This window comes from Schistocerca gregaria, chromosome 6 (assembly GCF_023897955.1).
Source record: "Schistocerca gregaria isolate iqSchGreg1 chromosome 6, iqSchGreg1.2, whole genome shotgun sequence".
In the NCBI taxonomy this organism is placed as follows: Eukaryota; Metazoa; Arthropoda; class Insecta; order Orthoptera; family Acrididae; genus Schistocerca; species Schistocerca gregaria.
This window is the reverse complement of record NC_064925.1, coordinates 148732065-148804153: the sequence shown is the minus strand read 5'-3', so window position 1 is coordinate 148804153 and position 72089 is coordinate 148732065.

Here is a 72089-nt window from a genome sequence, read left to right as displayed (position 1 = left end):
ATCTCACGAAATAAGCATCAAACGAAAAAACTACAAAGAACGAAACTCATCTAGCTTGAAGGGGGAACCAGATGACGCTATGGTCGGTCCGCTAGATGGCGCTGCCATAGGTTAAACGGATAACAGCTGAGTTTTTTAAATAGGAGACCCCATTTTTTATTACATATTCGTGTAGTACATAAAGAAATGTGAATGTTTTAGTTGGACCACTTTTGTCGCCATGATAAATGGCGCTGTAATGGTCACAAACGTGTAAGTATTTGGTATCACGTAACATTCTGCCAGTGCGAACGGTATTTACTTCGTGATACATTACCCGTGTTAAAAATTACCGTTTACCAATTGCGCAAAAGGTCGATATCGTGTTGATGTATGGCTATTGTGATCAAAATGCCCAACGGGCGTGTGCTATGTATGCTGCTCCGTATCCTGTACGACATCATCCAAGTGTTCCAACCGTTTGCCGGATAGTTACGTTATTTAAGGAAACAGGAAGTGTACAGCCAAATGTGAAACGTCAACCACGACCTGCACCAAATTATGTTGCCCAAGTAGGTGTTCTAGCTGCTGTCGTGGTTACTCCGCACATCAGTAGCAGACAAATTGCGCCAGAATCGGGAATCTCAAAAACGTCGGTGTTGAGAGTAATGTCGTTACACGTATTGCCAAATGCATTGAGGTTGACGGACATCATTTTGGGCATTTACAGCAATAATGTGGTATTTACAGGTAATCAGGCTGTAACAGCATGCGTTCTCAGAAATGATGATTTCACAAATGTACATGTATCATATTGGAACAACCGAAATAAAATGTAAACGTTCCTACGTTCTGTATTTTAATTTAAAAAACCTACCCGTTACCAACTATTTGGTAAAATTGTGAGCCATATGTTATTACAGCGCCACCTACTACAATGCGAAAAAGTGGTCCAAATAAAACAATCATATTTCTTTACGTACTACAAGAATATGTAGTAAGAAATGGGCTTTCCTATTTTTAAAAAAAATTTAGTTGATATCCGTTTGACCTATGGCAGCGCCATCTAGTAGGCCAACCATAGCGCCATCTGGTTTCCCCCTTCAAACTAGACAAGTTTCGTTCTTTGTAGTTTTTTCGTTTGACGCTTATTTCGTGAGATAATTGGCCCGGTCACGATCAATGAACCACACTGTATAAAACAATAAAATATACCAGTTTAGGAAATATACCTTGTAGCTACTATTCAAACAAATTAAACTGTTGGGAGTCAGGTATCCAGACACAAAAACCTCTGATGATTTACATAAACCGAAACTCTAATCTTATTTACTGGAAAGCTCTTTCTGTTCCATTATAGAATTTAAGATTGTGTAATAAAAATGAGTGCGTGTGTTATAGAGAGAAGGGACAGGGGAAAGTAGAAAGAATTGGAATAGAGTTGAATGTAAAACATTGTATTTGGAAAAAAAGAAATGTTTTAAAATCATCATGTTATTGTCATCATATTGCCGTAATATAATGATAAAACTGTCTGACTTCACGCCATGGCAAGAGGTTGCAATTACGATCCATGAAATTCTCTAACTAGAGCGTGTTCTCGGCGCAGGTTAGGAGGGGCTATGTTATTGAGAACGGGCAGCCATACGGCAGGAGTTGGCCTGATTGTGCCTTATGTAATACGCATTGTTGCATTAAGTTGGCTATCTACCAGGTGTGTGTGTGTGTGTGTGTGTGTGTGTGTGTGTGTGTGTGTGTGTGTGTGTGTGTGTGTGTGTGTGTGTGTGTTTTGCTGTTGAGCCACACTGGGGCACAGTATTCTGCCACTAGATACACCAAGCCAAGTGCGGATGTTCTTAAGGTAGATGCTGTGGAGCCCCAAGAGGTACCACAGAGCTTCTGCAATATGTTGTTGCGTGTTTAAAGTGGTGGTGTCCTTATATACAAACTGTTGTTTATTGTTCTGTTTATACATATGTAATTTTTTTATATCCTGTTGTTCCTGTAATTTTTACTGTGATGTTATGAGCCATACGCTAAATAAAAGAGTAAGATCCATGAAACGTTCAAATAACTAGAGTGATGGAATTATTTATTGCATCATCTTCTGTAATTTAATACTTTTGTTAAAATCGTTGAATGTCTTGAGTAAATAGTTTTGGTTATTCGATATTGCAGCACTACATATATATCATTTATTTACAGTTTCTATTTACGTGTTTAACGCCTGATATGCCTAGTTATGTTATGGTTGTTATAAACAGCGGGGTAAAATAAAATTGGCTCGATAAATATTTCACTCTTCTTCAGAAAGGCAACCAAACTTACATCATCAGCAAGTGTCACTAAATTTACAGTAAGTGGCCTATGTTAAGCAGCACGGAAGATTTGCCAGACCAGTTTTATTTTTCTGAGTCTGTATGTCGTTATTGCTATTACAAACCAAGTGGAACTGAAAATTTCAAGCCTTTTGAAGCCTCCACTAGTAAAGCGTGAACCTGCATTTCCGTATTTACAATGAGTCTCCAGAAGGTTCACTGAACTCAAGCAGAAAATGCTACAAGAAAGGCGCTGCGCTCTGACAGAAATTGGGCAGTTCTTAGCCAGAGGAAGTTCCTGCTTATTGGACCAAAGGCTGTGTCATAAACCATATATTCAATAACGAGTGCTAAGACAAAAGGTTAGCTGTGTTCTCCAGTAGCACTGCAGCGGATCGACACGAGGCTGTGGTCTGGACCAGCGGGGCGCGGCTCTCAGTGACCGCATAGCACAACATGTCCGGCCGGCCACTGGTCGTTATTTCTAACAAAGGCCGGTGCAGCGCTAACAAGTGGTGGCGTGGCACCTTGTTAGCGGCCAATGGCCGAGCTGTGGCGCGGGGAGAGCCATCCTTCTTACCCTCGCCTCGCGACACCGGCGGCGCCAACGCCCGGCTCATAACGAGTCACTCCGCTGCCAGAGTTCCCTCCAGTAGGGCGTACTTCTATTTGTATGCGTGCATCTATATTCCACTGAACGGAATCGTTCATATCTGAATTGACCTCGTTACTCTTCGACATCCGCTGCCGGCCACTAAAATTGCAATGCCAACAAGGCGCATACAACAAACGTCAAATTGGCATCAAATGCACTACAGACCTTTGTTTGGAAAGTAGGTGAGTATCTTGCGTTTCAGGTTTATGAGTTTATTCCAGTCTTCTATTAGTCATTCTCCTTCTTCCCTCTCTCCCTTTTCATCTCCTCCTTCGCCACTGTCTATTCATTCCCCTCCCAGCTTCTCACTGTCTGTCTCCTCATCATCTTCTACCTTCAGTTTCTATTTCCTTATCTTTACTTTGTCTGTCAATTTCCTCCTCACGCTCTCTCTGCCATTTCTTGTTCCTTCCTCTCTTCAACTCCTTGTCTCCATCTCCTCTTTTTCCTTTCTTTGTTAATCTGCTCCCCCACTCTGTGGCCATTTATCTTCTCCTCTCTGTCCTTATTATCCTGACCCCCTTTCTGTGCGTCTCCCCCTCTCTCTCCCAACACCCAACAATACCCCTATCTCTGTCCCTCTCCTCCTTCCACCTCTCCAGCTCTTCCTCTTCCCTACCAGTGATCATCACTTCTTCCTGTCCACAGCTCGTGGTCTAGTCGTTAGTGTTGCTGCCTGTGGATCACAGGTCCCAGGTTCTATTCCCGTCTGAGTTGGGGATTTTCTCTGCCTGGGGATGGGGTGTTTGTGTTGTCCTCATCATTTCATCATCATCATCATCATCATCGCAATCATTCGTGATGGTAGGTAGATTGGACTTTGTAAAAATTGGACTGGGTCCAATTGAGACATTGTACTGACGCTGATTAATAGGCAGTTGAGTGCCCCACAAACAAAACATCATTATCATCATCTCCTCTCCCCTCTCTGTATTCTTTTCCTCCCCTGTCTCAGTCCATTTCCTCCTTCCCCCACCTTGTCCATCTCTTTTTCTTCCTCTCTCTGTCTGTCTCCCTCTCTGTCCTTTCGCTTTCCCCATTCTCCTCAGTTCCTCCCTCTGTCCACCTCTTCTTACCCCTTTCTGTATCCATCTCCTCCTACCCCTTTCTCTCCCTACGTTATCTTACCCACTCTCATAACGATCTTTCACATATAGTACTTCTTTGCCGATAGTAGGTAGTATGTGTACCAAGTTTGGTTGAAACTGGTCCTGGGGTTAGAGAGAAGCATTTTCCTCGTGGCTTTGCCCACGTACGCATATATCACATATATATATTATATATCTTTTACCATATTTCACGCATATTTGTGCACGTAGTTCCCATGTATCTCTTTCGTTTTTACGCAGGGCATTGTCTACAACGTCATATCTCTTAAACTATAGGCTTTAAAATTATATATTTTTGTAGGTACATTCAGCGGCATATGTGGATGCCGTCTACGAAATGTGTGAAAACAGTTAGTAACAAGGAAGTTATAAATGTAATATTCATGATTGATTATCAAATTTCTCGCTCACCTCAGTGTTTATGGAGTCGTATACGCTCGACCATGTGTCTTACAATGATATAATTTTGCAGGTAAATTCAGTGGCATATTTGAAAAAAATGTGTAAAAATGAATACAGTTGGTAGTAAGGAAGTGATAAATTAAAACGTCATGTCTGATGCAGCAGTTTTATTGCAAGAAGAGTGAAAATATAGTAAGCGATGAACAGTATTCATTTAATCTTTTGTGGGGCTTCTCAACGAGAAAAAGTTTCAAGAAGGTTGAGACTATGTGTGAAGTCAGTAAGTGCTCTGATTCTCAGTTACTGGATAAATCAACTGTGGGTATTCGCGCTTCATAGGCACACTTTTACACCTCTACCGCCAATCTTCTGATAGGAATGATGTTCTTACCCCACAGTGATTCTTTACAGACAGTAAGTTTGGGAGAAGATATGGAACATACATATGTACTTACATTTTTAAAATATGTACGGATTATAATCATTTCAATGCAACTGCTCAAATAAGGTAAGAGTACACATATAGACCGTATGTATCAAAAGGAAGATCACACATTGGGTTCGTCATTCAGAAATAGAAGGTCAAAAAGTTGGTTCGTCATTTAGAAATAGCATCTCAATGTTAGTTTTCTGTTAAAAGATCGTGTTCAACATCGTGTGAGAAGGAGAAATAATTACAAACATTTTACTGAATCCGATAGCTGCCAGATCATAGCCTACGGTTTGCTGTAAGCGATGCATGCTGTCCTGTTGCTCTGGTCAGCACATTCACTACATTCTACATCTCACTATTTTAAAACATTTTCTCATGGCATGCAGGGAAATTTGTTCTTTATTACTTATCACACGCTAAGATTGTTTCCAGCGTAAATCTGTTCTTCTTTAACGCGTTAGCATATATACCAAGTATGGCTGCCATACCGCAGTCTAAAATAAATACTCGCGAAATTCTATAGGCAGAGTGTGCAACCGTTTGACAGCTAATGCGACGCTTCCACTCCAAGCGGCGGAATTGCAATAACAGAAGAAAGGCATATTCTAAACGGAGAACTTGAGATTTCCTTGTCACTAAACGTAGAGGTGAATTTTCCAATACGAACAGGAAAACGTAATTAAAGTAACAAAGTAATATTCCATCTCTTGTTACTGTCAGTCTATACTGATAAAATGTCATTTTAGTGTAATACGTACGGTTCACAGTAACAGCAGAGTCGTAAGTGTATCGTCTAAAATCGTTTAAGGCGGGAAATGAGAGATGTAACCGGGCGTGTTTATGTTTAAAGGGATTTGATTATGTTTATATCAATATACTTCGCGTACTTTGTGATGCTGTGCGCCGACTGTAATTCGTTTCAAAATTTTGTTAGCAGATTTCAGATTCATTTTAATACATTCGAAACTAGACACGATCTGTTAAGTGCATATCTTAACCTAGAGCTAGCACTTGTTTCCGTAAGTTTATCATAAGTCTCATTTCCTGCCCACTACTTGTAGAACCCAGACACGCAGCAGACTCATAAATGTTGGAAAATATGTGCACCAAATAAAAATGACAAGAAAATTGTGAAGTGACTCCCTGTGAGAGTTACAAATGTAAGGAATACTGCAAGCAAAATCTGATATGTCTAACCACTATGCTGTATTTGACTACGACATATGTTAAAAACTGTATAAAGGTAACAAAAACAGACATGTTACACAACCATGCACCAGAACTGTGTAATTCAAGTAGTTATTATTCTGATAAAAATTTTTGTAACATGTATACATGAAAATGGCCAACATTTATGCTATTTTGCAAACTTGGACAAAAGACATTAAATAAATTTACCCTTCACTTAATCCCAAATTCTATTTTTCGCTTGTATTTCAGAAAAATTTAGGTACAATCACATGTAGTCTAACACAGCATTTAAAACTTGGCCATCCCGTGACATACCTCAGTGGCATTAAGAAAGGCAGCAGCATTAGAAGGATAGGAATACGACATATGGATTCAAATAAATAACTACATAACTGGCAGAGCAAACAGATTTGATTTTGTTACCAAAACATTTGTGATATCAGTTAGCATCCTAAACGCCTGAACTGTAAGTATTTTATGTTTTTCTTCTTATTTTGTGACAGCTCATCATTACTGAATTTCAGAATGAATTAATACCTTAATCTTACAAAGTATTTTACAACCATCTACTTTGTTCCCTCACAAAGGCAGTACTGGGACGCAAGACTTCTCCAAACTGTAGAACACAGCAGATTCAATACTCTGCACAGCCTTTACACTCAAAATTGCTTTCCCTCAATCCACTCTACTGTTGGCTGATGAGCATGTCATTAACTTACCCAGAGTGGCATTTTTAAATGCAGTTGTAAATTGCTTTGGAGAGGGCTGGCTACGGAACCCTCCCTTATGCCTGATAGTTGCAAAAAAGTTGTCCAAACCCACTATATTTACTTTCTTCATTAACAGGTACTTGTCATTTGTCGTGTGAGCTGAGTAGTCCAGATCCCCTTCGCAATATTATTAAGCCGTGTTAATTTAAGTTCAATATCCAATTAAGTTACAGTCGCTTTTGTTGTCAGAGGTGGCATATCTTTATACCAAATTGCACAACCTTTGCACTGCAATCGCCCATAAAATGAATCACGTATTCTTGCTACTATACATATATGCAAAATATGTAACATTTCGTCCTTTTCTTTGTCTTCCCTGGTGTTGCTATTTTCAAGACAAAAAGTGTAAGTCACAGGAATAGCCAACGAAACCACCGGGGACGTATTTATAGCCCAATTAGTTCCAAAATATCTAGTAAGGTTATTCAGATAAATAACGAGAAATAATCGCTGTGGTGGTACGCAACAAATATCGGCCAAACATGTAAATAGGATCCTTTTACAATCACCTGCCTCTGGATCCTGGGAGGAACCTATATCTGCTCACATCAGAATAGCTTTTATACTTCGAGACATTTTTTTGTAAGCTAACTAATTAGTGTCAAAGCTGAGTATGTGTTATATTCCTGCAGAAGGCTATGGTTTCGCCGTGTCCAGCAGTTTAGAATAATATAAGGGGCGATAAAATGTTTCCATTCGGAGCCGTTGCTGCAGCGTATATGCAACGTATCGCGACTTCGACGCGCGCATATAGTCACTTAAATATAGGCAAGGGATTAGTGTGGCTTTCTTGTCTTTCCGACGTGCGTACGGTAAACGCGGAAGGGTGAACTATGGCTACTTTATTACAAAAAGCCTCCAAATAGGGCAATATGCAGCCGAAGGAGAAATACAGGTAGTAGTCAACCATGGGAGAATGTAGAATGTGTATGGAGCAGAATGTCTTTCATAAACCACCATTGTGGAACGTCACGCCTACCTCCGTGATGGTGGCTACCCGACACAAGACGCCGGTCAATCTGAGAGGCCAGTCTCAACGGGGAGACCTGAGTGGGTGACACTCGAATACCCAACCTACAGTCGTGATCTCTTCCCATGCGAATACTGGGTCCTTTAAAAATGCCTCGAAGGGTCGACGATTGCTGTCGGACAGGAATGTGCAGCAAGTGGTTACGGAATTCTTTATGCAGCAGGACACAGTGATTTAAGAAACGGGTATCTTGAACCTGGTGTGTCGGTGGGATGATTGCCTCAGTGCCCAAGACGTTTTTGCAGGACTGACATACCGATTGTGGACTGTGCGGCTTCGAACGGGAACTTTTTGATCGCTCCTTATATTACGCTACTGGCCATTAAAACTGCTTCACCAATCTGAAATGCAGATGATAAACGGGTATTCATTGGACAATATTACACTAGAACTGACGTGTTATTACATTTTCACGCAATTTGGGTGCATAGATCCTGAGATATCAGTACCCAGAACAACCACCTCTGGCTGTAATAACGCACTTGATACGCCTGGACAATGAGTCAAACAGAGCTTGGATGGCGTGTACAGGTACAGCTGCCCATGCAGCTTCATCAAGATACCACAGTCCATCAAGAGTAGTGACTGGCGCATTGTGACGAGCCAGTTTCTCGGCCACTATTGACCAGACGTTTTCAACTGGTGAGAGATCTGGGGAATGTGCTGTCCAGTACAGCAATCGAACATTTTCTGTATCCAGAAAGGCCAGTACAGGACCTGCAACATGCGGTCGTGCATTATCCTGCTGAAATTTTTGGTTTCGCAGGGATCGAATGAAGGGTAGAGCCACGTGTCGTAACACATCTGAAATGTAACGTCCACTGTTCAAAGTGCCGTCAATGCGAACAAGAGGTGACCGAGACGTGTAACCAATGGCACCCCACACCATCACGCCGTCTTATACGCCACTATAGCGATGACGAGTACACGCTTCCAATGTGCATTCACCGCGATGTCGCCAAACACAGATGCGACCATCATGATGCTGATTACGTAGGCTTTCCCAGCGTAATAAGTATTGAAAGTCTCTTCTGGTTTGCTGCCGGATCCTAAAATCAACTTGACTCGATATTTCGGCGATCCAACTGTTCGCCATCTTCAGGAAATGCTGCTTCTGCTGATGAGACCCGCTGAGAACTGACGCCAGGTTGCAAATCGACGTCCTATATAGGCCACCGTTCAGTACACGGCGCATGCGCCGCCCATCACGGTTTGTGCCTTCCAAGACAGGGAGGTGGCACCGCCCTTAGTGGAACACTGCTGGCAACGATATATCGCAATCGACGCCGCACCGAAGAACGTTCAGTTTTGATGCGAGATAATACAGGATTCCACGTTTTGATAACAGGAAACCCAATGTCTCTGTTGAGTAAATTATGAGCCAACCTAATTTCAATCGCCTCTTTATAGGCACTATTCCAAAAACCGGAAATGTTGGCAATCACAACAGGTTACTCAAATTTCATTTTGTGTCCCTCATTTAGGCAGCGTTCGGCCACGGCCGATTTTTCCGACTGTTGTAGCCTCGTGTGACGGCGATGTTCCACACACCTGTCATGCACTGTGCGAATAGAACGGCCAAAGTAAGCTTTCCCACATTGACACGGGATTTTGTACACCCCGGGTTTCCTAAATCCCAAATCATCCTTCACAGTGCCCAGCAGAGCCCTAAGTTTAGAAGGTGGACTGAACACACTCTTAATGTTAAAATTCCTTAAAATTCGTCCATTCTTAAACGATATGCTTCCAGCTTATTCCATAAGCTGGAAAAATCGGCCGTTGCGGAACACTGCCTAAATGAGGGACACAAAATGAAATTTGAGGAAACTGTTGTGATTGCCAACATTTCCGGTTTTTGGAATAGTGTCTATAAAGAAGTGATTGACATTAGGTTCGCTGATAATTTAATCAACAGGGACAATGGGTATCTTCTTAGCAAAACGTGGAATCCTGTATTAGCTCGCATCAGAATTGAACGTTCTTCGGTGCGGCGTCGATTGCGATATAACGTTGCAGCAGTGCTTCACTAAGGGCGGCGCAACCTCCCTGTCTTGGAAAGCAGAAACCGTGATCGGCGGCGCATGCGCCGTGTACTGAACGGTGGCCTATATAGGACGTCGAATTGCAGCCTGGCGTCAGTTCTCAGCGGGACTCATCAGCAGAAGCAGCATTTCCTGAAGATGGCGAACAGCTGGATCGCCGAAATATCGAGTAAAGTTGATTTTAGGATCCGGCAGCAAACCCGAAGAGACTTTCAAGATCATGATGCTGTTAGCAGAACCTGGATTCATCCGAAAAAATGACGTTTTGCCATTCGTGCACCCATTGAGTTAAGTACACCATCGCAGCCACACCTGTCTGTGATGCAGCGTCAATGGTAACAGCAGCCATGGTCTCCGAGCTGATAGTCCGTGCTTCTGCAAACATCGTCGAACTGTTCGTGCAGTTGATTGTCTTGCAAACGTTCCCATAAGTTGACTCAGCGATCGAGACGTGGCTGCACGATCCGTTACACCCAGGTGGATATGATGTCTGTCGTCTCGACTGCTAGCGATAAGAGGCCGTTGGGATCCAGCACGGCGTTCCTTATTACCCTCCTGAACCGACCGATTCCATATTCTGCTCACAGTAACTGTATCTCGACCAACGCGAGCAGCAATGTCGCGATACGATAAACCGCAATCGCGATGGGCTACAAGCCGACCTTTATCAAAGTCGCGAACGTGATGGTGTGCATTTCTCCTCCTGACACGAGGCATCACAACAACGTTTCACAAGGCAACGCTGGTCAACTGCTGTTTGTGTATGAGAAATAGGTTGGAAACGTTTCTCATATCAGCACATTGTAGGTGTCGCCACCGGCGCCAACCTTGTGTGAATGCTCTGAAAAGGTAATCATTTGCATATCACAACATCTTCCTCCTGTCGGTTAAATACTTATCTGTAGCTCGTCATGTTCGTGGTGTAGCAATTGTAATGGCCAGTAGTGTATTTGTTAGCTGCAAACGTTTTCTGTTATAGTGATTGTTGCTTCATGCACACATTCGGTATTGCGTCCACCTTTTAAGTATCTGTGTCTGATTGTGACGGTCTTAAGGCTTCAGTGTGAAGTGGTTAAAGTCACCACTGTGGTGTTGCTGTTGCTAAAACTGCGTATAGTTAAACTGGTATTGAAATGGGCAGTAATTGCCACCATTTGCTGTTATCAATCGAACCTGTCATTGTCTGCTTCTTAAAAGTTCCCAGAAAAACAACGTGTATCATCAGATCACTAAGCTGAAGAGCAGAGGGGCAGTACCGCTTAATGTAAGTACCTGCCAGTACGTCACCATTGAAGCTGCAGTGACAGAGCGAATGCGAGAAAATGTCCTGATCTCGTTATTCAGTGTTGCAGTCGGTTGCTTACAGAGTACAGAGCCGTACGAATTGAAACGTTACGAGAGACAGGGATTATGTTGGACTGTTGTAAGCGATTTCCCAATTCAAGTGGACTCTTGACGGCAGCGTCATAAAGTTCCTCATAACTTACAGACACGAACTTACCGAATCAGTTAATGCTGAGACAGGTGTAAGTAATGTCAAATGTGTTTAGGAGTCATTGGTTACATGAAGTACAAGGAATTTTAAGAGACGAGGGTAAATATTTTTTTCTTAGCAATAGTAGCTGGGAACAAAATGTAGAGTAGTGCGAAATGCAGTGAGTTCCATCATTGGATCGTTTAGTAAGGGCGAAAGTGTTACGGAGATGCTCGAGATACTCCACTGACAGATGTTACCAGGAAGGCAATGCGATCGCAGTGTGCATTCCGAGACCTTACATTCCACGAAGAGTTGGGCAACATAATACTTTCTCCTACATAAACCTCTTGTAATCACGTTCATCAGAGGTAGTATGCAGACCGACTATCGCTCTTTCCATCGGCGAATGGAACAGGAAAGACGTAATCGTTGCTGACACCAGAATTACCCTTCATCATACACTATAATGTGGCTTCCGAATATAGATGTAGATAGTACTGGAAGATAATACTGGAAGATGGTTGAGCTGCCCTTTGGTGTAACTGGTAGTTAAGCCCTTGGAAGGTATCAGCACAAATCCTGTTGCCGTAGCGCGAGGAAGCTCTAGTATGGAAAATTCATAAACAGGATGCTTCAACTGCTATCACCAATGGATTTTATACAGTCTGCAGCACCTTAGAAAAGCATGCACTATGTGTTCTTATTCTCTCGCCCTCTACGTGAGAACCTACAGAAAAAATGAACAGGGACTTAGAGTGGGAAATTTAATGTAGCTAAATTCAGTACCTGTTTAGGTTTTCGCTGGAGGCCACAGCTTTCGAGTTGTTCAAGAAAAACGCATTTGAAGGTCACTTTTGTACATTTTTCTTGAATAAATCGAAAACTACAGCCTCTAGCGAAAACGTATCCAAGTTCAGAATTTGACTACATTAAATTTTCTACAAAAAGCTCCCGTTCATTCTCTTGTAAAACTCATATTTAGTACATAGCGAGCGAGAGAACATGAACATATTGTGTGAGTTATATGGAGGCGTCTTATGTTGCATAAGAACCACGGCAAAGGCGACAGACTCATCCTGAATGTTAGCAGCTTAAAGCAACATCTCTAAAGAGCAACAGAAAGTAGAAAGAGGACTCTTGTGTTGGCCACAGTTAGAGTAAGTAAATTTAATACTTGAAACTAAACAAGCGGTCACATACTGTTGTCAAAAGTGTACGTTACAGTACAGTGGTGTACAAATTAAACTCATAGGCACTGGTATCAAGTTATTATCAGTAACTAAAGCTAGGAAACGATCGCAACTCATAGGCACTAGTGTCAAGTTATTATCAGTAACCAAAGCTAATGTGTTAACGTGATCGTTTCTAATCTTTGGTTACTGATAATAACTTGACACCAGTGCCTATGAGATTAATTTGTACACCACAGCACTGAAGATCATCACTATGTGATTGAAATTCGATTTTACTGTCAATAAACCGTCAATATTACCGCCAGCACTGACCTTCCTTGTAATTTCTCGTATATAGTCGTTGCGCACAGAGCACTCAATGGAGTCGCCAATCAATATCTCTAAAGACTAGTAACACTATACACTTCCAACCCAAAGATACATGGCCACATAATACCACAACTTCATTAAAGCTTAATAAAACTGAACTGCCCACATAGAGGTCCACAGTGAAACATGCTTATAGCAAAAAAGGGTCAACCAAGGTCGCAAAACTGGCACACAGGAAAAATAACAAGTTGCACATTCATTAAAGATACACAAATGATTAACATAACTGTTAAATAAGAATAGCTAGTCATAACTCAACCAGAAAATGACTTAGAGAAACCCTAATATTAACAAGGTTGCCTCACTTAACTAACGGACGTAATGACTCAATCATTTGCAAATTACACTTAACTTTAGAGAACAGCGTTAAGGCCCACTGCAGTATTTGGAAGCAATAACGCTACGTCTGGCAGGCAATACGAGCGTTCACTCCACACGGCTTGTGCACAGGCTCACTAGCAGGCGGTATATATATCTATATTGTCCGACCCGCCTCACAGAAAAGAGAGAGGTCCTGACAAGGACCCATAACCGCACCAACGCTAGGAAACGAGCAGATTTAACAAATGGCCTGCAACACAAATAGATTGCAGCGAAAACAAGGTAAAATCACAGCCACACTGGATTATACAGGGTGCTCCATTGATCGTGACGAGGCCGAGTATCTCACGAAATAAACGTCAAACAAACAAACTACAAAGAACGAAACTGGTCTAGCTTGAGGGGGACACCAGATGGAGCTGTGGTTGGCCCGCTAGATGGCGCTGCCATAGGTCAAACGGATATCCACTGCGTTTCTTAAAAATAGGAACCCCCACTTCCATTGCATATTCGTGTAGTACGTAAAGAAATATGAATGTTTTAGTTGGACCACTTTTTTCGCTTTGTGACAGATGGCGCTGTAATAGTCACAAACGTTTAAGTACGTGGTATCACGTAACATACCGCCGATGTGTAAAAATGGACGGTTTACCACAATGCCGAACGGGCATGTGCTATGTATGCTGCTCGGTATCCTGGACGACGTCATCCAAGTGTCTGGACCGTTCGCCGGATAGTTACGTTATTTAAGGAAACAGAAAATGTTCAGCCACATGTGAAACGTAAACCACGATGATGCCCAAGCAGGTCTTTTAGCTGCTGTCGCGGCTAATCCGCACATCAGTAGCAGACAGATTGCGCGAGAATCTCAAAAGCGTCGGTGTTGAGAATGCTACATCAACATCAGTTGGATCCGTCCCATATTTCTATGCACCAGGAATTGCATAGCGACGACTTTTAACGTCGTGTACACTTCTGCTACTGGGCAGAAGAGAAATTACGGGACGATGGCAGATTATGTGCACGCGTTCTATTTAGCGACGAAGCGTCATTCACCAACAGCGGAAACGTAAACCGGCATAATATGCAGTACTGGGCAACGTAAAATCCACGATGGCTGCGACAAGTGGAACATCAGCGACCTTGGCGGGTTAATGTATGGTGCGGCATTATGGGAGGAAAGATAATTGGCCCCCATTTTATCGATGACAATCTAAATGGTGCAATGTATCCTGATTTCCTACGTAATGTTCTACCGGTGTTACTACAAGATGTTTCACGGCATGACAGAATGGCGATGTACTTCCAACGTGATGGATGTCCGGCACATAGCTCGCGTGCGGTTGAAGCAGTATTCAATAGCATATTTCATGACAGGTGGATTGGTCGTCGAAGCACCATAACCATGGCCCGCACTTTCACCGGATCTGACGTCCCCGGATTTCTTTCTGTGGGGAATGTTGAAGGATATTTGCTATCGTGATCCACCGACAACGCCTGACAACAGGCGTCAGCGCATTGTCAATGAATGTGCGAACATTACGGAAGGCGCACTACTCCCTGTTGAGAGGAATGTCGTTACACGTATTGCCAAATGCATTGACATTGACGGACATCATTTTGAGCATTTATTGCATTAATGTGGCATTTACAGGTAATCACGCTGAACCACATGCGTTCTCAGAAATGATAAGTTCACAAAGGTACATGCATCGCATTGGAACAACCGAAATAAAATGTTCAAACGTACCTACGTTTTGAATTTTAATTTAAAAAAACCAACTGTTCGCCTAAAATTGTGAGCCATATGTTTGTGACTATTACAGTGCCATCTATAACAAAGGGTAAACAGTAGTCAACTAAAACATTCATATTTCTTTACGTACTACTATGTGATAAAAATGGGGATTCTTTTGTGAAAAACGCCGATGATATCCGTTTGACGTATGGCAGCACCATCTAGCGGGCTAACCATAGCGCCATCTCGTCTCCCCCTTCAAGCTAGACAAGTTTCGTTCTTTTTAGTTTTTTCGTTTGACGATTATTTCTTGAGATATTTGGCACGGTAACGATCAATTGACCACCATGTATAATAAGCATGCCCCCCAAATTCTTATGGAGATGCTCCAACATTACTCCCAGTAAAGGAAACTTAGAGATCACTACCAGTTGCCTTAAGGCACTTTCAACATTAAATAAGCATACCAAATCGTGCCGTGTTAAATTATTAAACCATTAACTCTACGGCTGCCGGGCGTGTACACAACGGCAACCAGTCCCAAACTGGTCGATATGTCCTAAAAAAAGTTAAAATTTGCATGAAAACCACTTAAAATTCACTCCACAGATGATGAGAAACAAAATGAGGAACATGAGCCTCCTTAAAATAGCCACTGCGGGACCAAGTTTAGAGCCATCTCTGGCAGCTACCCATGCCACAATAAGTTACAACAATCTTCTTAGTTAAACACAGAATGAAAGTCACACGTAACTTGGAGCTTGCAAATTACAAGCTGGGAAGCTGTTCAGCGTTGGACGACGGACCCACAACAATTTTTCACGTCAAGGTGCGCAATGATTGGCACCGTACATCCGGCGCGGCGTAAGGCAAGGACGGCGTGCACGGCGAGGCCCATGCACCACGGTAAGGGACGCCGGCTTGTTTCCAATACAAGTTGGCTCATTGAACGCCAACCGGAGGCTCACTCGTCACACGTTCACCCGGAAAAGCTCCGTGGGGAGCAGTCAGAGATAGCAAAACAGCCGAATATAGATATCAGCGATGCTAGTAGAATACCCTAGCGCCAGCCGCCACGGCTCAAAATGATAATTAGCTTAGCACACCAAACGGCTTGTAGTTTTAAATAACAGAGCAGTTATCAGAATGAAGACTGAACCTGGAGAAATAACACAACCAATCTCTCCAGTTAACAGTGAATGACCATGATAGGCGGTTTTTCAAAAGTATGACTGTAAACAGGGAATGAATGAATGACAAATTTCATCACAAACTCTCGGTTTCAGAGGAGTTCCTCGTTTTTTGGCCAGTTCCTGTGATTATTATTAGTTTGTTGCTATTTGACGAATAAAGTTCATATAGTAATAAAATTTCGAGGAAAAAATTTCTTGCACTTCGAACTAGAAGGTTAGATGTTCGTTATCTACTAACACATTGTGATGTTTCTGCTTCCGATTGTTATGACAATAGAAAGCAATATATTGCCTCTCCGACAGAAACTCCAAACATTATCTGAGGACTAACGTCATCTCTAGTATACTCTTTGAACGGACAGAACTGGTTATTCTACAACCAAAATTATCATGAGAAAAATAACTTCACTCTCAAAACGGGCGGGAATGTTCTGTGAAACCAAGTTACATACACCAAATTACTCTGAAATTAAATGATATCAAACGCCTTTGTCAGAAAAACGCGAAAAGGAGAGAGATGAAATTAAAGTGAGGGAAAGCAGGTAACTGTAAAGCGAGTACCAATACGGAGAAACAACTATCTCAGTTCACACATGAGGACATCAAGGCAACATGGTACAAAGTATTAAAAAATGTAGTAATCACAAACGAAAGACTTTACGGAAACGGACGATTTCTGCTACATTTTCGACCTGGAAGACACGACCCTCAGAAGATTTTTTTTTTTTGGAAGGTGGTGGGACGGGTGGTTGGGGGTGGGGGAGAAATACGAGGTATGGAAATGTGACTGAAAGATATTTTATTTACCCCTAGAAGGAAAAGTTTAATCCAGATATTCTGATAAGCCCAGAAGCAGCATAACCTTGTGTATTTATGTTTGGAAGGTAGGAAACGATGTAATGCCGTAGGTAAAACTAGTGCTCGTGTAGCTATGTTGGTAGAGCACTTGCCTGCGAAAGGTGAAGAGCCCGAGCTCGAGTTTCATTCCGACACACAATTTTAATCTAACAGTGAGTTTCATCTGAAAATTGTTGATCAATCAAAATCAATCAGCCCACATAAATTTATGATTCAGACAAAATAAATTTTATCTTGAAAGATAGCGAAACTGACCGTGTCACATATTATATTATTCGAAAGGAAGACATTTCAAAAGCTTCCCATTTCTTCCTCTTCAGATTTCCAGTAGGCCACATTTTGTTTCCATAAAATGCTGCACTTCGTGTACACACTTTCAGAAACGTCTTCCTGAGTTCCATATCACTATACGGAACCATGAGACCTCTTTCCTTGATTAGCTTTCTTCACCTGTGACAGCTTACTTCTGATACATTCCTTTCTTCAGCCAACCTAATTTTACATCCTGTGTTCTATATTCCTCAACTATTACTCATCGTCGCATTCGTCTTGGATTCCACATAGTATTTTAATTCAGTCTAGAAGGATTTATTCCCCATCAACTTAGAAATAAGATAAATACCTATTTCTGACGATAATGACCTAAACCAACAGCTAAAGTCAGAGTCTCGTCACGAGTAACAACTCATTAGAATGTTCACCCCATCAAACACGCCAATAATTTTTCATCCCATTCAGCTTCCTCAGAGAACCTAATCTTAGAGATCATTTACACTGAATTTTAACCCATTCCGTATCCTTTCTGTTGTTACAGTCATTGCTTCTACAAATGAAACAAAAGGTGTGAAAGACTGCAACCTGTCTTACACCCTTCTTATTACGGGGACCTTTCCTGGTTTTCCAGACTTAGTCCTCCATAATTCTCTTAATAATGGTAGAGGATGTAGATGAAGATGAAATGGGAGATATGATACTGCGTGAAGAGTTTGACAGAGAACTGAAGGACCTGAGTCGAAACAAGGCCCCTGGAGTAGACAACATTCCATTAGAACTACTGACAGCCTTGGGAGAGCCAGTCCTGACAAAACTCTACCATCTGGTGAGCAAGATGTATGAGAAACGTGAAATACCCTCAGACGTCAAGAAGAACATAATAATTCCAATCCCAAAGAAAGCAAGTGTCGACAGATGTGAGAATTAACAAACTATCAGTTTAAGAAGTCACAGCTGCAAAATGCTAACGCGAATTCTTTACAGACGAATGGAAAAACTGATAGAAGCCGACCTCGGGGAAGATCAGTTTGGATTCCGTAGAAATGTTGCAACACGTGAGGCAATACTGACCCTACGACTTATCTTAGAAGCTAGATTAAGGAAAGGCAAACCTACGTTTCTAGCATTTGTAGACTTAGAGAAAGCTTTTGACAATGTTGACTGGAATACTCTCTTTCAAATACTGAACGTGGCAGGGGTAAAATACAGGAAGCGAAAGGCTATTTACAATTTGTACAGAAACCAGATGGCAGTTATAAAGAGTCGAGGGGTATCAAAGGGAAGCAGTGTTTGGGAAGGTAGTGACGCAGGGTTGTAGCCTATCCCCGATGTTATTCAATCTCTACACTGAGCAAGCAGTGCAGGAAACAAAAGAAAAATGGGAGTAGGTATTAAAATCCGTGGAGAAGAAATAAAAACTTTGAGGCTCGCCGATGACATTGTAATTCTGTCAGAGACAGCAAAGGACTTGGAAGAGCAGCTGAACGGAATGGACAGTGTCTTGAAAGGAGGATATAAGATGAACATCAACAAAAGCCAAACGAGGATAATGGAATGTAGTCGAATTAAGTCGGGTGATGCTGAGGGAATTAGATTAGCAAATAAGACACTTAAAGTAGTAAAGGAGTTTTGCTATCTGGTGAGCAAGATAACTAACGATGGTCGAAGTAGAAAGGATATAAAATGTAGACTGGCAATGGCAAGGAAAGCGTTTATGTAGAAGAAAAATTTGTTAATATCGAGTGTAGATTTAAATGTCAGGGAGTCGTTTCTGAAAGTATTTGTATGGAATGTAGCCATGTATGAAAGTGAAATGTGGACGACAAATAGCTTAGACAAGAAGAGAATAGAACCTTTCGAAATGTGGTGCTACAGAAGAATGTTGAGATGTGTAGATCACATAACTAATGAGGAGGTATTGTATAGAATTGGAGAGAAGAGTAGCTTGTGGCACAACTTGACTAGAAGAAGGGATCGGTTGGCAAGACATGTTCCGAGACATCGAGGGATCACTAATTTAGTATTGGAGGGCAGTGTGGAGGGTAAAAATCGTAGAGGGAGACCAAGAGATGAATACACTAAGCAGATTCAGAAGGATGTAGGCTGCAGTAGGTACTGGGAGATGAAGACGCTTGCACTGGATAGAGTATCATGGAGAGCTGCATCAAACGAGTCTCAGGACTGAAGATCACAACAACAACTTCCGTATCCCACTTCCTGCTGTATTGATTCTTCATGACTAGTGTCTTGAACTTCAGCCTACTCTTCATCGCTGCAAAATTTTGATCTGGGTCTGGGTACGCCTTACAATACCGTACCTGATTTCAGAATCTGTGCCTGAGCATAATGTAACCTAAGTGAATCTTTCCCACATCTCGCAGCCTTTACCAACTGTACCTCCTCCTCTTGTGATTGTATTAGCTATTACTAGCTGAAATTTATTACACAACTCAGTTAGTCTTTGTCCTATCTCAGTCCTTCTATAAAGTCCATCTCCTCCCATAACCTTTTCTTCGACTCCTTCCTCCACAACCGCATTCCAAACCCCCACGGCAATTAAATCTTCATCTCCGATTACAAAATGAATTATCGTTTCAATATCTTCATATACCTTCACAGTCTCTTCACCTTCTGATTGCGACGTCGGAATTTTTACCTGAACTGTGGTTATCAATGGAGGTTTACTGTCGTTTTCTGATGGGAACAACGCTATCACTGAACTGTGCATGGTAGCTGACTTTCTCTACGACCATCCTATTTGTAGCGAAACCTACTCCCACTATTCCATTTTATGCTGCTGTTGGTATTACCCTACGCTATTTTGACCACAAACATTTTTCTTCTTTCCATTTCACTTTAGCGACCCCTGAGAAAGCTTGCTTCCCATTTCAGATATTTACCTTTCATACCATGTTAAAACGTATGACGTTCCAACAACCGTTGAACGCTCCCAGATATCTTAACGGCGGACTAGACCGAAATCTCTTGCGCTTGGAGAGAACATCATGACACTTTTTCTACTGAAAGTCACATGTCCTGCGGATACACGTTATGTATTTTAAATGCAGTAGTTTCCATTGCCTTCTGCATCCTCATGCCGTTGATCATTGCTGAGTCTTCGGTCTCCTAGGAGCTGTTTCCCACTCCAAGGGCAAGGGAGAGCTCTATGCCTGTTCCCTCCTCCGTCCCCTTTGACCAGGCCGATGGCAGAACAGCGTGCCTTCTCATGCCGGAAATGTAGCGGAAGAACCCGCCATTTCCTAGGTCTTCAATTTGCCAATTTTCTATTAGAAATGAAAACAAGAAATGAAATGTGTTGCTAGTGACGTATCGAAATATTTCAATTCTACGTAATCGTTAAAACAACTTTGATGTTATGAAACAGTCATACAAAGAATTATGTGTAACTTACAACTATATAAGTACAGCATCTAAATTCATAAAGATAATCCCGGACAGTTCCCGAACCTTTAATGCAGCTGCTTCGTGTGTCTACAACGTGACTTGGCAAACGTCTCTATTGCAACACCTTGACGATTATGGTTTCGTTTGCGCTTCGCTGTTGAAAATTGTCAAAAGCGCCACCATGTCTCATGGATTTCCTGAAGATAACTCGACTATCAGAATGAAGTAATAAACAAAGCAGTAACTTAGCCAAGAATTAATCTATTTAAACGTGATGCATGGTGCGGCAGTTTTCTATGCATCTCAGTCTTCATGACGGCAAATTTACTGATTCATCTGTCGTATAATGACATAATTTTGTAGGTACATTTAGCGGCGTACCTGTTACGAATGTGTCACGAATGGAGTTGGTAGAACAGACGTAATAAACTTAAAACTCAAGCATAATGTGGCAGTTTTTCATACATCTCATTGTTTATGACGTGGTATATCCGTAACTGTAATATGTATGTGACTCCTACTACCCAGAGATTGTTGTCGGACAGTAAGAAACAAGTGTAGCAAGTTTGGTCGGGATCGGTGGTTTTAGAGGAGATGTGAAACACAAAATCTCTGGAAAACAAACACACTAACATTTATATGAAATTAGGTGTTATGAAATTAAGTATTTCTAGGAAGAAAATTTTGCTACTTCCCTCTTCAGGTGAAATTAGTTTAGTTTCTGTCCCGTTTTCGTGAACTAAAACAACAATATTGGAAACTACTTCTCCAAAATAATTGTACTAGTACTACAGTTTTCAATGTTGTTGTTGTTGTTGTCTTCACTCCTGATACTGGTTTGATGCAGCTCTCCATGCTACTCTATCCTGTGAAAGCTTCTTCATCTCCCAGTACCTACTGCAACCTACATCCTTCTGAATCTGCTTAGTGTACTCATCTCTCGGTCTCCCTCTACGATTTTTACCCTCCACGCTGCCCTCCAATGCTAAATTTGTGATCCCTTGAGGCCTCAAAACATGTCCTACCAACCGATCCCTTCTTCTAGCCAAGTTGTGCCACAAACTTCTCTTCTCCCCAATCCTATTCAATACCTCCTCATTAGTTACGTGATCTATCCACCTTATCTTCAGTATTCTTCTGTAGCACCACATTTCGAAAGCTTCTATTCTCTTCTTGTCCAAACTAGTTATCGTCCATGTTTCACTTCCATACATGGCTACACTCCAAACAAATACTTTCAGAAACGACTTCCTGATACATAAATCTATATTCGATGTTATCAAATTTCTCTTCTTCAGAAACGCTTTCCTTGCCATTGCCAGTCAACATTTTATATCCTCTCTACTTCGACCATCATCAGTTATTTTACTTCCTAAATAGCAAAACTCCTTTACTACTTTAAGTGTCTCATTTCCTAATCTAATTCCCTCAGCATCACCCGATTTAATTTGACTACATTCCATTATCCTCGTTTTGCTTTTGTTAATATTCATCTTATATCCTCCTTTCAAGACACTGTCCATTCCGTTCAACTGCTCTTCCAAGTCCTTTGCCGTCTCTGACAGAATTACAATGTCATCGGCGAACCTCAAAGTTTTTACTTCGTCTCCATGAATTTTAATACCTATTCCAAATTTTTCTTTTGTTTCCTTTACTGCTTGCTCAATATACAGATTGAATAACATCGGGGAGAGGCTACAACCCTGTCTCACTCCTTTCCCAACCACTGCTTCCCTTTCATGCCCCTCGACTCTTATTACTGGCATCTGGTTTCTGTACAAATTATAAATAGCCTTTGGCTCCCTGTATTTTACCTCTGCCATCTTTAGAATTTGAAAAAAAGTATTCCAGTCAACATTGTCAAAAGCTTTCTCTAAGTCTACAAATGCTAGAAACGTAGGTTTGCCTTTTCTTAATCTTTCTTCTAAGGTACGTCGTAAGGTCAGTATTGCCTCACGTGTTCCAACATTTCGACGGAATCCAAACTGATCCTCCCCGAGGTCTGCATCTACCAGTTTTTCCATTCGTCTGTAAAGAGTACGCGTTAGTATTTTGCAACCGTGGCTTATTAAACTGATAGTTCGGTAATTTTCACATCTGTCAGCACCTGCTTTCTTTGGGATTGGAATTATTATATTCTTCTTGAAGTCTGAGGGTATTTCGCCTGTCTCATACATCTTGCTCACCAGATGGTAGAGTTTTGTCAGGACTGACTCTCCCAAGGCCGTCAGTAGTTCTAATGGAATGTTGTCTACTCCGGGAGCCTTGTTTCGACTCAGGTCTTTCAGTGCTCTGTCAAACTCTTCACGCAGTATCGTATCTCCCATTTCGTCTTCATCTACATCCTCTTCTATTTCCATAATATTGTCCTCAAGTACATCGCCCTTGTATAAACCTTCTATATACTCCTTCCACCTTTCTGCCTTCCCTTCTTTGCTTAGAACTGGGCTGCCATCTGAGCTCTTGATATTCATACACGTGGTTCTCTTCTCTCCAAATGTCTCTTTAATTTTCCTGTAGGCAGTATCTATCTTACCCCTAGTGAGATAAGCTTCTACATCCTTACGTTTGTCCTCTAGCCATCCCTGTTTAGCCATTTTGCACTTCCTGTTGATCTCATTTTTGAGACGTTTGTATTCCTTTTGGCCTGCTTCATTTACTGCATTTTTATATTTTCTCCTTTCATCAATTAAATTCAATATTTCTTCTGTTACCCAAGGATTTCTAGCAGCCCTCGTCTTTGTACCTACTTTATCCTCTGCTGCCTTCACTACTACATCCCTCAGAGCTACCCATTCTTCTTCTACTGTATTTCTTTCCCCTATTCCTGTCAATTGTTCCCTTATGCTCTCTCTGAAACTCTGTACAACCTCTGGTTCTTTCAGTTTATCCAGGTCCCATCTCCTTAATTTCCCACATTTTTGCAGTTTCTTCAGTTTTAATCTACAGGTCATAACCAATAGATTGTGGTCCGAGTCCACATCTGCCCCTGGAAATGTCTTACAACTTAAAACCTGGTTCCTAAATCTCTGTCTTACCATTATATAATCTATCTGATACCTTTTAGTATCTCCAGGGTTCTTCCACGTATACAACCTTCTTTCATGATTCTTAAACCAAGTGTTAGCTATGATTAAGTTGTGCTCTGTGCAAAATTCTACTAGGCGGCTTCCTCTTTCATTTCTTAGCCCAAATCCATATTCACCTACTATGTTTCCTTCTCTCCCTTTTCCTACACTCTAATTCCAGTCACCCATTACTATTAAATTTTCGTCTCCCTTCACTATCTGAATAATTTCTTTTATTGCATCGTACATTTCTTCAATTTCTTCATCATCTGCAGAGCTAGTTGGCATATAAACTTGTACTACTGTAGTAGGTGTGGGCTTCGTATCTATCTTGGCCACAATAATGCGTTCACTATGCTGTTTGTAGTAGCTTACCTTCATTCCTATTTTCCTATTCATTATTAAACCTACTCCTGCATTACCCCTATTTGATTTTGTGTTTATAACCCTGTAGTCACCTGACCAGAAGTCTTGTTCCTCCTGCCACCGAACTTCACTAATTCCCACTATATCTAACTTTAACCTATCCATTTCCCTTTTTAAATTTTCTAACCTACTTGCCCGATTAAGGGATCTGACATTCCACGCTCCGATCCGTAGAACGCCAGTTTTCTTTCTCCTGATAACGACATCCTTCTGAGTAGTCCCCGCCCGGAGATCCGAATGGGGGACTATTTTACCTCCGGAATATTTTACCCAAGAGGATGCCATCATCATTTAATCATACAGTAAAGCTGCATGTCCTCGGGAAAAATTACGGCTGTAGTTTCCCCTTGCTTTCAGCCGTTCGCAGTACCAGCACAGCAAGGCCGTTTTGGTTAATGTTGCAAGGCCAGATCAGTTAATCATCCAGACTGTTGCCCCTGCAACTACTGAGAAGGCTGCTGCCCCTCTTCAGGAACCACACGTTTGTCTGGCCTCTCAACAGATACCCCTCCGTTGTGGTTGCACCTACGGTACGGCCATCTGTATCGCTGAGGCACGCAAGCCTCCCCACCAACGGCAAGGTCCATGGTTCATTGGGGGGAGGTTTTCAATGTTACTACATTAAAATAATATAGTTTGGAGAGCTGTAAAATTCAAAGGTAATAACTCAGACTGTCATGTATAAATATTGTATGTAGGTGAAAATTTCTCGGATTGAGTATACATGAAATGGAATGAGTCGCATCAGGTTATCACACTATCGAATTTGTGTACCACTTGATTCTTAAATGAATCGCACTATAGTCGGATAAATTATTCCTATTTTACTAAGTCTTAAAGTATGTCTCGCTATTTTCAACACGTGTAGCGCCTGTTTCTGGTATCAATGACTGTTATTAGATCTTTCAACTATCATTGAAAATAGCTTTGGCTGCATTGCAATTTACTTCTGCAGCAGTAATACTACTATTACTAATAAAAATATGAGTGGAAACAGTTCAAGTAAGTGCAACAATAATGTTTCAATGTCACTGCAGAATGTAATCAAACAGTGTAACGAATGTGTTTTGATGTTGCTTACTCCAAAAATATTCCTGCGCTAGGACTGTGAGTTCTGCCATTATTTGTCTCACGGAAATGACACATTTAAATCGCTGTTTCCCGGTCGAAGACCTGCGACGGCCGGGTCACGTGCGCCTGGTTGCTGTACTAGTAGGGGCAGCGTTGCGCAGGCTGCCGACGCAGCGAAGTTGGAGGGGCCGTGCGGGGCCATGCGAATTCATTAGCGCGCTGGTGCTAGCGAGCGTGGAGGTGTGTCCCGCCCGCCCTCTCCAGGCCAAGTTTGCTGCCACGCGGCGCAAGATTACAGCCGTCTGCTGCCCGCCCGACCCGCCTTATTAATGACGTTCAAGGGGACCGCCCCACCTGCTGCAAAGTGACGTCGTTGCTAGCAACGCCCCTCCCTAACTCCCCTCTGTCTGGCATGTCTCCTTCCTTACTAAGATTGCACAAAATTATTTGGCTCAACATATGGCCACATCAAGCATATACTACAGTTTTGCAACCTTGTAAGGGACGGACATTTAATTAGTAATCAGAAAGCACACACACACACACACACACACACACACACACACACACACACACACAAAACGATCACTTGCGACGCTGCGACTGGTTGTCTGTTATGAGAGTCTGAGAGTCGACACATCTGTCTCACGGTAACTTTAATATCTTGTGTCAGTCGGGTGAGCAAATTTCTAAAAACAGAGCGCTGCATGCTTAATCACAGAACACAGAGAGTCGGTCAAGTTACGAATAACTTCTCCTTCTTCAGTGCTTCGATTAAATAGTTATGCATCCACCACACTTAAAAATTAAATGCTCCTTGGGGCAATGATAAAATCTCGCAGCTCGGTGTTGCAAATGTTTTGGGTTGTATTCGAATCTCTATACGTGTGTCAGGTGCCTGAACGGATTACGTTCATGAACCCCAAAAAAAGACAATTGAAAATTCGTAGGAAACTTTGAGGATGTTTATTTTTGGAAAATTTATCGTATGGTGGTCACCAACGCACAATAGGGACGGTAGGAGAATAATAATATTTTTATAATCAATCGTTAGGCTTAGCCAGCCGAAGTGGCTGAGCGGTTCTAGGTGCTACAGTCTGGAACCGCGCGACCGCTACGGTCGCAGGTTCGAATCCTGCCTCGGGCATGGATGTGTGTGATATCCTTACGTTAGTTACGTTGAAGAAGTTCTAGGGGACTGATGACCTCAGAAGTTAAGTGTGATAGTACTCACAGCTATTTGAACCATTTCAATCGTTAGCTTACAGCATAATTTTATGATAGAAGAGGTTACTAATGTAAATGATGGAAAATTATAGTGTCTTGAGTCAGTGAGTGCTATTAGAACCTTTTCTTATGTCTCACACAGTAATGCGACACATTTAAACACATTGACGCTTTTATTACTTGTTACAGACGCCCATCCTCTCTCCCACTCCTACATTCGTAGACGTACGAGAGTCATAACACCACAGATTACTTTCTTGGAACATAATTATTTTTAAGAGTTGGTATTTGGTGACAATAACAGTCACGATTCCTTTTATATATACAATTTCCTCAAGTATTTCCCATCAAATTCTTACCGATAGCGTCTCACAAGATCATATATTTCTTGTTGATAGAAACTCCAAGCCATGACTTCATTTTATCCATATTTTGGAACTATGAACGTGACTGCATTGAATACATAGGAAGATTGAATAAAAACGTCTTCAGTCTAAATTTCTTCGTGTATTATTAAATAACGAGATGAATGTACGACTCTGTGGGTCCATCTTCAGACGCAAGTCGTCTAATGTATAATTTACATTTTATCTTTAGTCGGGAGAATGTATTTTTTGTTAAATATTAGGTTCCATATTTCGTGAATCGAGTGCGGTAATATGTGAGAACGCTGACGAGAAACAGTGAAAAAGAATTAGATTTTTACTCTGCAGCGGAGTGTGCGCTGATATGAAACTTCCCAGAAGATTAAAACTGTGTGCCAGACCTAAACGCCAACTCGGTACCTTTGACTGTCACGGGCAAGTGCTCTACTATCTGAGCTACCCAAGCACGATTCACTCCTCGTCCTCACAGGCTGTGGCTAAGCCAATTCTGCGCATATCCTTTCTTTCACCAGTACTAGTTCTGCAAGGTTCGCAGGAGAGCTTCTGTAAAGTTTGGAAAGTATGAGACGAGGTACTGGCAGAAGTACCCTTTCAGTTTGCTAAGGGTACAAAACACTTTAACTAAGACGCTGTCACGAAAGTGTTCCAAGTTTGTACATGTATTTTTGTTGTCCCATATTCTGCAGTTGTGGGTGTTCACCATGCAGCTGATATGAAATGTTGTCTGATCGCGGGACATTATTGTGTTCGGGAATGTCTTGTAGTCCTCTATCCGATGGAACGTCATCGCGAAGAATTCCCCATGAGCAACATTACTTGCATCACTGATGTACTGTGCCATTGTGAATGTGGGTGGTTTCAAGTGTAAACGTGTGCGCAGTAATCGCCAAACAGTCTTTTGTGGAATGTCAGTCTCATGAGATGCAAATCGTATTGATTTTTGAGGACTGCAGGCAAAGCTCTCCTGAATATGTTCAACACAATCATACTTGAATTTTCTTTAGCGTGTTCGGTTTAAAATTTACGGCAAACAGTTTCAGTGTTCGTTCCATGCAGTGGCGGCCCGTGAGTATACATTCTGCGTGTTCATAAACTTTTTAATTGAAATTAATTGTGTAACACTTATGCTAATCACCGTATTTACTCAACTACAGCCACTGCCAGTGATAATAACACTAATAATAATATGCATAAATTGTCTGAAAAAGGAAAGAACTCCTTGTTTGGAATTCTGTTGTTTTGTACACAACAAATGATGGTTGAAGGTAAGAACGAAATAGTGTTTAAACTTTCGGTACTCTACCCTTCGCATTCTTGAGTAAGTAGGAGTTATCATGCTTTTTATTTTTACGGACAAATGTACAATATCCCTAACACATGTATATTTTTTAGTTAACGAATTAACTTCCGGGCTGAAAATCAAACATTCTTTCATTGCACCCATACTCCTTACGCTTATTATACATTTCTTTGTTGTATGTTTGCCTGTAGTCACGCTTATCTAATTTTTATTAGTTTCACAGTCAACGGATCTGGTCTGGGAGACCGTAGCTGCTTCGCAGGTAATTTCTTCTGGTAATTTTCTTTTATGTTAACACTTTAAAGAGATTAACGTTCATGTTGACACTGCACACGAATGCTGCATCCCGAAAAGTGAACCAGAAACTCCAAACACAAACTACTCTTTGTGGATGCCATTAAATTAACATAGTACTGTCTGCTAGCACTGTCACTTGATTAGAATTGATATGAGGTGCGGAGAGCCGTAACTGCCAAAAGCACACCTTCATCGGTCCCACATTTAAGTGGTTATAAGAGAAACCAGTGAGATAGATTTCCATGAATATTCATATGTACATCATGGGCGTAGAGCACAGATAAACCTATCCGACCATAAAATCAACAGACGCCAGAAGCATGTATAAAAGGAACAATCTCACAGTCAGTGATTACGTGCCTTATAGATTACGGCATGATGAAAGCCAGAAGTGCGGCTGGTCCTGGCGGAAGTTCGAGTCCTCCCTCGGGTATGGGTGTGTATGTTTGTCCTTAGGATAATTTAGGTTAAGTAGTGGGTAAGCTTAGGGACTGATGACTTTAGCAGTTAAGTCCCATAAGATTTCACACATATTTGAACATTTTTTTTAATCCAAAACTTAGTATAGTATATCTGATTTAGAGTCCCACAAAACAGGTTTTTCTATCAGTGTAAGTATCAAAAACACTGATGTGAGATCTAATTTTATTATGAAGTGACTGAATTGACATATGTAAGATTTGAGCTACCTTCTAGAAGGATTCATACCAAACAAACCAAGACAGAAACTCTGTTGCAGTGTGTTACTACTTGGCGGCATTGACACAAGCTTGTTGATGAGTAGTAAGGGCTAGCCGTGTACGCCTTTAATTGTGCTGTTGTTTATCAAATCGGTATGTACACTCCTGGAAATTGAAATAAGAACACCGTGAATTCATTGTCCCAGGAAGGGGAAACTTTATTGACACATTCCTGGGGTCAGATACATCACATGATCACACTGACAGAACCACAGGCACATAGACACAGGCAACAGAGCATGCACAATGTCGGCACTAGTACAGTGTATATCCACCTTTCGCAGCAATGCAGGCTGCTATTCTCCCATGGACACGATCGTAGAGATGCTGGATGTAGTCCTGTGGAACGGCTTGCCATGCCATTTCCACCTGGCGCCTCAGTTGGACCAGCGTTCGTGCTGGACGTGCAGACCGCTTGAGACGACGCTTCATCCAGTCCCAAACATGCTCAATGGGGGACAGATCCGGAGATCTTGCTGGCTAGGGTAGTTGACTTACACCTTCTAGAGCACGTTGGGTGGCACGGGATACATGCGGACGTGCATTGTCCTGTTGGAACAGCAAGTTCCCTTGCCGGTCTAGGAATGGTAGAACGATGGGTTCGATGACGGTTTGGATGTACCGTGCACTATTCAGTGTCCCCTCGACGATCACCAGTGGTGTACGGCCAGTGTAGAAGATCGCTCCCCACACCATGATGCCGGGTGTTGGCCCTGTGTGCCTCGGTCGTATGCACTCCTGATTGTGGCGCTCACCTGCACGGCGCCAAACACGCATACGACCATCATTGGCACCAAGGCAGAAGCAACTCTCATCGCTGAAGACGACACGTCTCCATTCGTCCCTCCATTCACGCCTGTCGCGACACCACTGGAGGCGGGCTGCACGATGTTGGAGCGTGAGCGGAAGACGGCCTAACGGTGTGCGGGACCGTAGCCCAGCTTCATGGAGACGGTTGCGAATGGTCCTCGCCGATACCCCAGAAGCAACAGTGTCCCTAATTTGCTGGGAAGTGGCGGTGCGGTCCCCTACGGCACTGCGTAGGATCCTACGGTCTTGGCGTGCATCCGTGCGTCGCTGCGGTCCGGTCCCAGGTCGACGGGCACGTGCACCTTCCGCCGACCACTGGCGACAACATCTATGTACTGTGGAGACCTCACGCCCCACGTGTTGAGCAATTCGGCGGTACGTCCACCCGGCCTCCCGAATGCCCACTATACGCCCTCGCTCAAAGTCCGTAAACTGCACATAGGGTTCACGTCCACGCTGTCGCGGCATGCTACCAGTGTTAAAGACTGCGATGGAGCTCCGTATGCCACGGCAAACTGGCTGACACTGACGGCGGCGGTGCACAAATGCTGCGCAGCTAGCGCCATTCGACGGCCAACACCGCGGTTCCTGGTGTGTCCACTGTGCCGTGCGTGTGATCATTGCTTGTACAGCCCTCTCGCAGTGTCCGGAGCAAGTATGGTGGGTCTGACACACCGGTGTCAATGTGTTCTTTTTTCCATTTCCAGGAGTGTATTTGGCCCGTAAGGTAATTATGTCACACAAGTTGCGCATAGGCAAAAACTCCTTAAAACGTGCTCAAGTGAAAGTGCGCTCACGACCCTGACGCCAACTATGAAATCAAAACACACAGCGAGCACTCTCTGCACCGGTGAAAGTAGCCATTTTAACTGTGCACTAAGCTAGTGCTCCTGGTAGCGGAATGGGATACTGACACACTACATGAATCAATCTAAAAGTTGTTCGTTACAAAATGACACATCTACCGAATCTGTAAGTAATCTCAATAGATATCTATGTGATTCCAAAGTTGTCAAGGCCTGTTTGACTCACTATGTACAGTACATTTAAAGATTTACACTACTGGCAATTAATATTGCTACACCACGAAGATGATGTGCTACAGACGCGAATGTAACCGACGGGAAGAAGATGCTGTGATATGCAAATGATTAGCTTTTCAGAGCATTCACACATAGTTGGCGCCGGTGGCGACACCTACAACGTGCTGACATGAGGACAGTTTCCAACCGAATTCTCATACACAAACAGCAGTTCGCCAGCGTTGCCTGGTGAAACGTTGTTGCGATGCCTCGTGTAAGGAGGAGAAATGCGTACCATCACGTTTCTGACTTTGATAACGGTCGGATTGTAGCCTATCGCGATTGCGGTTTATCGTATCGTGACATTGCTGCTCGTGTTGGTCGAGATCCAATAACTGTTAGCAGAATATGGAATCGGTGGGTTCAGGAGGGTAATACGGAACGCTGTGCTGGTTCCCAACGGCCTCGTATCACTAGCAGTCGAGATGACAGGCGCCTTATCCTCATGGCTGTAACGGATCGTGCAACCATGTCTCGATTCGCGAGTGAACAGATGGGGACGTTTGCATAACAACGACCATCCGCACGAACAGATCGACGACGTTTGCAGCAGCATGGCCTATCAGCTCGGAGACCATGGCTGCGGTTACCCTTGACGCTGCATCACAGACATGAGTGCCTGCCATAGTGTACTCGACGACAAACCTGGGTGCAGGATTGGGAAAACGTCATTTTTTCAGATGAATCCACGTTCTGTTTACAGCAACATGATGGTCGCATCCGTGTTTGGCGACATCGTGGTGAACGCACATTGGAAGCGTGTATTTGTCATCGCCATACTGGCGTATCACCCGGAGTGATGGAATGGGGTGCCATTGGTTACACGTCTCGGCCACCTCTTGTTCACATTGGCGGCGCTTTGAAGAGTGGTCGTTACATTTCAGATGTGTTATGACCCGTGGCTCTGCCCTTTATTCGATCACTGCAAAAACCCACATTTTAGCAGAAATGCACTAGCGCATGTTGCGGATGCTGTAGGGGCCTTTCAGGATACAGAAAATGTTCGACTGCTGCCCTAGCCAGCGCATTCTCCACATCTCTCACCAATTAAAAACGTCTGGTCAATGGTGGCTGAGCAACTGACTCGTCACAATACGCCAGCCACTACTCTTGATGAACTGTGGTATCGTGTTGAAGCTGTTCCTGTACACGCCATCCAACCACCGTTTGACTCAATGCCCAGGCGTATCAAGGCTGTTTTTACGGCCATAGATGGTTGTTCTGGGTACTGATTTCTCAGGATCTATGCACCCAAATTGCATGAAAATGTAATTACATGTCAGTTCTAGTATAATATATTTGTCCAATGAATACCCGTTTATCATTATCATCTGCATTTCCTTTAGTGTAGCACTTTTAATGGCCAGTAGTGTATCTGTCGTGGTAGATGAGTATTCTTGTAATAAACGACATTAAAGATTTCTCACTGTTTTTTTTTCGTTTCTTGGAGTGGAATAATAATAAATTACATAGCCAAAAGAATTTTCGGAAATTGCAGACGTGCTAGAAACTACTTTATGGCATAGACATTTTCCCGTCCGTTGGATAAAGACGGGCGAGAGATGCGGGAATAATGATTCGGGATACGTGCGGAGAGGATTGAAGCATCTCGGGGAGGAGTAGGAAGGAGGGGTGTAAGAGTTAAGCGGTAGAACTGGGCGAGCGGCACCTGCGGCGAATGGCGATGCGGCGCCCTCCGGGTTTGTTATATGGTAATCGCCGGGGGCTCCGACTCGCGTCACGCTAAGATGAGGGGGGAACGGGGGAGGGCAGGTAATTTCGGACGGTGACATAGGGGAGGGGTTAGGGATAGGGGGAGGGTGTAGGTGGGGCGGTGAGCAGGCTGGCAGCGTCGCGTATAAATTAGCGACAGCTCCCTGGGAGGCGCCATAATTAGCTCGTTACGTCATTCCTGCCACGGCTGGGCGCCTGCGGTCTCAGGCCTGCGCCCGACAAAGGCGGCGCCGGCTTCGGAGTCAGCCGTGGCGTCCGGGCTCGTTACGCGGCCGTCGCTGCTGACGTGCGTTAATTGGCTCCTCCGCGTGGAGCGGGCGCGGTGACCGGCCGCCGAGCGATCCTCTTAACGAGTGTAGCCGGGAATGCCGGCTCGTATGGTGATTTATGGACTCGAGAGGACGCTTTTGATCCTTGGGCGGTTGGTTGGGCGTCCGTAGGCAGCCAGCCGATCGCGACACAACTTCGGATGTGGCAGGAGTTTAGAAAGATGCGCGATGCATCAGGCACCTAGCACCAGTGTTAGAGTGGTCCCTCTGGATTATACAGGGTGAACCAGAATTACTGCTACGAAATATCGGTTGTACCCACTGTCTCTGCCTTCTTTAGAACGGAATTCGTTCCATTCATTCTTGAAACTGGCTGGTGACTTACAGTACTACGTGGTTCTGTTCCTGTTTTTCGTTTTTCTTTTACTTCTGCGTTTTTCTTCAACCGGGTGATGAAAAAAATATTAATTTTAAAACTTAATAAACCACGGAATAATGTAGATATAGAGGTAAAAATTGACACAAATTCTTGGAATGATATGGGGTTTTGTTAGAACAAAAAAACAAAAATCGCAAAGTGTCCGACAGATGGCGCTGGACAGCAAAACGTCAGTGACTGCGCATGACAATCGTGTATATCCCTCCTATCAATTCTGATCCTCACTCCCCCTCCTTTCCTCTGTCCATTTCCCGGGCTCCCTCTCCCCCCCACCGTCCTTCCTCTTTTTTTCCCCACCTCCCCGCTCTCTGGCCCCTTCTCTGCCCTGAGTCCTTTTGATTTCCCTCCTCTGCCTCCTCTCATTCCCTCTCGCGTCTGCCCTGCCCCTCTCCCCCCTTATTAGACCTCTCCCTCCTTGGTCCCCCCCCCCCTTACTTTCGTTTTTTTCCTTCCTCCCCCCTCCAGGTACCACCCCACCCCCCCTCTATCTGCCTTTGGCTTGGGAGTGTCATCTTTGTGCCGCCATTTTTGTGCAGTGTTTTACAGTGAGTGTTCCATGTTGTGTTTTTTGGGAAGTGTTGCGAACGGGCATCATACTTTCGCTGGGTGTGCTTTTTATCTCTTGCAAACAGAAACCAGACTGTCGCCATGTTTTTTAATTGTGTGTTTGCTATGTTACTTGTCTGATTCCTGTGTCTTTTATTAACATTGTCAACCCCTTTTGCATTCTATTTTAACTTCGCTCACTTTTCCGCCACTTTACACTTTACATCTCCGTTTTATCGCTTGTTTTTCTTGTTTCTTTTCTTCTTCTGTTTTTTTTTATGTCTGTAGGCTGTAGAGCTGCGTACTAAGCTGCTGCCAGCCCGCCCCCTTGTGTGGGAATTGAAAATCAATAAAGGAAAAAAAAGTGAGAGAGAATCAGATGCGATAGCAGTCACAGCATGTTGACGTTACCTGAAAAGGCGCTTTTAGTGAAGCTGTATTATCATAATAGGGAATGTGCTAGTTCAGCGTTACGATCCTATCGCCATACAAAGGGGATTCGATCGCGTAAAGGTCCGTTAACAAATGCAGCTGTGGGAAGAATGACTTCGAAGTTCGAAGCCACGGGCTGTTTAGACGATAGACCCCGTAGTGGCCGACCGAGCACAAGGCGTAAAGCTGCTGAGACAGTTCAGGAACAAATGGAGATCTATTGCGCGCGTATGCAAGGCGAAGTAAGCGCTTGGTTAGTCGTACGTCGCACCGGCATTCTATACACTACTGTTTGTTTGGCACTGAGGCGTACTCTCCGATGCCATCCGTACAAAATACATCGGCATCATGAACTGTTACCTGGTGATTTGGTGAGGCGGTGTGGGGGTTTCAAAAGATGGCGGAAGATGACGATCGGTTGCGTAACGTGTTGTGGACCGACGAAGCTGATTTCAAGTTCGGAGGGTCTGTCAACGCCCACAGCTGCAGAATTTGGGCTACCTAAAATCCTAGAACTGTCGTGGAAACTCCATTGCGCGACAAGAAAGTCACGGTACGGGTTGGATTTACCACATCCACCGTTATCGGGCCTTTTTTCTTAGGGCAAGTGCGTGATTCCGGTTTTGTAACTCCTACCGTGATGGGTGAGATGTACACCGATATATTACAGAATCGTATCATCCCCAGCCTGGCTGATGAATATCTGCTGGAACGTACGATGTTTACGCAGGATGGCGCTCCACCCCATATTGATAAACGCGTGAAAGATCTATTGCGCGTGTCGTTTGGTGATTATCGTGTGCTCAGCCGCCACTTTCGTCATGCTTGGCCTCCCTGGTCCCCAGACCTCGGTCCGTGCGGTTATTGGCTTTGGGGTTACCTGAAGTCGCAAGTGTATCGTGATCGACCGACATCTCTAGGGATGCTGAAAGACAACATCTGATGCCAATGCCTCACCATAACTCTGGACATGCTTTACAGTGCTGTTCACAACATTATTCCTCTACTACAGCTACTGTTGAGGAATAATGGCGGACACATTGAGCATTTTCTGTAAGGAACATCATCTTTGTTTTGTCTTACTTTGTTATGCTAATTATTTCTATTCGTATCAGACGAAGCGCCATCTGTGGAATTTTTTGAACTTTTGAATTTTTTTGGTTCTAACAAAACCCCATGTCATTCCAAGCATGTGTGTCAATTTGTACCTATCTATCTACATTATTCCGTGATTTATTCAGTTTTCAAATTTCTACTGACTTTTTTATCACCCGGTATTTCAACAGAGCTACGCAGCAGTGTGTAAAGGTCTACTGACGAAGAGTTATTCGTTAGGTATTTAGTGTATGAATTCACTGTTTGCAATGGAAGTGTGTCACGACGACACCATTTTGAGTAATTATTTTTATCACTGACACCAAACAGTACTTTTTCATTCGAGGGTTATCGCATCACTCTTTGTTTTGCATTGTGAGATTGGTAATTACATGTTACAGCAATGAGATTTTCACTCTGCAGCGGAGTGTACCCTGATATGGAACTTCCTGGCAGATTGAAAATGTGTGCCGGACCGAGACTCGAACACGAGACATTACCTTTCGCGGGAAAGTTCTCTACCACTGAGGTACCCAACCATGACTCACGGCCCGTCATCACAGCTAATCCATGTCTCCGCAATATCCTTTCTTTCAGGAGTGCTAGTTCTGTAAGTTTCGCAGGAGAGCTTCCGTGAAGTTTGGAAGGTAGGAGACGAGGTACTGCCGGAATTACAGCTGTGAGGAGAGGGCATGAGTCGTGCTTGGGTAGCTCAGTGGTATAGAACTTGCCCCCAAAAGGCAAAGTCCCGAGTTCGAGTCTCGATCCGGCAAACAGTTTTAATCTGCCAGGAAGTTTCACATGTTACAAGCTTTTTCATTACTGGGAAGGCATTTTCACAAAAGTAAAGGTAGCTGAAGTAACAGAGCGAATAAATAGTTTCTATATTATTCCGTATCGAGCCACAAGATGCAATGGATCACTTGTATCATCATGCTCAAAAAATGTTGTTGATCAGTCTCTAAATTAATTTGGTGTAGTTCGTTTTCATCATGTATAACGGTGAGTACAGCAAGGAATTAGCGGTTCAAATATTTGCAACCAGTTGATAATGCCATGGAATGTCTAAAAAATAGTACACATTCATCGACATCGCATCAGTTTATCGGCAGTGACTTGTATAAATCAGAATTAAGGAAGTACTTAATTAATTGTTACATTCTTAATAATTAAAGGATCTTATAATTTAAGGTCTAGTGAACACAATTTTATTAAAACCGGTTGTTCAAGCGGAGAATAGTTTACCAGGGAATCGCACAAACCAATGATAGGCAAACCTCCATCACATTCTCCTTTAAATTTTTACAACGAACGATTTGAATAACTTATAGAAACACGTGTAAGGAAAGTTAGTGCGAAAAAACCAAGCGTCATGTATGAATTAGATGTGGTGACTGGCTTATCCAAGCTGCAAACAAAAATCACTGGGTGCAGAGTCGAAGTATAGTGCACCCTGCTTGAATTTTTCTTATTGCCCTGGAATATTCCCCGGTTAACCGTTCTGCCTGACGGACCAAGGCATAAGGATCACTTAGCTGAAAAATTCTAAATAAACAAAGAAAACTAGTTATCACTAAGAAAAAGCGCAGTTACAGAATAAATATCTCATTTACAACAGCGCGAGTATACCTACAAATTACATGTTAAGATTAAAAGACTGACTATATAAAATGGCTATAGCTGCTTCAATTACAATCGAGAAATGGAAAGTGATTAAAAAATGTATGCTCAGTTTTCGCACAAACATACCTATCCGTCCCCACTAGTAGCCGCACATTGCACACCCTGGGCAACTGAACCATCGTTCATCAGAAAACATTTTCAGAGCAATACAGTCTTAGGATATCGCATTCGTCATTTGAGCCTCCAGGCAACTTTCGTTGGACAGTGCTGAGTTCTGATTCCTTAGCAGTTATTCTTAAGTCCTCCTGACATTGTTTTTTTTTCCCTCATATTTTCGTTTCAGAGCATTTCTTCTCTTCTTTATTGCTTCGCATCTTCCACATCTACAAACATTTTTTATGAGGGATTTGTGGAACAAACGTTTTCCATTATTTAAAACAGAATCTCGCCTTTGATGTACTAGACAATGGCGCAGATTTTTTAATATCATAGCGGCTCACACTGAACTTTTGTCTTCAGTCGTGGATCTTGAGTTTCATCTGTTTTACTGAGAGTTCTTTCAGACTAAGATTATACCTTCGCTGCGGAGTTCATCTTAGTTCTGAAAAAAAAAACATTCAGCTCATATAGTTGTATTTTAATTGTTGGACGTCGTAGGAGACTTGGGATTGCGTAAGGGAATTTAAGTTATTTCCGGTGAAGTAAAATCTTCTTCGGAGAAAATGTGTTCATTGTGTGGTTCAAAGCACATTTTCAAATAGCAGGGTTCTTTATGAAAAATCATTCAATGCCCAGCATGTCGAAAGTGTTGAGGAGCCCCATCAATGAGACCAACGAAGGTTTGTGGCTGTTACCCCACATCTGTGTTGCTAGGTTTGGTCATTCAAATGGAATCAATGTTTTTGGTATAGGAAGAGTTTCCGCCCTATATCCGTCACACTGATTCGTTTCCGCGGCGTTTTGCGTGCGCCACAAATTTGTAAACCACTAAACGAGCAAATCACAATCTCTCAGCTGAGAGAAAAGACATAGCCTGTCGCTTACGTCTCGAAGCAAGAACTCATAAACACTTAGGCTTTCGTAAAAATTCTATGAACACAATCCCGCAGATTCCTGGACATACAAGTGAGAGACCTATCGAAGATGTCGACAAGAGTAATATAGAAAATAAGGGAGAAGAAACTGAGCATGTGTCATCTGACGATCAGTTCGGCTTACAGGATTGGAAAAGACAGCCGAATGGCAGTTCCTACGCTGGGCTTGATAACTGACGTTATGACAAAAAAAAAAAAAAAAAAAAGACTCGTTAATATGATATGTCGACCTGGAACAGGCATTCGACAATGTAAAATGGTGTAACATGTTCGAAATTCTGAGAAATTTTGGAGTAAACTATAGGTGAAGACCGTTAATATGCCATATGTACAAGAAGAAAGAAGCAACAATAAGAGTGAAGACCAATGACAGATTAAAGAGTATGTGAAAAGGGATTCAGGTATTAAGGTTCGATCTATATGTCGCAGAAGCAATGATGAACGTAAAAGGAAGGTACATAGTGGAAACCGTACACAGGATGTAAGAATGTCAATGATATGATTTGCTTATGACGCTGTTATCATCAGTGAAGCTGAAAAAGATTTTGCAGGTTCTGTTAGATTGAATGAATCGTCTGATGAGTACAGAATGTTGATTGAGAGAGAACCGAAGACCGATGGAAGTCGCTAGACGTAATAGAAATGAGATTACCGATAAACTTAATTCCATACTTTCTAACTAGTAGTTCGACGAAATTAATGAATTCTGCTATATTTGACACAAAATTAATACTTGACGGACGTAAGAAAGATACAGTAAAAGGCAGAGAAGTCAAGGCAAAAAGGATCTGATACAGTAAAAGGCAGAGAAGCCAAGGCAAAAAGGATCTTCTTGGCTGTAAGAAGACTACCAATATCAATCATCCGCCTTAATTTGAGGAAGACATTTATGAGGATTTTCGTTTCGAGCACAAGATTGTATCAAACATCGGCTTAAATTTCAGGAAGCTTTTTGTGAGGATGTTTGTCTTTAGCACAGGATTGTATGACAGTGAATCACGGACTGTGAGAAAACAGGAAAAGATGATAATCGAAGGGTGCGAGGTATGTTGCTATATAAAGATGCTCAAAATTAGTTGAACAGGTCAGATAATGAATGAGGTTATCCACTGATACGCCGAGGAAAGGAACATTTAGGATATACTGAAAAGAGACAGTGTGTTAAGATATGTGCTAAGACTTCAGGAAATTCATAGTGCTAGAGGGAGTTGAAGAGGGTAATAACTGTAGTAAATGACAGAGCGTGAAATATATAAGACAGGCAATTGAAGCCGTTTGGTGCCGGTGATACTACGAGATGAAGACGTTGCCACAATGAGTGGCGAGCCGTATCAAAACCGAATGCATTTGGTCCGCTTTGTGATGGGTGGCTGTGGTCGACTCGATGAAGGTGTCAAAAGTTTATTTCATAGTCACTTTGTGAAATTCGTTTGCTAAGGTAGCAGAAGTACCTACAGGCCAGTACGACCTAAAATTCAGTGTTACAATATATTCCCGGAAACCAGCAGGTCACCCTTCTCCATGAAACCGCGCTCCTTATTACAAGGAATATAATTCTGTCAGTTAGATGAAATTCTGCTCAATGCATTTCCTTAACAATCGTGGCAGAAGATCTTCCCTCTAACAACAGGAGATGCTCGCTGAGGTGAAACGTAACAACGGAATTAAACCCTACCTTATCTTCTTCTTTCCAGTTGCACATTGTTTTTTCTTCGAAGTTCTCATCGTCAACATATTCCTTGGAACTCTATAAGTAGTTGCAGCAGTTTTGAAATCGGTTCATTGTCTGCATTTTTCTCTCCATGTCTTTGGCATCCCATGGTTGTCTATCTCAGTTCTGCTTGAAGGTGTACGCCATGACGGTATAGATAATTAATTTCATTCCTCAATTAAGATCAGCATATTTAATAATGGTAGGTAATAATTATAGTTATTGTTACTGAAATTTTGTTAAAATTCAACATTTGTTGCCGTTTAATTCTGTATTTGTCACACAAAAACAGTAAATCCAGAGGGAAAAAAAAAAACAATGGCCACTGACGGCCACGCTGCACTTCCTGCCGTTTCACGAAAGTAGTTGTTATTTGCCGATACCCTACGATGAACTAGTCACCCACAAGAGAATTTGTTCCTCATAACGATTCTTTCAATAAAGCTACCTCAGAAAATCCTATCTTGTCATATAAATGTGTTACAGTTACATGAAGCGTGGAGTTATTTTTATCTGGCTCTCAAAACAGTGAAAATTGTCTCTGAAAGACAACGTGATTTTCTGGCTTCTTCAGATGACTGTGCGCAAAACGAGGGAGCTCGAGTAACACCTTTTCGCAGCCGTCGCACTGTGACAGCACTGAATGGCCTCGAAAATTCGAATGGCTGTCGTACTCACACCGGACATTTTCCACGACGTTCCCCTATTCTGTATTGGGATTGGCCCAAAAGTATGGAAACGGAGCGAGAAATGCATGTTCGGACGTAATTGCAGACTGTAGCCAAACTTGCAGATTGCGGTGTTGTATTTGACCACAAACAGCACTTGTGCAATGTCGTCAGTACGTTGCAACTGTCACTGGTAGTCAGAACAGTATTCTGTGTAGTTGTGAGTGCATTGCGTCACAGCTAAGTGAATTAGAACGTGAGTAAATTGTTGATGCCCGTATGGTGGATGATTCCGTAGCCACGGTGGCCGAAGTGTTTAGCGTTTCATGTAGCACAGTACTGAATATTTGTACCGCATGCGGGGAAAGTGGGAAAACATCGTCTTATGAGTGACAGTCCGGTCATTAAAAGAGGATTATGACGTAAAACAAGAGGATGCCTGCTGCAGAAATCATTGCACTCGAGAACCCGGTCGAATCAAAGCAACCACTCATTAGTGGTGGAAATGCCCGTAACAAGGAAACGTGATGCCGAAGCCATAAAATGTGGACAATGGAGCAATGGAATGTGCAGGGTTTTTCTTGGACGTGGCGGTTGCTCTGTGTGGTTATAGTACTGCCAAGGATTACGTGACGATTTTGACTTATCAGGCCCATGCTGTATTACAAGACGACATGGTTCCTGCAGACATACGTCGCATTGTGCAAGGATGGTTCTGTGAGTACGAGGATCAATTGTCGCATCTCCTGTGGTAACCACAGTTACCAAATATGAATATTATTGGGCCGTTGTAGACTACTTCCGAGAGAAGGATCCGTGACCGCTACGCATCTCCATCGGTCCCTGAATTGACACAATTTTCAGGAAGAATGGTATACAATTCCGTTGAAAAACCATACAGTGCTTGTATTTATCCACTCTGAAGGCAGCTCGTTTTGTATTATCACGTAATAGGGGAGAGAGTGCGGCAGATATGATACACGAGTTGGGATGGAAGTCATTACAGGAAAGACGTTTTTCGTCGCGGCGAGACATTTTTACGAAATTTCAGTCACCAACTTTCTCTTCCGAATGCGAAAATATTTTGTTGAGTCCAACCTACATAGGTAGTAATGATCATCAAAATAAAATAAGAGAAATCATAGCTCGAACCGAAAGGTTTATGTGTTCGTTTTTTCCCGCGCGCTGTTCGGGAGTGGAATAGTAGAGAGATAGTATGATTGTGGTTCGATGAACCCTCTGCCAAGCACTTAAATGTGAATTGCAGAGTAGTCATGTAGATGTAGATGTAGATCTGAGACGACTGGCAGTTCTTTTGAATGTCAACGGTTGTCGTATCAACTTCTCCCTCAGGGTAATGTGTTCTGTTTTTGGTGTTTCCATAATACTGTCAATACACGATGTTTGTCATACATGAAGGTGCCGTGTTTCCTAGCTATGTTGGAATTGTAGACTTTTAAAGAAAAGTGATCTCACATAATAAATTTATACTGTCTTTAGGTCCCAGATACAATTAATTATCATAAAGATAAATGGATTGTAAAATGAGGGTAATAGAATTATTGACGATTTTATAATTTTTGGAACTGGATGTAACGTAATTAAGGTAAAATCTGCTAAATATATTGTTTACTCTGCAACAAAATCTTTCCTATGTTAACCACATGCCTATTGGTAGTAACAGCCTGAAGTAGTTCGAATCTTTTTATTTATTTGTTTGTTTTATTTCAGGGTGCAAAAAACAATTGAGGTCATACGCGCCCAAGTCAAAACTATAGAACGGAAACACAGAGACAAGGGAAACGACTATATGTCAGTCTCAATGGAAAGAATACATCTAAACAAGGCACGTGAAAAAGGGGCTAAAAAACACCATAAAAAACGGAGATCCAAAACTAGAAATGAAATGTCCTTCACCATATTGCTACAAGATGGTACGTAAACTAGTAAAAAAAAAAAAAGAGGCATTCCAGCAGGTAGTGGCGGACAGTTTTAATCTGTGCGCAATGCGTACAAAGTGGTGGGGCACCGCCATTGAGCAAATGACATTGGCTAAAATGGCAGTGCCCAATACGCAGCCGAGTTAAAATGATCTCCTCCCGGTGGGAGGGCCGAGAGGAGGTCGTCCAAGGCGCCAGGAGAGGCTTAAGAAGCCGAAGCTTATTCCCGTGAAGGGGGGACCATTTGCGATGCCGAAAGGACACCCTCACCTGACAGATGGCAACGCTGAGATCATCGGAATAGAGATACTCACGGGGTGAGGTAAGAGGGCTGTTGCCTTGGCAGCAGCCTCGTTTCCTGGCAGACCGACGTGACCAGGGACCCAAAGAAACATGACATTGGTTCCACCAAGAGTGAACAAATGACAGTTTACCTGGACCCGCTGCACTAAGGGATGAGCATTGCACAGCGCATAGAGACTTTGCAGGGCTCTGAGTGAGTCGGAGCAGACGACAAAATTAGGAAGACTGTGTCACCGGATGTTCCCCACGGCCTGATACAATGCCAAAAGCTCGGCTGTAAATACTGAGGAGTGGGATATCGAAAGACACGGGTGCCAATGATGACAAATGCACACCCGATCCCACCATCAGTCCGAGAGCCATCAGTATACAAAAAGGTACTACCGCTAAGTTCCATGCGAAGGTCGTGGAACTGAAGGCGAGACCGAGGCTGGAGTAGTGTTCTTAGAAAGCGAAATGCCAAGGTTAACTTCACGAAGTCAAGGTGGTGAAGGGTTCACACCCAAGGGGGAAACTTTCAGGTAGCGTGAAGTTAAGCCGCCGTAGCAAGTGGTGAAACCGGATGTCAGGAGGTAACAGGGAAGAAGGACGAGCCCCATATTGACGATCTAAGAAACAAAGGAGGAGGCATAGGAAGGGTGGGTGCGGTAGGACAGTGGGGGTTCGGCAGCTTCAGCATAGTGACTCTCAACTGCGCTGGTGCAAAAGGTACCTGTGGCGAAACGGATGCCACAACGGTGGATAGTGCTGAGACGGCGTAAAAGGGATGGGCGTGCAGATACATAAACAAAGTAACTGTAGTCGAGTTTCGAACGGACAAGGGACCGGTACAAACGGAGAATGGTAGTTCGATCTGCACCCTAAGAAGTATCATTGAGGACACGAAGGACATTGAGGTACTGTGTACAGCGGGGTGCCAGGTAAGAGACAGGGGAAGACCAACAGAGTTTCTTATCGAGCATGAGACCCAGGAATTTCGTAGTGTCAACGAGTGGAAGGGCAACAGGCCCAAGATGTAGGAATGGTGTGAGAAACTATTTGCGAGGCCAGAAATTCATACAGACGGCTTTGTCATTGGAAAAGCGAAAGCCATTGTCGATGCTCCAGGAGCAAAGACGGCCACGACGCGCTGAAGACGACCCTTAGTGACAAAAAGGGAGCCAGAGACGCCCAGCGGAAGACAGGCCATGATAGGGTTAATGGTGATAGCAAAGAGATTTAGGCTAAGGACGGTATCCTGAGGAACACCATTTTCCTAAATAAAGGTGTCCGACAAAGCAGAACCCACACGCACTTTGAAAACACGGTCTTGTTAAAATGCCCGAAGGAAACGAAACAGGTGCCCACGGAAGCCTCCCGTGTAAAGAGTACGAATAATACCAGTTCCCTAGCAGGTATCGTAGGCCTTCTCCAAATCGAAAAACAATGCCACAGTCTGGGATTTCCGCAGAAAACCATTCATGACATGGGTGGACAAAGTAACGAGATGGTCAACTGCAGAATGCCGCACTCCAAATCCACACTATGCATTCGTGAGTAAATGGCGAGATTTGAGCCACACACCAGCTGGGGATGAATCATACGTTCCATCACCTTGCAAAAGCAGCTAGTAAGAGAGATAGGGCGGCAGTTAGAAGGAAGGTTTCTGTCCTTACGAAGCTTGGGTATGGGGATGACTGTGGCTTCACGCCAGCGTTCAGGAAATGTGCCCTCAGCCCACATGCGGCTGCATGTGTTAAGGAGAAGCTGCTTGCCCCCAAGAGAGAAATGCTGCAACATCTGACTGCGGATAGTGTCTGGCCCTGGGGCGGAGGACTGGGATGAATTGAGAGCATGATCTAGCTCCCTCATAGTGAAGGCGGCAGTGTATCCCTCACGATTCGGAGAAAAAGGTACCGCCCGAGTTTCCTCCTTTCGTTTCCTATGGATAAAGGCAGGGTGCTAGTGGAACAACCCGAAATTTCCCCAAAATGGCCGCCCAATATGTTGGAAATAGCAGCAGGATCCACTAGGACATCGGCACTTACTGCCAGGCCAGAAATGGAGGAATGGATCTTGGTTCCAGAGCGCCATTGGAGGTTGGCCCACGCCACAGAGGAAGGAGTGGAACTGGTAAAAGAACCAGTGAACGAAATCCAACTAGCTCCTTTGCTATCCCGAAGAACTCGGCGACACTTTGCATGCATCTGTTTATAATGAATGCAGTTTTCCAGCGCAGGGTGGCGGGTAAAAACGCCGAGAACACGTCTCCATGAGCGAATTGCATCATGGCGCGACTCAGTCCTGCAAGGGGCTGGGACACGACGTGGTAAAGAGGAAGTGCGATGAATGGAACGTTCTGCAGCAGTAAGGATAACATGTGTGAGATAGTCCACCTGGTCATCACAACTGAGGAAATCTTGTTCGACGAAGATCGCCAGGGAGGGTTGAAGCTGCCGGTCAGCCTCAGTAAGCTCCCATTTGAGATTGCATGTGGATGGGGTAAGAGTCAGCAGATGGAGAGCACACGGGGACTGGTTTCTCGAGTCGGACGAAGGGAAAGCTGGGCAGTGCACAAGGATAGGTGCAAGTGGGGATAGGTGTGCGAGGTGTTAGAAAGATAAGTGGGTTCACCACTGTTAAGGTAGAAGAGGTTGAGTTGTTTAAGAAGGATGGTCAAGAGAGCACCTCTCTGGCATGCCCTGGGAGAAATCCAAAAAGGATGATTTGCATTAAAGTCATCAAGTAACAAAAACAGTGGAGGTAGCTGCCCAATAAGCAGAAAGTAGTTAGGCCTGGTGACAACGAAGGGTGGAGATACATAACTAGTACAGAGGGGGAATTTCAGGTGGTGAAAGAAGAGGTGAATGACAACAGCTTGAAGACAGGTAGTAAGGGAGATGGCTTGACTGTGATGGTCATCCCGCATAAGCAGCAAGAAGCCCCCATGAGATGGGATGCTGGCCTCAGGGGGGAAGGTCAAAACTTATCAGTAAGTAATGTGGAAGCTCAAAGCGGTCTTGAGGCGCAATATCGTTTCCTGAAGGCAAAGTACAAAGGGATGCTGCGATGCTTGAAGCAGCCATAAATCCTCTTTATGGGACCGAAGGCCAAGAACATTCCATTGGGTGAAGAGATATCGACCAGTGTGTCCGAGCAGTTCTAGGCGCTACAGTCTGGAACCGTGCGACCGCTACGATGGCAGGTTCGAATCCTGCCTCGGGCATGGATGTGTGTGATGTCCCTAGGTTAGTTAGGTTTAATTACTTCTGAGTTCAAGGGGACCTCAGAAGTTACGGTATAGCACTTTCAAGGTCATGGCAATGAACGTAATAACTACAACTTTTATACACATAGCACTTTACTTTTGTATATGACGAAGATAAGTACATTGATTTTTGGAGAAATTTGCTTATGAACGATGATAACTGCAACACTTGGTACATTTTTACCATTAGCCAAGGACAGGAATTATCTTACAGCAAGAAGCATAGTTTAGCGCTACAGGACACGCATTTGAGTGATTAATATTTGTACTTGGAACATTTTTAGAAATATTTTTGAATTGCAGCGATACAGAGAAAGTTTTCGGCGATACATTTCATTCCATTGCTTTAATCTGTAACATCTGAGGTATAATTACATTATCCCCCATGTGAGTACGCCTAGCTTGTGTACCATGTGCGTGGCAAGAGCAAGGAGCTCTAGCTAATATGGTATTTGCTTCTACAATTTTACACATCTGTACCATATTTCTCTATCACAGAATAAACACATGTATCTGGTCATTTAACTGAGAGAAACAAACTTTTTACTACGTCAGTGACATTTGTCTACGTAATTATACAGTTGGATTACTTTGCACTTATGAAACTGTGCTTTGCATTTTGTGAACTTTTCACATATATTTTCGGAACCATTGTGATACTGTGAGAGATTTGAGTGATGTATTTTGTATGGTATAATGATTTTTGAAGTACGTTTGAGGTGGATGACACTATTGAAAGGAGCACAGAGAATTTTGTTTAGAGCTTTTGAGATTATTGAAGGAAGCTACGACGATTTTGAGGTTCGATTGATGTGTTATGATGATATTTTTACAACGACAATGTGTATTATGATGTTGAGATATGCTTATGATCTATAAGGTGATGCTGTATGAGTAATGTTATTATCCTACGTGTTTGTATGTATATGAATAATGAGTAGAGGTTTGGGACTCGGGTTTGTGGAAAAGAATGTTGGAAACCAAGAACTGTACTTTAAGAGTTATGAAGTGTGAGTACATATGTGATTACTACAATGACGCCGGAAATTTTTGGACACTGTTATTGATGAGATTTCGTTGCTACGCACTTCTACTGTAACTTTTTCTACCTGTGAAATTTTTTATTTGTATGAAACTATTATTGCAGCTGAAACTATTGTCATAAATATTTTCGTAAAGAGTATAGGTGACCTTGATGTAATGCTCTGCTGCGCCTGCTGAGCACTAGCTGCCTGGAAAAACGCGGTGTTGTGTTGAAGTTCAAATGCACAGCTGTCGAAAAGAGAGGCCACAGACCTCGCTATTTACTTTTCTTTGCAGAATGCACCACAAACAAGACAAATTATTGCCTGGAAACATATGACTAAATTTTTGAGTTTGCATTTTGTGCTACTTATAGATATGCTTATGAAGTAATGAGAAATATTCTTACATCTACACACCTTATTATGACAAGTGTCTTTCTACAAGAGTTGAGAGAATTTTTACTCACTTATGAAATGCCATATGGCTGGTGAATGATGTTTTTGTGCTTTGCTTTGTACATATTTGCTTATATTATTTGATATGTAATTTCTAGTTGCCCTACAGTATTGATTTTTATAAAATAAAATTCAATACATATGCCAATCTACAGATTCATTAAATAATAATTCTGTGATCCAAGTTCTTAAAAACAAAAATTCCACTTGAAAAGAAGAGAACAATAAGAAGGAGAAGGGACTAGTAACAGGAATTGCACACATAATAGTCTTATCAAGGACTTGATAATTTTTTTGGTAGAATAAATTGTTGCAATGCATCAATCTGGTGTTAAGATGTGACATAGACATTAATATGTGAATAGACATTTCCCTTATCTGCACTGCTCTCATTACTGTAATATTTTTTCTGCTTGTGCTTTGTCATGTTCAGGTATGTTGCTACAATTGCTGCTGCTATTTGTTTGGGTTTCACTACTCTTTGTATTACTGTGTTAAGCCAATTTTACCACTGGTTTACTTTTATTGATTGCTACAAATTGCGTTATATAGTTGTTATGTTGCATTTTCTTTGCTAATTTAGATATGCAGCTGCTTGCTTTGCCAATCTGCGCTTTTGTCATTGTTGTTTGTGTTAAGTGTTTGTTGCTGCTGCATTGCTTCTTTACCTGAGCTCAGTAGATTTAAGTTAGTTTAAGAGGGAGTATGCTATATAAGAAAATGATGAGTTGGGAAGAAATGCATTCAGATGCTATAAGAAAAAGTTATGGTCAAAGAGTATTGTACAATGAGGAACAATTATTTTGAGAAAGGAAATGAACAGATAAGTAGGGCATAGTGACAACAGGTTTAGGTATGATTTTCTTGGAAACGAATGATGAAGTAGGAAGCATATGAAAGTATAAATACAGATCGATATGACGTTTTGTGGGAACAAATGTTGAACTCATGGAGATCTCCAAGAATTATATGAAGTAGTTTTGGCTGAAAGTTATAGAGGGATCAGCATGAAGGATATTACTGACAGGAGAAAAATGAATAATAGATATAAAGTGCAGTAGCAAATATTACATGGAAAATAGACCCTGTCCTTTCCTTTTGTGGTATTCCGCTATGTATATTTGTAACCTTGTGTCTCTGTACTTTTCCTGTCTCTGTGTGTTTACCTCATAATATAAAGCCGGTAGAATTTTTTTCTTCTAATACTAAGCTGTATTCACGATGATGAGGAAAACTGTTATCCTCAAATTTAATCTGTTTCTATACCACATTCTTTGCTTTGGGAAGATGTTTAGACATTATTTATTCTGTTATGTTTTCTTTTAGTGGTCATACTTCAAGTTAATTTTTCTAAGGATATTCTCATTTTTCATTTATTTGCTTCATTTATTCGTATGCTGTAAAATTGTAATTGTATAGACACTAGTTCGCCAACTTAACTAAATAGTAGGGATTCATTTTACTCACATATTTGTCAGTTTGTCGTACTATATGTATACAATTTCCAATGTTATATGGCTGGGTTAGTGCTTGCACGTGTGTTAATAATTCAGTATTGCTGGTTGTAGGGATATTGCAAAAAAAAGTAATTGTGAGAGCACAAGTGGTGGTTCACAGACTTGTTACATTAGACTCATGACTCTTCAATTGTGGTTCTGCACCGGCACAGTCGCAACGGATGATTGCTGGCCATCTTTACAAGAACTACAGTGGGTCTGTACCTTTGTTGGACCATTAGTACCATAATCTCTTCAAGGAATACTGTGGGTCTGACCTACCAATCCTACCAATATTCTTCAAGACTTCGACTGACTCTGCTGTGGGTGTGGTCTGTTGTGGTCAATTTCCTATCTTCATGTCTTCATGTCAAGAGTCAGCACTGTGTTCCCATTGGGAGGACAACACTACGTCTTCAAGATTGCATGGTGGACCGTTACTTACATGGGCATTTTCTCTCACTGCACAGACTTTGTGCATGAACCTGTTATAGGCTACTCATATGCTGAACGATTTGACTGTCTTTAGGGACTGTGAGGACAATTTTTGCTTTATTGACCAACAGTATATTACTACTCATGTGCATCTGATCTCTTTGGTATCTGTAATATAATTTCTTTTAACAAATTAGTTTTGGCCACTGCCCAAAACACTTCGTAAATTTTTTTTAGGGTAGTAGAGGGCTATGTAAGTTGCCTGTTTATTTGTTTGTGTGTTGTCAGCGCTTTAGGCTGCATTAATATCACTGGCAGCGCTGTGCGTCCTTGCTAAGAGACTATGTGGCTGGTCGGACTCACAGTTAGAAGATAATAGTTAGCAGTGATGGAGATTAGAAGCAGTGTTAGCATGAGCGTTCGCTCTGGACATGTGTTCTTCATGGAGATTTAATACTGGTTGGGCATGAATTGTAAAATGTGTGTAGTGGAATTATTGACGATTTTACAATTTTTGGAACTGGATGTCACATGATTAAGGTAAAATCTGCTAAATAGATGGTTTGCTCTGCAAACAAAATCTTTCCTTTGTTAACCACATACCTGTTAGTAGTTAGAGTCTATAGTAGTTAGAGCCTTTTTATTTAGCTGGGTGTGTACTTGCTATATTAACTGTGGTTTGTGCCATGAAGATTTTCTGTAATGTAAGTGACTTATGAAATGTATGGGTAATTATTAGAATTTCTTCTGATTCAGGGCCATTCTTTCGTGTTAATTAATAGTCAGATTGCGTCACGTTTGTATATTGTGGGTCATAAATAAACAGAATTAGTTTGAGTCGTATTTTTCAGGGAAAATTCTGTAGGTTAGTGTTGAAATGATAAAGACAAGAAAAGTGAGAGCCCGTTCATTTTAATTCAGCAGTTTTAGAAGATTCAGTTGCGTTAAGCAATTTAAGTAAAAACGTAGGAGTTTCAGTTTCCGATCCTAGGGACAATCTACACCGAAGTTAGTTTATTATGCTAATTACTGCAGTACCATTCACAGGTACTGCCCAATGGCGCAATCGTTGGCCTGTATGCAAGCAGTACATCGTCTTGCCGTTGACTGTCGCGTCCGTTCGAGGATTACTGGCATGCCCGCAATGGTACCAGCAGCAAAGGTAGCTCTAGCAACGAGGCCTTCATCTGTTTCCGAACTCTTTCATACACCAGATACTTCGTATGCCTCCAGAAAAAGAAATCCACACACGTGTGGTCAGGTGTCCTGGGTGGTCTGGCCACAGGGCCATCTCGACCGGTCGAACGATTCCTCACAGCAGTGCTCAAATGGGCTGGTGTCATCGTGCTGGAGTTACAACTTCTGCCTGACATTCAGAGGTACATCCCCGACCAGTTCTGGTAACACACGTACCACGAGTAAGCGATACCTCGGTCCGTTGTGTGGTTCAGACTTACCACCGAGAATGCCAGCCCACACGTTAGCACTGCATCGCTGTTGGTGAGAAGGAGGTCGACTGCCTCGAGGATTCACATGTGCCCAATCATGTGTGTTATAGATATTTGAATGTCGGTACACATTCCATCAGCGACACCGGCACGCCAGTATACAGCAGCGCCATTAAAACATGTTCCGTGAGATCACAAGTTGAGTTCATAGATCATATATTCCTTATCGAAACATATTAGTTTTGACGTTCTCTACCTCCTGTTCCAATTTGAACGAACGGTTTCGGAACACTCTGTATACCGTAAGTCATATATGAGATTTTAACTAAGTTGAATATGGTGCCACAAATATTCAAGTAAGCACTGTATGTATCAAAATGTAACCTTATTTCACGTCGAGATATTGTACAGAGCTGTTATCAAACTCATCAACAGCTATTGTGAACATTGTTCTGGTCGTTTGTTTTATCCTACAGATGATGGCCCATGGCCCGACATGAGTCTGGCACAATAAAATTAAAAATTAAAGCATCATTGTATTGTTCACACTGCGCTTAGGCCACTTACGTTGCAAGAAAATGGCAGTCTTTCCATGTCAATTTCTTGCTACATCCCTGTATGTTTGCTAAGACCCTGAATGACATGTGCGACGACAATAAAATGCTACATATCTTCCCTTCAGGTATTTCGTTGTCCAGTCTTGTAGTATTTCTTCTTTAGGCCATGCTAAGTCAGCTACCGATAGCTAGTCGTCACCACTGTTCTGTATGTCACTCACTGCTACAAACGTTATCATACCGAAAGTCAGTGCTCGAAGCCACTGCACCCTGGATCTCAGGGAACGGGATGCTACACATGACAATCTATATTCCTAAGAATGCGAACCTTGATAGAAATGATCCTTGGAATCTTTCCCTAGAATGTCTGTCGATATTAATCCAGCTTAAAGTGGACATAAACGGTCATTAAAGTCGGTTTCGAAGCGTCACTAGAAAAAGTAGAAAGTATGAACAGAAACCGCACTGCATAACGAGAGCAAACACACTTGCCTATTCACAGTAGGTACCCCAGAAAGGAAGAAATTGCCACACGAACGATTCCCAACTTCATTTGGCCAAAAGGCTAATAAAATGTACAAATGTAGTAAATGTAAGCTTATGAAATAGTCGCTTCGAACTTAAACTGAATTACTTCCCCAAATATAGTTCTAGAATCTCGCCGAGATGCTGTCATTCCCATTTCACCAGATACAGTAGGATAAGAATTGATAATCAACATAGGTGAGCATACAGGAATAGTTGTGAACTACTAACTGCATGTATTAAGCAGCCCTTTAATGCTTCTTTCGATGCGACGTGGGTTAACTTTTGAGATTAAAAAGACCGTTTGCAAACCTCAGCGGAGGAATGCCTCTGAGGATGTCCAGCACAGTCCTGGAAAAACCATCAGGAACAGAAGAGTTTCTTCGACCACGACCTCACATCCCGAAAGGTTTACCAGCAGCTATGTCACCCGGTCGTGAAAGTATTCATTCTATGATTAACAGTTCACTCATGTACATACGTTACATCACGGACCCTTGCTCGCCGTGATTCCTGTTCGGGAGGTGCCGCAACAATATTAAATATTGACGCTCACCTTTTATGAGTAGCTGTAATATTATTTAGATTTCGGTCACGACGGTCAGACATTTGACTTGAATTATTGAGACGAGCTCTAGATTTAAATCTGACAACTTCACGTCATTGATAGGTGACAGTATACAAACCCAAACGTTTTGCTTATACCTGTACCACCAACACACATGAACCGAGATCACATCCTAAAAATCGAAACCATTTAGAACACTGCCCACTAAGTCATCAACTGCTGCCTTATGACGTTGTAAGCAGGTGATATGGTAAGTGTGTGAATGAGAAAGACCGATGGGATATCAGTACATCTACACGTACACAGATACTCCGCTACCACCGCACAGCGCGTGGTGGAAGTTACCCTGTGCCACTATTGTCGTTGCCCTTCCTGTTCCACTGGCAAATAAAGCAAGGAAAAACGACAGTCTATACGAATCCGTATGAGCCCTAATTCTCGTATCTTATTTTCATGGGCCTTTCGCGAAACGTATGTTGGCGGCAGTAGAATCATTCGGCAGTCATCTCCGAACGCCGTTTCTCTTAATTTTCTAGATAGTGTTTCTTAACCCTTAACTACTCTAGTGAAATGCTCATACAGTAATACTCTAGTGGGGTCTCGAAGTACCCCAATAAGAAAAACGAAACTGTAATTTAAGGAAATTTTATTTTGAATTGCACTTTTAACACTGAATGTTATAAACATTTTTACATCTTTGAGATATGATTACAAACAATTTTGGCACGCTGAAAATCTGTGGTTGGGGCAAACATGTTTTAAGTACTTTTCACACACTACATTGGTTTTCTTGTCCACATTTCTTGCGCACATATAGCATCTTGCTTTCCTCATGGGTTCTGCCTCTGAAGAGGTAAGAGGAATACTACCAAGTTTAACAACAACGTCTCTCAGTTCACGAGAAAGGGGTTTGACATCTCGCCGTTGTATATGGGGCTTTACTAAATCCATTCCAAGGTTTTGTAACATAAGTCTAAACATTCATGGTGGTGTCTGTTTGTTCTATATCGTGTCTCCCTACCACTTTGGCGCAACGACGCTCTGAGCGTGTTTTTTAGGGAATTAACTAGTTTGAACCTGGGACCTGTTGCTGGTAAGGAGACGCCAGACCACACATGACATGTAGAATTCAGAAGAGTTCAGTGAGACTAGCGATGATATAACCAAATACTAAATGATCTCAGCGTGAGCTCCACTGCTCTCCCTGTAAAATAATCTTAATACTAACTAAATTTAGTGGAAAGGGTTCAAGGCTTTCCTATTTTTAGTTAGCTGGTTAAATAACGTCGAAAAAGCAGTTAAATTTACCATTGGAAGTTTTATTCTACTCACAAAACATCGTTTATAAATTGCACTATTGATAAAAGGAAATGTTTTAATACAGGATGGTAAAAACCAACTGTGTTCAACAAAAATGTGAACGAATATTCCCTGAATGGGTTTCCAAGTTCTACAATCGATCGAAGGATGACCTATGCCATATCACATCTATAATCTAGGTTTAATTTAAGTTTCACAAAAGAGAAAACTATCAAAATGGTCTACAGTGACACTCAATTATCTTTAATTACTTATCTAACTCGTCGTAAATTACAGTGGCTGATGTGGCTTCTCAATAACTATATAAAAGAAAAATCATCGCGTTTCAGATCTGTTCTTCAAGTGGCAAATGTGAACACCATGAGTTTTAGTTAACGATCACCATTAGTATTATGCAAAAAGGGGGTGTAACAGATGAGTCTTCTGAAGTTCTGAGGGAAGCCTTATGCGCTCAGAAATGCGGAATCGCGTGCGTTCATTACCTTGTCGGTGTTTAGGCAGCGACAGGGCGACAGAGGCCGGCGAACCAGCCATCCAGCTCGCCGTCTCGGAACTAACTCTCCTAACTTCTCCTTAATACAATTTACCGAAGTTGGTTTTTAAAAAAAACGTCTGGCTGCGTTTTCATCTGACCAATCATTGTCTCAATGTTAAACTTAAGCTCCGCTTACAAAAATTCTGTCTATCTAATGAGAAACGTTATACTTTTCGTGGTGGGGCAATGTTTTTAAAGTTTGCAACGTAACAGACGCTAAAAAGTCTCACGCTAAAACCTGCAGCTGGTGTGGTCCTTTTAGCGTTATCGTGAGATCTATACTGTTCTTCTGCAGGGCTCTATCTTTTAACATGGGCTGGAGGATTGTCCTAATGTAACAGACACGCGAAAAAGTCTCACGCTAAAACTTGCGGGAGGTAGTGGCCCTTTTTGTGTTATCATAAGATCTATACTGCTTTTCTGGAGGGCTCTAGCTTTTAACATGGGCTGGGGGTGGTCCTTGACATACCTGAGACACGAAAAAGTCTCACGCTAAAACGTGCGGGTGGTAGTCGTACACGTAGGCTAGCCCGTCCTTCCCTTATCGTAGGTCCTTCTAGCTTAACACGGTTCTGCTCTCGGCTTCTGTCCGCGTTTCTCCCCTCGGAACTGCGTCTGCCTCACGGTGGGAAGGTACGACATGCATTTAGGCATTCTTTTGTTAGTCTGTGGTATTCCATTTGCTCACTTGTTACTCGTATTACTTTGGTTAATTTAATGTCACGATTTATTCGGAGCTATGTGACATACTACTGGATTTGCTTATTATGTCAGGGTTTCCATGTAAGGTGTTGGATTTGCCTGACACCTTACATAAGAACAAATTGTCTTTCCTTCGTTGTAACCAAATAATGCAGATTCTACTGGGCGCTTTCTGTTTGGTTTGAATTTTTCTGGGATCTGCGGTTTGTTTTGCTTTAGATTGTCTAAGATAGTCAACTTTTTGGCTTCTACTTGATCACAGAGTTCAAGTGACATGAACCAATTGTCTACTGTCACATGTTTATTGCTTCCCTCAATTGAAGTTATTAATTTCAAAGCATCCTGTGTTGGGATTGATAATGTACTTTTATTTGTGTCTTTTCCGTTGTAAACAAATGCATTGCATAAATAGAATGTTCGTGAGTCACAAAGGCACATGACTTTGGAGCCGTATTTGGCTGGCTTCTTGGGCATGTACATGCAAAATTTGCACCTACCACGAAAGGGTACTAAGATTTCATCGATTGTCACGTACACCCCTGGAGTATAATACTTTTGACATTTGTCTATAAAGAGTTCCCACACATCTCTAATAGCTGCAAGTCTGTCATCAGCGTTCCTAGCAACTCTAGTAGCAGCACAATCGAATCGCAAACAAGATCAAATGATTAAAAATCTCTGAACGTTCGCAGTGGTTCGAAGCACATCACGACCAGTTCCATCATTAGCAAAAAGTCCAGCAACATTTTCGTGATTGGATTTCATTATTCCAGATAAATAAAGCAGACCCAGAAATGCTCTCAGTTCTATTATATCTAGCGGCTTTATGAAAGCTGGCTTAGGAGCTCTGTATTTCTTTGACATGTCATGTATCTTGACATTTGTATTGGTGAATATTACTTGCAATAAATCTTCACCAATGAACAGTTCCCAAGCAGATAATATGCCAATTGAATCAATCATTTTTTCTTCACATTCCCACCTGGAAGATGACTAACTACATTGTGACATGGGTATGAGTTGTAGGAGGAGCTTCTTTTGACCACTTGTAACACTGCTGTTTTCCAAACAAATCTTTGTCAGCGGAAGGTCTAATACACGCCTCTTCATCTGATTCTTCAAAACTACTTTCTGATGTAGTGTCAGAGGTGGAATCATGATCACTTAGTATAAATTCATCCTCATCTGCTGTGGTTTCCTCATCAGATTGCAAAAACGCAGGATCATTCACTGTTCTTTCCAATTCTTCATCTGTTAATGACTTCGATGATGGCATTCTGAAAAATAATGCGTTCATACTCATATAACCTTAACAATTAACGTTACCAAGGAAAGTGTGCCGTTTTTGTAGTACTCTAAGATTTCAGTCGCGTAAAACACTAATAGAGATAGCCAAAAACAACTTTCGTTAATACTCTGGTGGGGTATTCTGAGACCTCTTTTTCTTTATCTCACACAATAATACTGGAAACACCGCAATCAACACTCCGCTTTAAATGGCAGCACTTCACTGAGGATTACCAAGAACACAGGTGTCATCTGTTGTTCCGTTCACGTACTATGTATTGTATTCGATCGTCTGGGGTTCTCCGGGACCCCAACAGAGCAGGTAAGGGTTAAGAAGAACGTCGCCTACCCTCCAGCGATTCCCATTTCAGTTCTCGAAGAATGTCCTTAACATTTACATGCTGTTAGAACATAGCAGCCGGCGTTTGAATTGCCTCTATGTCTTCCTTCAATCCTATGTGGCACGGATCCAAAACACTTCAACACCACTCGAGAATAGGTCGCACCAGAACCATACATGAGATCTCCTTTATAGGTGGACCACTCTTTCCTAACCATAGACTTCAGTATTTGACAAAAATCTCAACCTGTGACGTCTCCGCATTCCCGAGGAAAAAGTTTTCAAATGGTCGGATAGACAAACAGACAGACCGACATATAGACAACTAAGTGATTCTACACTGAAGAGCCAAGAAAAGCGGTACGCCTGCCTAATATCTTGCAGGGCTCCCGCGAGCACGCATAAGTTCCGCAACACGACGTGGCATGGACTCGTCTAATTACCATTAATCCTGTAGGGCTGTCCATAAATCTGTAAGAATTCGAGGGGGTCGAAATCTCTTCTGAACAGTACTTTGCAAGACATCCCATATACGCTCAACAGTGTTCATGTCCAGAGAGTATAGTGGCAAGTAGCCCAGTGTTTGTGCTCAGAAGAGTGATCCTGGAGCCACTCTATAGCAATTCTGGAGTTAAGGTGTGTCGCATTGTCTTTCTGGGCAATATGTCTGAATGCACAATGGACATGAATGGATGCAGGTGATGAGACAGGATGCTTATGTCTGTGTCACCTGTCAGAGTAGTATTTAGATGTTTCAGGCGTCCCATATCACTCCAACTACACACGCCCCACATCATTATGGAGCCTCCACCAGCTCGAGCAGCCTCGTCCTGAGCTGCAGGGTCTATGGATTTAGAAGGTTGTCTCTATACCCGTACACGTCCATCTTCTCGATAGAATTTGAAACCAGGCTCATCTGACCAGGCAATTGTTTCCAGTCATCAGGAGTCCAATATCGGTCTTGATGGACCCAGGCGAGGCGCAAAGATTTGTATCGTGCAGTCATAAAGGGCAAATGATTGGGCCTTCGTCTCCGAAAGTCCATATCGATGATGTTGCGTTGAATGGTTCGCACGATGACACTTGTAGATGGTCCAGCATTGGAATCTGCAACGATGTACGGAATGGTTGCACTTCTATCACGTTGAACGATTCTTTTCAGTAGTCGTTGTGCCCGTTTTTGCAGTATCTTTTCCCGGCCGCAGCGATATCGGAGATCTGAAGTTTAATCGAATTCCTGATATTGACGAGAGACGCGTGAAATGGTCGTGCAGGAAAATCTCCACTTCATCGCTACCTCGGAGGTGCTTTGTTCCATCGCTCGTGCGCCGACTATAACACCACGTTCAAACTCACTTAAATCTTGACAACCTGCCATTGTAGCTACAGTATCCGATCCAACAACTGCGCCAGACACTCGTTGTCTTATATAGGCGTTGCCGACCGTAGCGCCGTATTCTGTCTGTTTAAATATCTCTGTATTTGAATACGCGTACCTATACCTTTTTCTATGTCACTTTAGTGTATAAGGGTTCCACTTTTAGCGGCTGAGGAACGGAACCCTAAAAATGAATAAATACGTGGCTTTTAGTATGTATGCTCAAACAGTCGTAGGAATTATGTCAGTTGAATATGTAAACCTGTTTTTCTTCAGTACCGTATCCTTCGACATTGCGAGTAAATTGTCGCAGATCCGGTAGCGTTCCATTGACTCGTGTCGTTTACTAAACTGTAGGAAAATATGGAAATTGTTACTCTTTTACGCATTTAGTGTAGTGAATAAAGCTGTAACAGGAAGCTACTCTCTTGCCAGATCGTGTCTGACCAACTACTGCTGTTCTCTCGTAAGTACCAGAGACTTTAGATAGTAATTCTTACATCCTCGGAGAAGATTATTTCAATTTTACTGGCGTCTCCTGTTTCCACTAATAGATATGGTGGGTCTTTCAGAAAATTTATTACGAAAAGATTATATTTGAAACTTGGGCTGAATTTTAATAGGGACATAAGAGAACAAAACTTTTATTTTCAAAATAACAAACGAATCCGGCAAGGGTAGGCCTACATCTTTCACCTTAATGCACGTGCGCTCTTTGACGCCTTTTTAAAATTACTTTTAAGATATTTCATTTACATTTCACAAACATTAAACGTGGTCAGATAACAGTCAAACTCGCCCCATAGTTTTGCGAACATACCACGAGACAGGCTGTCTTGGAGTCCAATAAGTGCTCAATTACGTAAGCCCTTAACAAGCGACTTATTATTGATGCAGGTCGCTTTTAACATATTTGCCTAGATTGAGGTGCTAGTGCGGTGGTACCCGTCCTGTTTACTGTATGATATTTTCTATATGTCACTGCAATTGTGTAAGTAGAAGGATCTGTTATATGCCGAAGTAAGTGATTTCCGTAAATATTTCTGCGTGAAGGAACAGGCCGTAAATATTTTCTCGTAAAACAGGGTGTAAAAATCATACAAAGCACTAAACGTGAAAGGAATTGTTGTTTACCGCGTCTACTACCAGAACGAATTCACAACACTGCAGATAGTTTCTTATCACCACCATTAAGTTACAGCTGAAGCTTGTATCTTTTGAAATAGAAACGACAGCGCAAAACACTCCCGGCTCACACATGGAAATTTCTCGGCTGACGTGACGAATACACTCCAGCAGACTATCGGAAAAATTAGAGTGAAAGATTTCCATGTCTCGGAAAAGAACGTGTCGAGACCTCTGGATTTCCTCCTTCATAAAACACCGTTATCTTGAAATTACCGGTGTAGTCGTCTGGAGCAGTGAACTGCAGTAGCTCGTGATAATGGGGTCATGTATCGCTGTGCAGTATGCGCTCACTTTATTTGATTATTTTAGGCTACGTTTGGCTATGTCTGGAGAGAAATTTCAGTTTTTCCTGATTGTAAGTGAACATGTAAAGTGGCCACCTAGCGTTTGCAGCTTGACCACAGGAGGTCTGTCACAAGGCTCTGAGGAGAAGAGACAGGTCTCGAGCGCTCTGTTTTTCACAGAAGCATCAGCAGTAACCCCGTGGCCGTCCATTCCGGCTATGAAACAAACTGACCTGAAACATACCCTACGTAGAAAATTTTACTCGAATTTTCGACCATGTGAAAGAATGAGTATAAGAATCACAGATGACACCTACACAACACAATTTTAACCCAATAATGTCTGTGCAGCAACCACATCGTTGCTGACTCCCAAACTTTAAATATCTATAAACATACTGAATAAGGATCCCTATTGTTAAATAGCTGGAAAATTTGTTCTTATAAAAACTAAGTGATTAAAATAATATTATTTCATAAAGGAGAGCTCACAGTTGGGTCCTGAATATCATATGATCATCAACTCCATGTAGGTGTAGGAATAAATGAAATTTTTAAAAATGACGTTATTGATCGTAAATAAGACCTAAATAAGTATCACTATTTGCAACACACAATGATGTATTTGAAAATGGCGCTGTAAGCCGGAACAGGTATGACTGTCAGATATGGACAAATGAAAAGTTACATTGCAGCTCATTTAAAATATCACATTTCGACTTAGTTCATGCTGCAGGTCCACAAACAAGCAACTTTTGATTCTGTAGAACTTTCATCAAAATAGATCGTTATTGGCCGATGCACACTTGCTTTGTTATTATAACGCACAGTCTCCTAACAATCATGCTAACTAGGCGACCCTCAGTCATCAAATATAGTCAGTTACTTGCACATCTAATTGTTGTGTCAATGTGACGGTGTTTCCGGTGTTATACAGGTGACCATCCCACAGAGATTTTTCTTAATTTGTTTAATTACTGTGTAACGAGCATTGCACTCGCTCGCATAGCATTTTGATGCTGAAGTCGTAAGTATGGTAGACAAATTACAGTTTCAACTGCCGAATCCCAGAAGGACTTCGACACAACGCCTCACTGGGATGGTGGTCAGTAAACCACGAGAACATGCGCCGAATTTCAAGGTGCGCTGTCGTAGCTCGACACTTCTCTATCCGAATTTCGTCTGTTGGGAAGTAAACCTAAAACGCATTTTGTTTCTATGTTATCAGTATCGCAACTCGACGCACGTTAGGTAATGTACTAGCGAGCTAGATGCACGAAGGAGCCCCTACGGGAAACAGTTTGAACCGGGGTCTTACTACTCGCGGAAAAGCAAATTTTTATTTTCTGCGCTTAGTGAAAATTTAACCCAACTTTTTGTCTTCATTTTGGTGGAATTTTGGTTAAATCAGATGAGGTCATGTGTTACTTACTACATATTATAGTTGCATTGCAAATAAACACGTAATTTCCCGGAGAACCAAATAATTAATTGTTATCTGCTTCTGTTAATAACAAATGACCAGTTGTCGCAGTTTAGTGCCAATATCATCGGGCCTCTCCAACCGTAGTGTAGTCAGTGTTTGTTCACATACTTACAGCTATGCCTCCACTTCAGCTTCGGCCAGTGACCTGTGACTGATGCGATACGTGTGCGTCTCTCTTACGAGTTAAAACACGAATTTCTTTTGCTCTTTAATAACGGTGCATCTACAGTGCTTAACGTTTCTTGTTATGATTTATGATCGAATGTATTGAAAGTAAGCCGGCCAGGGTGGCCGAGTGGTTCTAGGCGCTACAGCCTGGGACCCCGCGACCCCTACGGTCACAGGTTCGATGTGTGTGATGTCCTTAGGTTAGTTAGGTTTAAGTAGTTCTAGGGGACTGATGAATTAGAAGTTAAGCCTCATAATGCTCAGAGCCATTTGAACCATTTTTATTGAAAGTAATACCGTAAACATACGCAAAAAATAGAAACATCGCGAGAAATGCATGCTTGAAGATAACTGCAGATGCTAGTCAAGCGAGCTGGTGGAGCTGTTGTATGTGACTACGAAAGTCAACTGTAAATGACCTCAAATATGTTGCAAGTGCCAGTCGGGGTCAGAATAGTGTTTTCTGTAGCTGTGAGCGCTCAATGTCGGAGGTAGGTGAATTACTACGTGTGCAGATTTTTCATGCTCATATGATGGATGCACCCCAGGCGTTTGGTGTTTCAGCACACAGACAAAGTGGAATGACATCACAATAATGTAAAATAAGTCACAACGCGGACGAAACTGCCTGTTGAGAGATCATAGTGCACGGCCATTGAAGAGTATTATGACGAAACATAAGAGGACGCCAGCTGCATGCTCACTGCAGAGATGATGTCGCACTAGCGAATCCTGACACTATCAAACCAACACAAATGGAGTTGCTAAAGCTGGGAATTTAGGAGAGAGATGGAGTTACAAAACCACTCGTTGATGATGCGAAGCCCATGAAATGAAAATGAGGAGCTGAATCAGTAAAACATGGACTGTGGAGAAATGGAAGAGTGTCATTTGGTCGGATCAGTGTTGTTTCACACTGTTTTCAACTACTTCTGGAGCTTACATCCGAAAAGAGATACATGGTCGGTGTTGGTAATGATTTGGGTGTCCATATTGGTACTTTGCAAGGACACATTATCGCTATTATGTGACCTGTTTGACTTATCAGCTTCATCCCGTGGCATTACGTTTCTTCCCCAAGACGACTAGACTGCTGTTGACGCAGTTCTCAACGTACAGGACTAGGTTTCTGAGCACCAGAAAGAATTGTCGCATCTCTCCTGGGCACCTCAGTCACCAGGACCCAATATAATACAAACATTGTGGAGTAATTTGGAGATAAGGGCGCTTCATCGCTATTCACATCCATCATAGTTACCTGAAATCACCACTATTTTGCAGGAAGGATGGTATACGATTGCCCTAAAAGTAGTAAAGGACCCGAATTATCCATTCCGAGAAGATTGGAAGATTTTCTGAATTCCACTGGATTTCCTACACGGTAGTAGGCCAGGGTAGCCGGGAGCGCTAACGCGTTGATACCTGGACTCGGGTAGGCGCACTGGCCCCGGATCGAATCCGCCCGGCGGATTAACGACGAGGGCAGATGTGCCAGTCAGCCTGGATGTGGTGTTTGGCGGTTTTCCACATCCCGCTAGGTGAATACCGGGCTGATCCCCATGTTCCGCCTCGTCTCTCAGACATCTGAACAGATACGCGCTATTCCATGGATTACACTCGACACAGACAGTTGGTGAGCACTAATTCCGTCCCAGGGGAACGGCGTGGCGCCAGGAAGGGGATCCGGTCACCCTTTAAACATTAACATGCCAGATCCGACTAACGATGGCTGACCCTGCGTAACTGTGGGACAAGGCTCAAGCGATAGATAGATAGATAGATAGATAGATAGAATAGTAGGCATGATAAAGTGTATTTTTATTGTTTCTGTAGTTTTGTTCATCCCCTGTTTGTCATTCTAATGACAGACCCGTCACATCACTACCGGAGAACATATGTGGATATCACGTGCATCACAATGAGGGATGCTGGAAAGATATGTACATTATTGCGATAAGTCTGCAGCTACAGAGGCAGCACGGTCTTAAAATAAACATTTGTACTGTGCTTCCAGTATGCCTACTAATTGTTAAAAACAGAAAAATCAAATTTCAGTGAAGAATAACAAAAGATCCAACAGTGGTTGAACTTTTCTACAGTAATGTAAAGATAGATACAAAAATGTATTACCTTAAGATCGCCAACATAGTTTGTTTAATAATTTTCCAGACACTGGTTGTAATATAGTTCGATGTGGTATTCTCGTGGCTAGTTGGTTTAAGCTCAAAAGCTACTGGAAGGAGGACACAAGTGCATTATGATGACGACTCCTAACTCGTTGCATTCTAATGATTAAACGGAAATTTATCACCGCAGGTTAACCAATTTATTTTCTATGTGGGGTGTTAAATGCACTAACAAATTCTAACGTTATTCCCCGTAACGATCACATAATACTTGTAAAAATGGTGGCATGCTCGCGTTGTAACTACTGAGCTGCTGTACACACACAGTGGCTTTTAGTATTTATACCGTTTGCCTATTTGGATGATTACGCAAGGAATTACCGGACCGCTCATCCGCTTGCAAACATGTGTCGACAGCAAAACATGTCATTATGCATTCCCATTTATTAATAACCTGCTTCGCGTTGTCTGTGTTTAGTTTTACGAGCTACAGAAGCATTTATGTAAATACCTGTTCGCAGACGTAACTGCACGAAACCGCATCTATTACAAATGCAAATCACTATTATCCTCTGGAAACATATCTTTGTTCTCTAAAAGGCGAGACAAGCTACATGTAAACTTCGTTAAAATATTATACCATGTTGAAAATTTACTGCTGGATTAGAGAGACTTCTCTGAGATGGATGGAGGTTTTTTGTGAATAATCTATTGTCCAGCACATGGACCCAGCCGATGAATGTTACACAACTGTACTATTTATTTTGCATAATATGCTAGCAATATTTGGAGGTGTTTTGAAAAAAATCCACTACCCGTTCTGCCCAGCGAAACGATTATCAAGCAGTGTACGTCAGGCGTCCTGAGAGAACACAGAACAATAGTGACTGACTCTACGTGGACTCCATGTCGGACGCTGGAGACATTCTTAGAAACATGGAAGTGTTCTACAGTCGAAGAATGACCACGGCTTATGAAAGAATCGTAACAGTGTGGAAAATGTATGCATGTGAAAACAACCGATTTAATTTTACTCTAAGAGTAATGAACAAAGACATTATCAAAGACAATCGCAGTGGTGTTACTGCCTTTGACGTTAGTTACATAAGTTTCCGTGGCCAATGTTTCTGTATGATAATAAATGTTTCTGGAAGCATTAAATTAATTTGCAGTACTAGTAGTTGTGGCAGTAGTAGTATAAGAAATACAGAACGAGTCATAATTTCTAAGATAGAATTACTAATAGCTGATGACAAAAATAATAAAACAACTTCGACAAAACTTGTAACCCTTGCCATGGAACAGGGACGTAACACAGGAAAACTTCACATAGAACGGCGACCGAAATTTTAGAGCGGTACCAGTGGGAATAAAGTGAAACGAAGGTAATGTAATAGGACAATTTTTGTGCACGTAGATTGGGATGAAGTGTAGAAAATATTTCCTAAATATTAACAAAAATTTATATTTTATTTGCAATCGTATATTCTTGTTGCCGAGAAACCGGAAAAGAACGAATGAATAAACAACTACAGTAACGTTTTTTTATCAGAAATGTATGCAAATGTTCGCTTTTTTAACTTGTAGAATTTTTATTTTGCCATTACTGATTTCAACTCACCTAGTGACTCCATCAGATGTACAGTTCTTAGTGACTTTAAGATAGTGCGGATACCTTCTGCAGATTTACCTGATAACATTGCATTAATATGACTCCCAAAATCGCTTCCGAAAACATTGTTTACGTTTTCAAGCAGTGTTAATTACACAGCACAACACAAACTTTGCCACAGAGAGTATCTCCCACGTTCTTTATACGATGTAAATAGACGAAAGAATGTGAGCTACATACTAGACGTTTTAAGCTGGCATCTGCAATGGCTTGGGGTTCTCTAGTGGATAGACGAATGCATATCCAGTCACATTTAGCTTGGTAATCTTTATTAGTCCAGCTGCCGAGAGAGTTCTTGTTCCATTATCCACACCCTCGGTGGTGAAGTCTATGGCTGCCACGCTCAGTACGTCTTGGGACCGAAGAGGCCTTGCGAGGTGGAATAGATGCGTCATGTGGTAGCACGGCAGGCAGGCGCAGATATGTTTATAAGAAGACAGGTAGGAAACCCGTCTCAGCAGAGGCGATGGAACTGTCGACTTCCTGGGTATTTTTTCCGGGCTTGACATCTGGCGACGGCGGATGCCTAGAAGATCGACGGTTGGAAATTTCTCAGTTCGACGCATGGTCTACAGTTGAGGTGTCTGGCCCCCTAGGGCAGGTGTCTTGTAGGATGGCGAACGGAGATGACCGCTCCAACGCATGGCACATGAGTGACGATGAGTCCTCGCCTTAACTATGTTTGCCCACTCCTCAGTGGCCACCAGTTCGGTGCTTGTTATTCACCAGATGGCGTCAGCGTCGGTCGTGTTGGTATGCAGACGCCCTAACTGTTACGTAGACCTCCTAGTGCAGCCCATGAAGGGTCTTTGACTTTGGTAGTACCGTTGGTCATCGACTCAAATCGCGTAAATCGCCTAAATTGAAGCCGGGCCGATAAGTGGTGACAGACACGGCAAGGGAAATGACAGTGATAATGGACAAGAAATCTGGGAAGAGAGAACAGAAATATAAGACCTAAAACAGATATATATGTTGTACCCTGGAATACGAGGTTTCTGTATCAACCAGGAGACCTGAGGGTGCAACCAGATGAAGCAACAAACTGAAACTGAGTATTTAGCTCTATGATAAGTCAGGAGGTCTGAAAATGGAATCCTAGATCAGTGGTTAGCTGGCATGTACTATGGTTGTAGCGGGAAGAAACGTAACTCGACACAGCATGTGTAGTGTACCATCGCTCTAAGCGCCTTGTGACTGCATTCACACCTATCGCGCCTAAGCCCTCAACAATCACGATAAAGGGGAAATTCAAAATTCTCCGCAGTTAGTGGCCACGCACGGACTGAGAAAGTTGAGGAAGGAGAAAAGTACTTGATTTATGAACTCGTGGGAAAAATAAGTTACGAGTGCTCAGCCCAAGACGTAGAAACAGCCCCTGGATCTCTGAATGCTCAATTTGGAAAGGAACATGTGTTTAAATCAGGAATCCGAGGTCGTAGCAAACAAATCTCAAGCAACGATAACGGAACAAGGGACATCTTCTTCCGAATATAATTGTTCGTAAGCTCTTCATTGATCCCGCACAACGATGTATGCAAAGAAACACAGGAGCCACCAAACTTGAACTTTGTTAAACAGACTGTTCATGTATTGATTTACGCATATCTCAAGTCAGGCCTCTTTGAAGTAAAGAGTCTCAGACGCCCAATTGTAGATTCAAGGCACTTTTGTATGGGTGCAAGTGAGGGCTAGAATCACCAATGCTTGTAGTGGAACCCAAACCAACAAGCAAAAAGATAATGTAAGACTTACAGAAGTATCTGTAATTAGAAGTCCGTCCCAGAGAAGGACATAAGAAATGGAAGGGCTGCAGGCTGCGCCAACGTCGAGGATCTGTGGGAAATGATAAAAGAATTAGTGGATAGTTCAGCATATCGAACACTTGGAAACGAAGAAAGGCACATAAAATGTTAAAGGTTTTATATGGAGTGTGAGATATGACCAGAGGAAAAGAGTGACACGTACAGAAGAACGTTACCGTCAAACTGTACAAGAGCAGTGGTGTAAGTTTATAAAGAAAAAGTGCAACTGAAAAAAGATCTATCTATGAATAAAGAGATAGTGGATGTAAACTAACATAAAATAACTGGAGCTTCTAAGAAATCGTAATGAGGCGAGGTAATTATATTAGGAGGTAAATAATGCCTGAAAACCGTTCAGCAGAAAAACTAGCTTGGTAAAGAGTAAATCGTAAATGAGAGGAAAGAAATCTGAGTTTTGATAAACTTCTCAACTTCAGAATGATACCAAAAATGTACTGGTGCAGAATGGTTAAATGACTCGGATTAAAATACTGGCCCATCAACTGTAGAGGAGATGAGAACTACTTTCAGAAATTGAACAACGATTGGTCACTGGGAACAGGTAATATTACAGCGGAACTTTTAAGCAAAGTGGGAGTGACAACAGAGTCTCCTAAAAGTGATCATTTCAGTATGAGATGAGGAAAAAAAGCCGCAGGTGTAGGGTGCAGGAATTGTGTATTTGGTATACAAGAAACGAAATATGTTGGAATGCGGCAGGCATCGCTGAATTACGCTGCTAAGCTTATCACATAACGCATTCTTCCAGAGAATCTCTGGCCACCTCGTCGCAGTTCTTCAGAGACTGGCTCATACTAGTCTGGATTTTTCCCAGGGAAAGGCAAATTAGAGACAAGACATTTGATTTAGGGACTGGCACGCACCATCTTTTAAACGAGTACAACTCAGCATACGACAGCCACTGTACCCCCTATTTAACTCGGAACTCCTGGAGAATTGTGAAGGCTTGGGAGAATGACATTGAATGAGGTGCAGAGTAGAATAAGATCGTAAGGAATGGTATCTCATTCACCAGTTATACAATACGCTGTGAGGCCAGGCGATACGGTGGCGGGTCTCATTTTTCATGTTGCCTTAGGGAATATCATAAAAGATCCAAACCAGCTGAGCAGGAGAACGATCTTTCATAAATCAATGCAGATACAACCTAGTGCAAATATACTAGATAAAGTCATAAGAATTAGAATGGCAGTGGAGAATACTCAAGTAGAAATGTGGTACCGGATAAAAACCAAAAGAAAACAAAATATATGCTGGTATAGTATGCCAATAGGACATGCCAGCATCAACAACCTTGGGGTATTATACGTGGGTCAGTCAAATCTAAACCTTAAATTTGCAATAACTAATCGAAATTTCGCGCCGCTGCCCTCTAAGTTGATAAGCGTGCTACAAACAGCGTGCAGAATGGCCTGTAGGTGGCAGCATAGTGCAGATGCATGCATACCGTCGCAGTTTCAGTATAAAGATGGCCGCCCCACTTGCGACTTGCACCAGGGAAGAACATAGTTCTGTTATTAGGTTTTTGCGTAGTTAAGGTGTGAAACCTATTGCAGTTCATCCAGAATGAAGATTCAGTACGGTGATGCATATTTGTCTACGAATGGAGTACTAAGTTCGTAAATGCTGTCACTTCAGTGGAAGATACTCCTCGTCCGGGTCAGGCACAACGAGTTGTGACTCTACTGAACATTGTCGCAGTTGAAGCCATAGTAAAGAAAAACCGCCGAGTGACACTGAATGACACTGCAGCACGTTTACCGATTAGTCATGGGTCAGCACAGCACATTGTGCATTATGTGCTCCAGTTTCGCAAAGTGTGTGCAAGATGGGTGCCACGGCAGCTGACTCCTGAAATGAGAAAACGACGTGTTGATGCTTGCGAAGAACTTCTTTGGCGGTGTGAACCCAGAATGTGATGGCTTCCTTGCAGGAATCGTTACTGCGGACGAAACCTGGGTTCACTTCCATTTTGAGTGTCTTCCTCATCCACCATACGCAGCAGACCTTGCCCCAAGTAATTTCCATATATTTGGACCACTCAAAGACGCAATGGGAGGAAAGAAGTTCCCTTCTGATGAAGAGGTACGCCACGCGGTGCGTGAGTGGCTGCGCGGACTACCAAAAGAATATTTTTCTACAGGAATTTATGCACTTTGTAAGGGCTGGTGGACTTGCACTGAGTGTGGGGGAGATTCTGTTGAAACGTGATACAGCTTTATACCACTTCTGCACAGTAAATAATATTAAACAATATTTAAGGTTTTCATTTGCCTCACCCTCGTACTTGGCAATTACAATATCTGGGATCGACACCTACTCGAATGATACCTCTTACGTAACTAAATTATGTTAAAGGTCGGGAGTGCAAAGAAACACAACCCAGAGGCAACAATTTTAAAATACCAACACTTTATTAGAGAAATTTACATCGACATACAGCTGTAAATCTAGAAAGAGTCCTAATGATTTCACAAACCCAAAACCTAGCCGGAGATCGGGACTGTAACGAAATGGCAATAACTACAATTAATAAAATATTTTCATAAATAAGATAACTTTAAATCCCAACTTCAAATACAATATGCATGTAAGTTAATTGCATTGTAAAGTTACTCAGCGGTACTTTGAAATAGAAAGGAACACACTTTCTAGTAGTAACTGGCCAGCAGCAAACAGTTTGTGAACTGTCACTGAGATAAGCCAACTGGCCAATGATTACAAATTTAAGGCTATTACACAAGAGTGTATTTTTCGATAAACCCAATGATCCAATAAAAGAGAAATCATGCAAATGGTTTAAGACGAGCTTGACGGACATATGAAAATAAAACACTTTTTCTGAAAAGCAAACAGCACATTTACATAACAGATTGCCATGAGGCTAACGGAGCCAATGCACTGCAATCCGCTGGGTGGTAAATCATCACACTCGCTTGCTCGTTCACCACTAACTCTGGTCTGCGCTTTCCGCCTTCAAGCTTTGGCACTGCATGCTCGCCACATAATGGCGAACGATACGTCATGGGCTAAGAGCAAGATTTTCTGCAATCGACCACGAACCATCTCAATAGCAGCCAGAAGAGTCTATTTCATACATGTGAAGTCTGTTCTTTCGGACGTATAATTAAGGTGGTGCTAGCCAATGATCCCTTCAGTGTTCGGGAATCGGGGAAATATCGCGAGTAATGAGGATAACTGGCAGCGGAATTACGTTAGTAATGTGCCGATGAGTTGAGAATTTGCGTCTGACTGGAGGCGTGACTGGGTAGTCCATGAAGTTGCGATGACAACTGCGTCCTATTTCCGTATGTTTCAGTGGTTGGAGCACCTACCTAATAAGCAGGAGTGCCGGTTCGAATCTCGTTCCAGAAGAAATTTTCAGATTACTCTGGTACCAAGCGCTGCAGGCTTCGAATCCGCGCCAGACGGCATGGACCTCGATTACCACTAGTGGTCTCTGCAGCCGTCGCGCTGTAAGCCATGGATGCACGCGGTCCTGGGGCCGCCACTGTGGAGCACATGATTCCAGCGGCCAATAGCGACGTACCCTACTGTATATTTAAGCGCCTGCCTCTCACTAAGCGAGTCAGTCCCTCGTAATAACTCTCCCCCGAAGTACGTCCATGCTCAGTCCTGTGCCGACTGGAATGCCTACCGGGATACCCTCTCCACCCAGGTCGATAGACATCCCTTCACCTACCACCAGCCTGATGATATTACCATGCCGCCTTCTTTCTCCAGCAGACCTTGTCTGAGGCCGTGGAGGCCCACGTCGCTACTGTCGCTATCACCCCCACCGTCCTACCTTACCCCCACAGGCCGTCCTCCTCCTCCGTGAATTCCGCCGTTTCTACCGTGCCTTCCTCCACACGCATGACCCGGACACACTACGACGCCACCGGCAACTCCAGCGACACCTCCGAAACTTTCTCGTGGCTAAGAAACGCCGGGACTGGCGACAGACATGCACTCGTTTAAATGCTTGCCTTCCTATAAACTCGTCCAAGTTCTGGTCAGCCTTCAGTCGCCTTACGAGAAGAAAACCCTCCCCCTACTGTCTTCTTCTCCATGATGATTACCCCTTCCCTGACACCCTTACTAAGGCCAATCACTTTGCCTGCTATCTCTCTGATGTCTTTTCCATCCCCAACGATCCCCAGTTCGATTATTCCCACTTCCCGGATGTCCGCAATCAAACTGACACCACTGTCCCTCCCCTCGCACCTGGTTTCCAGTACTTGGACAACATTGCACACATGGAACTTAATGCCCCTACCACTACAAAGGATCTCATTGCTACACACCGCACAAAACGCAACACCGCTCCTGGTCACGATCGTGTCACCTACTGCCACCTTCTTGAAGCTCCTGTCTCTTTCCTCTCCACCCTGGCCAGGCTCTACAATGTAGTCCTGTCCACCAGCTACTACCTCGACCTGTGGAAAACCTCCCATATGGTGATGTTCCTTAAACCCGGTAAACCGCCGTCCGCCATCTCCTCCTACCGTCCCATCAACCTTACCTCGGTCGTCAGCAAGATCCTGGAATCCATCCTCACCCGACGCAACCACAAGAATGTCCACCAGCACCGCCCCCTACCCGTTACCCAGTGTGGCTTTCGGGCGTCCTTCTCTTCTGATGACCTTCTCCTTCACCTCCCACATCTCCTTTCCGAACAGCTTAATTCCTGTCGCTCTGCTATCTTCCTTTCCTTGGACCTCGAACGTGCCTATGACTGCGTATGGCATTCAGGTCTCCTCTTCAAGCTCCAAATCTTCGCCCTTCCCATTAAATACGTCCGTCTGATCGGTTCCTTTCTCTTCCACCGTCCATCCTACTTCACCATCTATAACACGGATTCCTCCACCTTTTTTCCCTCCGCCGGTGTGCCCCAAGGCTCCGTCCTCTCCCCCCTTCTGTACCTTTTGTATACGGCGAACATGCCGCCGCCGTCACCCGCCGTCCACCTTCTCCAGTTTGCCGATGACACCGCCTTCTTT